We start from the raw sequence: 72,089 nt of genomic DNA, 5'->3' as shown, positions 1-72,089 counted from the left end.
GGGTGCACTTCTTGCAAGTGTACTCAGCAGGGACGCTAATGGCTTCCCTCACCTCATACATGTTGCAAGAGGAACATTGCCCTCTTTGCACTGCCATCCCTCTAAAAGTAAGCTTTCCTTAAAAAAAAACAACAAAACCAACTAAATCTAAAGAAACAAACAAGGAAAATGCAGCACTTACCCGCTAGTCACAATTGGTCTTATTATTAGGTTAGAGGAGGTGGAAGGGTGGGAGGCACTACTCGTGTAGTGCCTCGGGTGACTCGCCTGCGCGTTTAAATAAGGGGAGAAAAAAAAAAACCTTACCCAAGTAACCTAGCGTGCCTTCCGGGTCTGCTACCGCTTTTTTGAAAGAAAACTTTAAATTTTTAACTATTAAATAAATGACCAAACTTACCCACCAGCCGTCGCGAAGTCTTCCGAGAGACTGAGGCCTAAAACTCGGAGCCCGCGTTTAAATAAGGGGAGAAAAAAAAACCTTACCTTTTGAGGAGTCTATACCTGTAATCTCTGTGCTTAAGAATAACGAAAGGCAACCTCTTAGATACTTACAAAATTTGTCAAGAGATAAACAGAGTAGATACAGAACTGATGTTTCCCTGGCTGTGGGGTCTAGAACCAAGGAATACAGCCTTGAAGATTAAAAGGGAAGCCATTTAAGACTAAGATATGGAGGAATTTATTCAGACTGTAATGAATCTTTGGAATTCTGTATCCCAGAGAACTGTGTTCATTCAGGCATAAGTTCAAGACAGAGATTGATAGATCTCTAATCAGTTGTGACATCATGAGACATGAAAATTGCATGGACATATGGTATTTAGGTAGATAATGTAAAATACACAGTGGGTCAGAGGGGCTGAATTGTCTATTCCTGTTCCTAACATTAATGGGACAAAGACCAAGCTGAGACACTCATAGTGGCTTGCCCACATCTATCATGTGCTGAATTCAAAGTATTTAAATTTAAGCAGCAGGAAACAAATTGACCTGGAAGCAAACAACATTGAAGAATTGATCCACAATTTTTGCTTGAAGTTATTGGGGGCAGGGGAACCTTGTATTTATAAAAGCTCTTTTCAGAATCTTATAGATGTTCAAAATACCACACGTCTGACAAAGTCAGTGTAAGGTAGCTTGCTTAAAATTCTTGTTTCATCAGTGCTGTAATGCAAGATATGAATCTGTCTTTGGCTGGTAGGAATTAAATGGAAATCTGCCAACCTATTCTGAAAATGCTTAATAATTTTGCCTGAGCCTTTACAACTCCAAGGACAAATTGTATATTTACGCTCCCAAGATAAAATGAAAATCAATTGTGTCAAAATTATATGGGTATTTTCTCACTAGGATTTGGTAAAGCAGGAATTGTTTTGTTTCACATGCTTGCAATACTTGTACTTGGTATTGCAGAATTGTGCTTTCATTTGGAAGAATTTAAGCTCACCACTGTGTGATGATACAATGGCTTTAAAAGATGTATTTTGCCTTGGTTTCTTTTTGAAGAGAGGTTTAGTGCCACAGGTATAAAACTGTGTGTCCAAAGCCAATAAAGGAAACAACCTGTGAGGTCGACTGTTCCTTCTTAAAGTTAGAACAATAGAAGCAGCATGAATGGGTGGAGTCAGGCTCCCACAGAGCCAGGGTTTTAGTTTAGGCTTCAAAAATTATTGGGGTTTTGAAGTTTGGTGTGGAAGCTGTTACATCATTCTCTGTGTTACAGCTTGGGTACTCTTTCTGCTGTCAGAGTTGCATATGAGTAAACCTGTTTTACTGACTTTGCCTTTGCCAAAGATATGTTGATGGGATGGTATATATTGGAACACATACTGTTTAATAGTCAAATCATCGATTATTCTGTTCAGGTTTTAAATAAAGTTTAAGTTTTAACAATTTTTTTTTGTTTGTATTTGAACAGGGGGTAAGAAGAAAGTGTTTTGCTCAAAGCCAAGTCATGTGACCAATTGAATTACATCTGGAACACAGCATCTTACAATTGCCTTTAAATAAGATAAAAATTAGGATCTAGGCCATCTGTTTGGTATATTTGCGGGGGGTTTGGTCTGATCTATAACAAATTAGGATGTCTTGTTGGGATCAAAATCTCTAATTCCACGTTGGGCTTGGGATTATTGGACTGAAAGACATTGAGTGGTCAGTGTTTTTTTTTCAATTTCAGATGTAGCATTTGGTTGGTTCAAACAGGGTGTGCTTTATGTAATAATGCTTGTTTCAATCACTAAGAATTTCTTGGGAATGGAAGAAGTCACTTTGGTAGTTCACAGAAAGTAAGTAGGGCAAAACTTTTGGAGTTGGCAAAGAGTTTGTAGTTGTAGTTGTCTGCGTCTACAAGGGAAGGAGAGCTAGTTGTAGCAACAGTTCTGCATTTGCAATTGCCAGTAATGCGATTAGAATAACTGGAAATGACTAAAATTCAATTGCAGATGAGGCAGCTTGAATTAGAAGAGGCAATGGTGAGAGAAAAAGAGAAAGAAAGAACAACCCTGGCAGAACAGAAAAAAGAGAATGGCAAAAGCTAAAGAGAGAGCTAATTGCAGAGGGACAAGCAGCAAAATAAATAAAACAGTTTAAATGGGAAAAGGAAAGAAAACAGTTTGAGTTACAATGAAAAGCAGAAGAAAGGGAGAAAAAGAGAGCTTTTGAACTTCAGAGGATGGAATGTGAGAGGAATGTCAATTTTAAATAGCAACAGTAGAAGGTAGGAGTAGTGATGAGGGCAGTGATGAAGAGCAAACCCATGATAGCCAAAAGCTTGGTGGATCTATTTCGGGATGTCCAAGCATTACCAAAGTTTGCCGAGAAGGATGTAGCTTTTTTCATTCCATTTGAGAAAGTGGCTAAACAAATGAAATGGTCAATGATCATGTGGGTATTGTTGATTCAAACAATATTGGTAGGGAGAGTTAGTGAGATATTTGCATTTCTGTTAGTATCCAGGAAGTATGAGGGGGTGAATAAAGCCGTATTAAGTGCACATGAGCTAGTGCCAGAACTGACAGACAATGTTTTAGGAATATAAGGAGGGAACCTAGACATGTGTATATAGAATTTGAAAGGATCAAAGAAGGTAATTTTGGTAGATGGAAAACAGTTCAAACGTATGATGCTCTTAGAGAGACTATTATTTTGGAGAAGTTCAAAACTTCACTTCCTGAAGTAGTGAGAACTCATGTGCAAGAGCTGAGAGTTTAAACTGCAAAGTTAGTGGCAGAAATAGAAGATGATTAAGAGCTAGTTCACAAATCAAGGTTTGGTTTCCAACATCAATTTCAGTCTGTGAGGGATGGAAATTGCAGGAAAAAAAATCTTCAAGTTATAAAGGAAAAGGAGATCTCATTGATGTTAGTGAAGATAGTTTACCACAGGTTAAAAACAAGAAACCCAAGAGGGGGAAAGAGAAGTTGGAAAAAAAAGCTCCGCTGTGAGAAAACTAGATAAGCCAATGGGATTTCTTAAAGTGGTAAACGAGTTCCAAGTGGAAGCTAAAGAGCTGCAAAAGAGAGTCCAGCCTGGTCAGGGGTTGGTGAGTAAGAAATTACCAAATCTCTTTAAAGAATACTGTCTGCATAAGATTTGTTCATGTGTACCAAGAGGAAAATAAATTAAAATTTTAAGAGATACATCTTTGATGGCAAGAGATAAGGAGGTATGCAGTTTGGAATAGGTACTGCTGGAAATGGTGGTAACATGTGGAATTCATGGTGAGAAGTGCAGTTTTCCATTATATGGAGATTCTGGTGAGAAATGAAGTAGTGGTCGGAGTGATGGAGAAATTCTCTGTATTGGAGATGCAGTTTATCCTCAGATATGATATCGTTGTATCATAGGTGGTAGTGATGACTACCATTATTGAAAAGCCAACAGAAAATCCGGCAACTGAGATACCACAGAAAGTATATACTGGGATATTTTCTGACAGTGTGATATCAAGATCACAAAGCTACAGATTGAAACAGGAGGAGAAATCAAAGAATAAACATAAAGAAATTATAGTTCAATTTATCAGAAACCATTTTTGAGCAAATGGCTGAAATAAAAATAAACAGACGGAGGACAAAGTACATATTTTTAGTTCAGAAAGTCTAGTTGCATTACAAAAAGATGACAAAATAAAGCAGTTGTATTCAAAAGCATACACAGAAGAATCTGCGTATATTTCAGAATGTTACTATCTTAAAAAAAGGAAATCTTACTGAGGAAATGGAGACTACTACATATTCAGGTCAATGAAATATTGGCATAAGTCCATCGAATGGTATTTCCAGTGGGTTATAAAAAAGTTGTTGTAGGTAGCACTTGAATTACCAGTAGGAGGTAATTTGAGAGAAAGGAAAACTCAAGGCAAAATACAAAAAACATTTTTATTGGCCTGCACTGCATACAGAAGTAGTTTAACTTTGCTAGGCATGTCATATGTGCCAGGTAATTGGAAAATTGCAGGCAGAGATAAAACCAGCACCATTAATACCATTAATTGAGGAACCATTTATAAGAGTCTTCATTGTTTTTATATGACACCTCCATAAAATAAGTGGGAATCATAATGGATGTGTCTACTAGATTTCTATTACACAATATCATAATTGGAAAGATTGTAGAAGAGTTATTCAATTCTTTTACTAGAAATAGATTATCCACTGAAATACAATCAGATCAAGGGTCAAATTTTACATCAAAATTATTCAAGGAAGTTATGGATAGCTTAGGGATAAAACAACTCAAATGTACTGCATACTATTCAGAATTGCAGGGAGCATTACAACTGTGGCATCAAACTTTAGAAGACCAATGTTGAGGGCTTAGAGTCATGATTATCCAAAGGATTGATATAAAGGAATTCAATTTGTACTTTGTTTTGCAGTTAGAGATGCACAAAATGAATCAACTAAATTCAGTCCATTTGCATTACCTTTCAGATATGAGGTGAGAGGACCACTGAAATTAATTAAGGAAACATTGTTAAGTCAGAGTTCAGAGATCACATATTTGGATGATGTGTCAAATTTCAAAGAAATATTAAATAGAGTGGGTGAGTTGGCTAGAAAGTATTTGAAATTAGTGCAGCATGAGTTGAAACAGGAAACAGACAAGAAATCAAAAAGTCGTAGTTTTGCTAAAGGTGATGTTAATGCTAAAATTACTCTCAGTGGGAAATGAAACTTTAAAAACAAGGTTTTGTGGGCCTTATCAAACTAAAAGGAAATTGAGTGAGGTGAATTACTTGATAGAACACCAGATAGAAGGAAAACTCAGTGGTTAGCACTGCTGCCTCACAGCGCTAGAGACCTGGGTTCAATTCCCGCCTCAGACGACTGACTGTGTGGAGTTTGCACATTCTCCCGTGTTTTTCATGGGTTTCCTCCGGGTGCTCCTGTTTCCTCCCACAGTCCAAAGATGTGCAGGTCAGGTGAATTGGCCATACTAAATTGCCCGCAGTGTTAGGTGAAAGGGTAAATGTAGGGGTATGGGTGGGTTGCGCTTCGGCGGGTCGGTGTGGACTTGTTGGGCCGAAGGGCCTGTTTCCACACTAAGTAATCTAAATCTAATCTATATTATGTGAATATGCTCAAACATACTTTGAGATGGAAGGAAAGCAATAGCAGCATGTGATACAGCTTATGGTGAAGAACCAAATCCAGACAAATTTGAATTTGATATTCCTCAAAATAAATTAGATAATGAGAAAGTTCTCAAAAATGGATGAAATTATTGAGGTACCTTCCAGAGGTAAATCAAAATGACCTGAAAGAGTTATTACAATCACATGGAAAGATATGTGGGATTAATCTGGAAAGTACTAAAATGATTGTGCATGATGTAAAGGTTGGAAATGCTGTTCCAATTTGAGCAACATCGTAATTGACTTAACCTTCTAAAATTATCACAGGTTCAAAAAGAGATTTGAATATATGCTCAAACACAATATCATCAAAGTGAGTTGCAGCAAATGGAGTTCACCCATAGTGATAGTGCCAAAATCAGATGGTTCCCAATGCCTATGTATTGATTACCGAAATATCAGTGCAGTTACAAAACCTGATTCATATACTTTGCCAAGGCTAGAGAAGGTGGGACAAGCAGCTCATATTTTAATGATGGATTTACTCAAAAGATACAGCAGGTACCTTTATCCAAGAAAACAAAGAAATTTTGGCTTTTGTGACATGGAATGGACTTTACCATGGTTATGGTATGAAAAATACACCAGCCACATTTCAAAGACAAATAAATAAAGTCATTTTGGGAATAGCCAAATGTGTGATGGACAGAGGTGATCCTGTGATTTTTAGTCACACATGGAAGGAACATTTGGAGCATCTATCAGAATTGTTCAATCAACTTCAGAAGGCAGGATTGGTGATCAACCTGGCCAAGAGTGAGTTTGCAATAGCCCAAGTCATGTTCCTGGGTCATACCATTGGACATGGACAGCTGGCCCCATGAGATGTGAAAACAGAGGTTATTGGAATGTTTCCACACCATTGATCAAGAGGGAAGCATTACAATTCCTGGGATTGAGTGGTATCGAAAATTCATATTAACTTTTAGCAGCATGGTTGCTCCACTGACCTGTCTTGTTGAAGAAGTGCAAAACTTTTCAGTGGACACAGAAATGTTAGAAGGCATTTGACAGCTTGAAAATGTGTTAACTTCTGCCCCAGTGTTAGCCACACCTAATTACGTAAAACCATTCAAGGTGGCTATCAATGCAAGTGATGTGGGTGTTGGTGCTGCACTCTTGCAAGAAGGTGACAAGAAGATAGAAAGACCTACTGGATACTTTTCCAGAAAGCTGAATATTCATCAACAGAAATATTCCACAACTGAGAAGGAGACCTTGAGTTTGGTGTTGGCATTGTAACATTTCAATATGCATGTTGCCAGTAATGTTTCTGAGACTATTGTACATGGTAATCATAACCCTTTAACATTTTTAGAAAAAAAAGATAAAAATACCAGACTGTTTAGATAGAGTTTATTGCAACAGCCCTTTAAGTTGAAAATTATACAGATGACAGGACGAGAGAATACATTTGCTGGTGTGTTGTCATGACTTTGATGAAGGAAGATGAAGGTGCTTGGTGGCAGAAGGAATGAATTAAAATGGACTGTAGTATAGAATGTTTGCATGTTCTGTGTCAATGTAATGTATCTGTATTGTTGTCTATTAAGATGAAAAGGTTTTAAAAATGAAGTCATCTTTGTATATTGAAGATACATTTTTCTGAAGAGGGGAAGGTGTGATGATACTATGGCTTTAAGAGGTATATATTGTCCTTTATTTTTGAAGAGAGGTGTTGAGCCATTGGAGATGAGTTGTCTATTCAAAGTCAATAAAGAAACAGCTTGTGAGGTCTTGGGCATTTTAAAAAGTTTAAACAATAGAAGCAGATTTACATCTGGAATACAGTGCCTTACATTTGCCTTTAAATAAGACAAAAGTTAGGGTCTAGACTATCTCTATGATATATTTGCAGACATTTAGACCTGGTCCATAACGACTGACTTGCCCCAACAGCAGGAGTTGCAAATAAAACGTATGATCACCAGTCTGTTCTTGTCTGTTTCTGTTCAGATGTATTCAAGATGATTTGATGGCTAAAGACACTGGGTATTTTCAGAATATACAGTTGTGCTCACAAGTTGTGTTTTAAAAATTGTTAGCAGGAGTTACACAGGAAATAAAATGCTTGGAACATGCACGTTCCTTGTTACATGTGCATGCCAACGTTTATTACCAAATCCTCTGCAATTTACTATCAATAAATGCTGATGTCCAACATTTACTGTTAATATGAAGTGAACAGCTGGCTATCTTAGTGCCAAATGCAACAGTTTGGGCAGCTAAAAACTGCAATTTATTGCATATCAATTAAATGTTTGTGCTTTTTATTCTTTTAAGCAACATCTTTAACAGTGTATCAAAATTAATTTCTATACGTTTGGGATTTAATTCACAGTTCCTTCTCCTCTAAAGAATAAATACAATTTGTTTAGGTGCTCCATAAACCTATTGCACTTATACCTGACAGTCAGATTTGAGAAACAATTAACTCCAATTGATTGTCATGATCTCAGGACCAAATATTCAGTGCCAGCATATTTTACTTTATTGTGGTCTTGACTTACTTTATAGTCGTCATTTCATTTTTAGTAGATTTCTTTGTCATCGACCACTTCGTGACAAACAACAAATGATTCACTCTCTAATCTCAGCCAGATTCTCGGCTGACTGATTTACTTCATTTTTTTCCCCATTCTCTGAGGCCAATCATAGAATGGTGAGGCACAGTTTGTGGATAAGCTCATATACCCAAATGTGCTTATCCACTTTTAAATTCTGCTCTTACAAGAAATGTAATGTAAGTGTCACAGACTAATGTCACTCCTAATTCTGGCCAGTTGAGCCTCCAAGCTTTCCATTGCCTAGGTCCTAAGCTCCAGGATTCACTTGCTATAACCCCACACGATTTCTCTACACCATGATCCTGCTTTTGGACTCGTAATACATTTTTGGCAAAGCTTTTAATAATCTGACCTAATATCTCTTTAGATGGCTCAGGATCATAAATTTGCTTTATAAACATGCATGTGAATTATACTTTGACTTTATTTTTCTTTGTTTATATTTTGCTCTTAAAAAAGAGATGACAGTTTGGGTGGAAATGCAGATTTTCTATCAAATGACTTACCTTTTGAATTCACCAGATGTGACAGTGATGTTAGATGGATCCTCTTTCTTCTTTATCAAGCTCTCTGCCTGAAGGCAGGTCTGACCCCACAGCACCACAACCTCTGGCAAGGAGGCAGGTTCATGCACATCTGCAAAGAATGACCAAAACATACCATATCTTCAGTAGTGAGTGTCATTACAAGAAAACCCTGTCTAAATTTTCAGGATTTCTCGTAACAGCCTCCCTCTGTAGCTGAACAATAATTGACTACTTCACAGAATTCACACACTTAATTCACTTTAAATCTCTTGATTGCTGATCCATGATGAAACTAAGGAAATGTACTGAGTGTAATCATTTTGGATATATTTTAAGCAGCTCACTGCTGCACAGTGTGTACCTCCCCTCCAACCTCCCTCCCGCCCCCACCCCACCCCCCCAGCACCATTCAGCTCAAGAAGTCACTACAGCATTGGTCTAAATAAAGAATGAATTCCACAGTTGAGGCAATGGCCTCAACACCAGGGAAACAGTTAACCACTGCAACCCTAAGGAGCCAGTACAGTCAATGAAGTCAATGTTAATTGGCCAAGGGAGGATCTGCAAGCACAAGAGCATACTGATTTAGATGGTTATATGGAAGACTCACAGCCAGAAGAGTGTCTCTGGCCCAATGACTTTCAACTTATTCCTCAATAATGTTCTCTCTCTCTCTAAGGTCAGAAATGGGTCTGCTCACTAGCATTTACCCAGCATCCAGTGATGTTTGCATTTTCCTATTGAGTGAAACCAGTCTTGCTCTCATTTTTCAATACCTGTGTCAATCAGACTTGAGACAGTGAAGACAGCTTTCAAACCACATCTGTAACCTTCCAGAGAACGTGGGCAAAATGCACAAGAAATCAAATGAGGCCTTTCTTAACATCAGGAGCAACAAGTTGCATTTTCAAAATAAGTTCTGTGCATCAATATGAGATTTTCTAGTGAGCAGCATAAGACCTTTCAGCAGTGATTACTGATCATCATCATTTTACTCATTGCTACCTAATCTCATCTCAGTAATACATATGTTCACATTGAACACGAACAATTGGCATGGTGGCTCAATGGTTAGAACTATTGCCTCACACTGCCGGGGCCTGGATTCAATTCCAGCCTCAGGTGACTGTCTGTGTGGAGTTTACACATTCTCCCTGTGTATGCATGGGTGATCAGGCTTCCTCCCACAGTCTAAAGATGTGCAGGTTCGGTGGATTGGCCATGCTAAATTGCTCAGGGGTGTGCAGATTTGGTGCATTAGCCATGTGGCATATAGGGAAGGGGGGGTGGGTCTGGTTGGAATGCTCTTCGGAAGGTCCGTGTGGACCAGTTTGGCTGAACGGCCTGTTTCCACTGTTGGGATTCTATTATTATATGAACAAGCATGGATTGGACCATACTGCATCTCAAGGCTGTTCATTGGGTTTCTCAGTGCTCACTCACTTTGCAAGTAGCTGGATACTTCCAGCAGCCCTGCCTTCCTTTTCAGGGCATCATTGCCTCTGCTGCACTTTAAAGAGCACTCCCTCCCCCAACCCCCATCTGTCCTTCTGTCTTGTCTTGCTGTTTAGCACAGACGGAAAGCCAGGCAGCTTGTCTTGCCTGTCAACAATCATTAGACAAGTGGGTGAATATGTTGCTGCATGGCACCATGCTGTATTGATCTCAAATTTACAGTATATGCCAGCAACCGCACAGCAAACACTCTGTCTACATGAACAAAATGATCATGTCTTAAGGTTGAAGGGGAGTAGCCCTCAGGTGAGACAAGGGGAGGGGTTGCTGTTAGTCAATAGCAGTTTCTGTTCTCAGTCTTGAAGCTTAGACGTGGTCAGGCTCACTAGAGACCAGGGAGTGGGCCATGGTCAGTCCTGCAGGACCAGCGCAAAGAGTCAGTTGATTCACCAATCAGCAGGTTAGGCAGATTCATGGAGAACAGGGAGAATTCTGAACAGTCATTACTCACGGCTGATCATCTGTGTCAGTCATAAGGGGTTAGTGGAGCAGACGGTCAGTTCTGAGAGTTAGTACAGTGAATACTATGGATGGGTGTCAGAGGACACTGCAGCACTTGGGAAGGGGAATTCATTGCTGGGAATTAGAGGCAGCAGTGTGGGATATGGAGGATGTAAAGCTGGTGATGGGAGGAAATTTGATGCCTATGGCAAGGGGCCTAGAGGGAGAGCAGTAGTGCATCTGGGGAGGGGTGTGTGCATTTAGATGGTAAGTATACTGAGCTGTAGCGATGATGCTTAGGGCAAGGATAAGAGCTTGAGTCTCTATTCACAGTGTAGAGTAGGACAATGTGAGAGCACAGCAAGGTGGGCTGTTCAGAGAGTGATAGGTAAGAAGGGGATATGGAGGCTTGAGGTATGGTAGGGACCAGACAATGAGGCCAAGCCTGATATTTAAGGTGCCTGACATGATTAGCCAACTGTTAAATGCAACTTACAGTTGGGAAAGGAATGGAGGCTCACCCAGGATGGGTGCAGTCACCATCTGCTCATGGTCAAAAACTAGACACTTCACTTCTGTATAACCTCAAATAGCACTTGCATCAGTTTGTACCAGCAAAGTCCAGTTTGAAGTCATTTGCCATCATACCCTTTGCATGTTTTTCCACACACAGTGTCCTGAAATGTGTGGCATTCAAATGCTGTTATCACCTGTATGATCACATGACTGGTTCTTTCAAATTGGAGATGGACAATTTTGAATCAGAGGGAATCACAGGTGACTTTAAGGAGGAGATGCACACAATTAATGCAAGACCACCTGATCACCCAGGGACAAAGCTGATACTCTTGCCATGAACTGCTAGTGTAATGCAATACTCTCCTGTCTGCAATGGCATCTTCTGTAGGTGGGGCTCGGAAAAGGGTCAGTGCTTATGGAGGACTTGCAGTCTGCTACTACGTATTTGCCACATGACTGGACCTTATTTCAATGAAAACATCACCAGTTCTAAGTGCCAAGCAATACATGGAGCACCTTATTGGGAAACTCCATGTTCCAGCGCAGGGAGGAGTATGTTAAGCCTTCATTTCAAAGAGATACAAATGCTGATTCCTTCCATTGCCAAGCATTGGGTTCTCTTTCTATCTGCTTTCCACACAAGGCCATTGCAAATATGGTTGTTGGATCTGGACCCAGGAAAGGCTAGTGTCACAGTGGTGCAATGATGGTTCTGGGAAATAGAAGAGGAACTGATCCTCCAGCAGATGCTGAACAGCCTCTGCACGCAGAGGTCACAGATGAAGGGCCTCTCCAGATGCACAGCAGGTAGAACACAGCCACATGTCTTTGGTGCTCAATGCCATTTCCATTGCATGAACAAGGTAGTGTTGGCACAAGCCAATGATGGGCCAGAATAACATGCCAGCTTTTGGAGTGGAAGCTGCATCCTAAAGGAATTGGGTGACCATTCCACACAACGGCTGTTGAAGTGACAATGATGCTGAACCTGTGTGGGACTGGCTACTTCCAGGGAGGCACTGGGATCTCTCACTCAACCAGCCAGCCACAAAATGTGTCAAGGCTGCAACTAATGCCATTTGTGCCATGACATCTCCTTTCCCTGTGACTGAGTCAGTCCTGCAGCTTGGAGGGCAGTAGGATATGGAAAGAAAGCTGGATCCCCATGGGTGCAGGGTGCAATGGATTGCACATACCACACTGAGAAGACCAGTTCATAATGCAGCAGAGCTCAATAATCCAGTCAAAAATGAATTACAATTGCACCAATGTGCAAGTGATCCACGATCAGCAGTTCCACATCTTACAGATTTGTGCCTGGTACCCAGGCAACTGCCACAATGCCTGTATCTTTGAGAACCCTCCTGTTCCTGCTGCATTTGAGGCTCCAGATGTTTTACAAGGATGGTTACTGGAAGACCAGGGTGACCCACTGAAGGTTGATGACTTTATTGCGTGCCCCTTAACAGGGGCAGAGCACCAACATAATGGAGTCCATTTTGAGGGTAGGTGTTGAATACTGATGAATTGAGAGATTGGGTGCTGACTTCTAGTAGGATGGGACATTGAGCAGGAAGAACAGTACCTTGTGCATGATAGAGTGCCACTGAATCAAATATTGTAAGCCTCAGAGGACTGAATTGATATCCAGTTCCCGTAAATGGGAGCTGGATACAGTAATTGTTCACTGACTAGTAATTGTTGGTCATCAACATTCAAGCTGTTTGTGTTTTCCAAGAGGTAAGGGCAGATTCTGTTTATTTGATTGCTGTCCATTTTTGGTGATGGTAAATACAAGCTATGGTTTGAAGCATTTGAAAGCTTTTCTGTACGTGATAGCCACATGCATTACTGGTAAGACACTGGGTTACAGAGGGCATTCAGGAAAGCTTACCCAAGCTAGAACACTCACTATCCTTGTTTCATATGAAGTCCGCTCTAATTCCCTTCTTATGCAGATTGGGAGAACACTAGCTGCACAATGGTTCAAGTGCAGACTGTCCCAATGGTACAAAGCCCAATTTCCACAGTAGTGGTGCCAGGGGCACAAGAACCAGAATCTATTTATCCCACACCAATTTGGGCCACACCTTCACTTCTGTAATTATCTGCATCTTGTGCCAATTTACACATGGTTTTGGTATTAATCAAAAGAACCAAGAGGTTCTGCATTTTAATTTAGCATCTAACTTCTCATATTACCTCAGCATAACCACCAGCCTAGTTCCAACTATGTCATTAGTCAATTATATTGACATTCCATTAGAACTGCAGTAACTTGAAGCAAATATTAATCTTGTATGTATCAGCAGATAGTTAACAAAGAACGATAGGCTGTTAAATTTCTTGTTTTGAACACTGAAAGGATAACTCAAATTCTCTAGTACTTCTGATGGTAGCTAAAGGTACTAACAAAACTGTATCAAATTTTAGAAAAATCAATTTACAGTTATTTCAAGATTGGTTTGGAGTTAGTATTTTCTCTCCAGCAGGCAGATGAAACGTTTGACTAATTCATAATCTAGTTTCAAAGTAAAGGGATGGAAGGTGATTTCACTGGAGCTTATTTAACTGAAAAGATTGTTAAACTGGTCATTACATCCACACCCACCAAATCTTCCTGAAAAGGTTCTTTTGGATAAACCCAATAAAATCAGCGCACCACTAGAAAGTCAACCCAAGTTTAAAGTAATTGTACCAGGCCCAGGAGCACCTGCAAATCCTGGCCTCTGGACAAAGTATTGCAGTTTTCAATAAAGGTACAGTAGAACATCAAAATTTTGCATAAGATGTAACTTATTTGAAACACAAATAACATGTCTAGCATTCTATGCCAATATGCAAGCTATCTTCCACAAGAAGGCATTGCGCCCATCTTTGATCAGAGTTCAATTGCCCAGAGAAATACATCATGCAAGAGGTCAATTTGATATACAACATAGATGCAGTAAAATAAAGCCTTTACCTCCATCCAAGTGGTACATGCCAAAAGAAAGGATAATGCATGCTCTATGCCAAGATGAGCACTGGCACAGCATAAACATTTTATGCTTTATACATTTTACATGAAATGTACTCATGAAATTGACAGGATGGTGCAGTCAACATAAGATTAGTTAGCTGTTTACAGTGAGGTTAATATCCTATTCATTGGCAAGATTCATCTGGTCTTAAATGTCAAGTCAATGCCTCAGGTGGATATCTGAAGTCCTCTACATGATCGGAACAAGACAACTTCTATCATCTAACTACCAGGATGCACAGATTGACATATAATAACATAGCTAAGTTGCAACAACAATTCTTCCAAGTCATGATATCAAAATTATCGATCACATGACTACTGAGACCCATTTAATGTGCTCAACAGTTTTAAGCTGATGCAATGCTACATTGAAAAGATACAATCCAATCCAGCACTGACCCTTCTCATTAGTGCAGTGTTCACATGGAAGAAAAACTCAAGCTTGTACAGGGTTCCCTATTACAGAAGAGCATCATTCAAAAAGTTGATCATCAGCTGATTGGTACAGTACCATTGCTTGCATATTGTCATTTTTCTTCAAAACATATCAATATACATGAACATTTGGAACCAGATAACGGAACATTTCATTTAAAAAAGTACTTAAATGAGATTCCTGCCCTGCAAGAACTAAATTGAAAGTTCTGAGTCATTAAACAATTTTCCAAGCATAAAATGGATGAATAAAGCATGAGCATGGCGTAAAGTTCCATCAGCTTATGACAACAGCAAGAAAACAACTGTTTTTTTTTCACTATCGAAAATAAAACCAACATAAACCAAAGCAATCTTTCAGTTCAATCCACTCAACTGGCATTAGACATGATCCTATTAAATTAGAAGGCATCTATACTGCAGGACAAATGTGCCTTGATTTCCTTAAATTATCATCACCTTGTGTTCTCAGTCTTGCGACAAAGTATTTCCTCTTTGAGATCTTCCACGTAAAAATAGATTACATTTGCAAGAAGATCACCAGCATATTTGCCCAATCGCTCAAAAATAATCCACCCACTAGTTTAGTGCATACTTTAATATTTTGACCCTTCCAAACTTTTAGGCATGGGTTTCATGAGATGTGATCTACCAAATCCCTCTCACCAATGTTTCTGTAACTTCAATGCATGAAGACCTGTGAGTACAACATAGAGGTAAAATGCAAGGCAGGCTTCCAAATGATCATCTGGATGCTCCAAACTGATTTTCAAACCACACTAAGAACAAAGATATTTGTTTAGATTAATAAACATATTATTGAATCTGAGCTGGAAAACAGTGTTATTAACATTCTCTTATGTTTTGGTCACTGCTAAGCAGTGCATATTCAGCAAGCTATGTCAGATGGTTACTGCTACAAAAGCTCAAGATGATCATTATCACTGAGTAGCTTGAATGCATCCAAGAGGTCCCTGAACAACAGCATTCATTCCACATCATTTGGAGACAATCTAGGACTCGTAAAGAACATTGTCTTCAAAAGGCAAACAGTTTATTATTCTGCAAGAATGACAATAGTGACAGACTTTCAACAATTTCCCATTTCTGTGGCAAATCATTACCATCATGTTGAGTTTGTTTGGGGTACCTCAATAAATTTATATCCAACTTTGGCACACAGCATGCTATTGCACTCTTCCAGGTCTTAAGGGAAATGAGGTGCATGCCATGTTATGTCTTCTCTCTACTAACCTCAGTCAAATGATCTTGGGGAATGCAGTGTTCATTCAGTCAAGTTCATGAACAGTAAATAAAAAGCAACTTGCCAAGATGTTAGATAGCCATGTTAACTCTACATGCTACTCTTCCGTGCAACGTTTAGCAGTCACTGGCAGATTACATTTAGGTGACAGACCCACAGAGTTGTTTCCTCCACTCACCAACCAACCATGCATGCATGACACTTGGTTACTATGGAGGTAGAAAATGTTACATAGAAAAATCAATAAGCATGAAGACCGATATCCTAACTTCAACCAGGAAAAAGTACACAAAGTCAGATTTTCATACATGTGGGTTTATGGAAATGGTACCACATTGCTGTGTCTAGCCTAGATCATATTCTGTTGTGACGAACAATGGTCAAATCCTGTGAAGAAATACATGACATATCCAAACTGCATGTTGTTGATCACCTGTCACACACGAAGATGTCTTGGATCCTTCAGACATCTTGCCAGATAGCCACACATCTCCAACAAATGATATGTATTCTCAATTAGCACTATAGGGTAAAGCTACACTAGCAAGTCATGATAATTGTATAAGGAACACATCTCATACAAACCTCATATTCTAGGCCTTACCTGAATGTATAGAGACAATGTATGCATGTGCATTCTTGTACAGGTTCATCAGAAAATGGAATTCCATATTTTAAAAAAGGAAAGGCAGGGTGTGCAGGATGGATGCCATAGGATCGCATAAATTCCAGATGAGCCTGCACCTTTGGGAACACTTACAGAACATTGCAACATGTGACCTTTCATTATAAAAGGCATGCAATTTACCTTCAATCACATTTTACTATGGAGTCAATATAGAGTGCATAATGTACAGCAATATCAACTGTCACACAATACAGAATGTATGCAAGTATTGACTTTACATTACATGGACTAACATATATTAAACCATAAATGGTGCCCCAGCGCACAGAAGTCTCTGTACTTCTGAATCAGGCAGCATATGTCGATTCTATTCTGGTTTTAAACTAGTGGCTAAGGTCGCCTTATTTTGAAAAGGAAAGACACTTGGCAAATCAAATCATTTTAACCTGGTACATATGTATCTACCTGTCAGCAGTTTGGAGCTTAGATGAAGTGTAAACATCTTTTCTGCGGTGTTGGGCCTGCATTGGAATGGCGACCCTGGTTATTCGGGTGAGTGTGGAACTAAGTACATCTTCTATCCGAGACTTTGGGCCATCCAGGTCGTAGTGTTCCAAACCTAGCTATGTCCCTGGCCAGGTTGTTTAGGTAAAGCCACACAGGAGCACCAGATTTATTCAGGGTCTAATTTATGTTTTAGATTAGATTAGATTCCTTACAGAGTGGAAACAAGCCCTTCATCCCAACCAGCCCACACCAACCCTTCGAAGAGTAACCCACCCAGACCCATTTTCTGCTCTGTCTAATGCACCTAACACTATGGGCAATTTAGCATGGTCAATTCACCTGGCCTGCACATCTTTGGACTGTGGGAGGAAACCGGAGTACCCAGAGGAAACCCACGCAGACACGGGGAGAATGTTCAAATTCCACACAGGTAGTCACCCGAGGTTGGAATCGAACCTGGGACCCTGGTGCTGTGAGGCAACAGTGCTAACCACTGAGCCACCGTGCTGCCCCACACTGAGCACGAGTTGCCTCCGGTAACGGTGTACACCTGGAAGGAGCTCTATTCTCTATCTCACCCACTGAGAATATCTGAAGTAGTATAAAAGATATATCTTGTGTATCAAATTTCTTCCAAACTGTACCAAAGTTCTCTCAGTGCCAGGCCCAAACTAAGAATGGGCAATTCCAGATATGGAAGATTGCAGAGCTAGAAAACCATTGCTTGGACCACTGAGGATGCATATATCACTGCCACCCAACTTTGTCAAAGCAGCAGGTAGCAGACTGAGTTGATGAGGGTGGTATAAGATTTCAGGTAATGAAAGGGAAGCATATAAATGCCAATTATTGTAAACCAATAAGTGAAAGTATCACACATCGCAACAATCTCTGATTCCAATTTATTTAGACTCATGGAATCCCTACTGTGTGGAAGCAGGCCATTCAGCTCATCAAGTCCACACGGACCCTCCAATGAGCATTCCACCAGAAGGCCCCCTTTCCTCCATCCCTGTTGCCCTGCTTTTATCATGGCGCATTCACCTAGCCTGCACATCCCTGGATGCTATGGGCAATTTAAACATTCAGCAATCCAATTAACCAGCACATCTTTGGGCTGTCCCCTATGCTATGCATTTCCAGACAGGCTGTTCACTCTCAGTCCAGATCATCAATATCGACAGGGGTATCACTGAAGGGATGTTTATGAAACCCCTGGATTTTTGCAGGTTCTCCCCTGATAAAAATTGGCAAAGTTCATGGAGAACACCTTTCCCACAGAAAGCCACCTCAGCCCTGATTCCTCATCCAGCTATAAACCGTCCACTAACTATCCTGTCTCACATTTTACTGTAAAATTCTCCATAGCCTTATTTTACTTTTAATAGTATGTTTGGTTTGGAAATTATCTGTTAATAAGTTATTACTGCATGTTGTGTGAGGGACTTGGAACATGCTAAATACGTTGCAGTTGCTAACTATGTCACCACAGCAAAATAACAAACAGCATGTCATTTAGAATTTCTCCTCTTAAGGTATCACTGACAATAGGTACAATCTTTAACATAAACAGGAGATTAAAATATGTGACAAGCTTTGCAGGCGAGATGGCAAATATTCATTTGACATCAGTGTCAGAAACCTTTATTTAAAATATATGCAACCAAAATGCAAAAAAAAAAGGCGAATTCCCTTTCAAATGAAAAATTCCAGAGACATGAAAAGCTACTAGTGGATCAGTTTACAATCATCACCTTAGATAGAGGACATTAAAAGTGCTATTTGTAGGAAACACTATATATAGACAGGTTTGTTAACGTTCAACAATTTAACTTCACCATCAGAGTCTCTTTTCCACCTGACAGACTTTTTTTTTAATACTGTGCTAAGTTCTGTGCATTTCCACTTCAGATAAAAATTCTTGTGGAAAGAGTAAGTCATGATCCCATTTCACCAGTGGGTTTTAAACCTGGACAGAGTGAACAAATCAAGCTTTACTTCATGCATAAAATGGAGAGAAAGAGAAATTTTACAGAATACTATTTTTCGTGTAAAAGTTGTAAGTCAAATACAGATATTTCCATCTTCAAACAAGCATTTCCACAAGTGGAATAAATCATTCTTTAACTCTGCCAGACCACCTACAATTTAGAAGCTCATCGTTTCTCAGGCTAAAGGTAATGTTAAAGGAACCAAACAACACAGAATTGTAGTAATTTGGTTTTGCATAACCAAAATCAAAATAAAACTCACACGTAATGAAAACTTCCCAGTTGTTCACAAGAAGTTATATTTGTTTTCCTGTTAACATTCCAACACAGCTGTAATTTCAAGATGCTCCTCCCCTTTAAGGAACAGGGGAATCCAAATAAAACTTCTTAAGTCCTCAAGTCACAAATCTTCAGAATAATGGGGTGATGACCACCTATTAACCTCATTAATACTGAACCGCATGAAAATCAAGAGCTCTTGGAATAGCAGGCAGACAATCATGCTGTGCCAACATTAGGACTTGGGGTTCAAAATGACAACACCAACCTAGTAACTGTTCAGTAAATTAGAAAGAAGACTGAAGGAGAGTGGAGCAACTGGGTGCTGTCCGTGGTCCTGAAAGATTGTTGTGAATGCGTGCTCAGCCTCTCAAATCAGTGAGAAAGTGACACAGTTCCACTGAACCTGATTAATTGTATTTGTCAAAATATCCTTTGAGACTATAAATATTGAGAAAATAGCCGTTGAGAACATGAAGATACCCTAGCGAGTTATGGCTCACCTCAGTCATTTATTTGCAGGAAACTGTTTAGTCATTCTGTGTATACACTTATGTGTGTTAACCAACTGAAAGAAATTGCCCAAAAAGGCATATTGACTTTATGTGGAAAAATAGAATAATTCAACATTCCCATTTCTTTCCATATTTAACTTAATGTGTTGCATAGAGAGGATTAGCTCAGAGGCAACAGCCAAATGATTTCCTAAAATAGTAAATCATAGAATCTCTACAGTCATTCAGCCCATCGAGTCCACACTAACCCTCCAAAGAAAATTCCACCCAGACCCAAGACCCACCTTATCCCTGTAACCCTGCATTTCCCCTGGTTGATTCACCCAACCTACATATCCCTGGACACTGAGCAATGGCCAATTCATCTAACACGCACATCTTTGGACTGTGGGAGGAAATTGGAGCAGCTGGAGGAAATGCACGCAGAAACAGGGAGAATGTACAAATTCCACACAGACAGCTGCCCTAGGCTGGAATCAAACTTGGGTTCCTGGTGCTGTGAGGCAACAGTACTAACCACTGAGCCACTGTGCTGCCCTCTATGGCTACATTCTCCAAATAATTCTACAAACTTTATTTGGTAGTCTTGAACACTGAAAATATATAGTTTTATTATAGTAAGATTAAACAACAGATCATGCAGATGGAGATTGCTGCATATAAATTTAATCGGCTTATATTTTATCCAATTTGGACCAGAGTTGATGCATTTGGAACTAACTGCAGCTAGAAATCCTGATGTAGCCCAAAATAATTGCTGCAGAAAAACAAGGTACAGAATAGGAGTTGTAGCATTTTGTGAACACAAGGATTAATTCTCAACCACTGACAAAAACATTTAATGAGTTGGACAAAAAAATCTGAAAGCCTATTGAGTTCAAACAGGGGTCTTGGGTCTTCCTGCAAGATGATAGCTTGAAACATCAAAACCAAGTGCATTCAATGTTAGAAGATTACTTAACCTTCAGTTCCTACTCTTATGAAAAACATGCTTCATCAACACAGTGGAACCAGCCCACTCCACAATACTTTTGTTTTATCCAGAATGATCCATTAAAGCTGTTTGGTGAATGTTTTATTGTCAGTGATGAGGTTCAATTTTTCTTGAATCAAGAAAGAAATAATGGTCAACCAGCTCAATTTGTCAAATGTCAAAACTTAGATGTAAGAAATCTACAGTGATAATAGGCATAGTTTTTAAAAGAAAGACACTTTAAATCAGAGACAAAACTCTGAAAAATATCAAGCTCAAAACTAATTTATTATAGTTTTGTTCTCATTTTACACTATACGTTTCACAATAAAATTCATCATTTAAACCATTGATACTAAATGCAATTAGAGAGACATTCAGAAAAAACCTGGCAGCTAAAGTCCCTCAATAAATCACCAAAAGTATTTTTTTTTGTTTTAAAATGTTGCAGTTTTTAAAAGCACGTTACATCATTATTGTTTTTAAACATTAACCACACATCTGTCTAAGGTAAATTGTAAAACTAATTCAAGCAAAGAAGGCAAATTAAATTTACAAGTGTCTGGGCTTTCAAGTTCCAAAGAGAGCAAATTATAGTTGATACAACAATACAGTTTAGTTGGCTAACAGCATTCAATAGAAGAATGAATGGGTTCTAATTCCATATGTCAGCTTCAATATTCTAAAAAAAACTATAACATGGGAAGTGGATCAGTGCCCAACAGTTAAGGTTAACAGCTTCTACTAAAATGAGCATACCTCAGAAGGCTCATCACTTCTTTAAAAACATGGGATGACTTGCATTGTCACCAATTATTGAGAGTTCTGTAGTAGAGACAGAAATAAGTAGTCAAGCACAGCAACTGAGACATTTTGCAAGATAACTGGAGCTGCCCTTTTATTTTTGTTTTAAATGTTGAACAAAAGGCGATACGCTATACTAATAGGTCTTTGAAATATCCACCTGTCCTCACAGCTCTGCCAGAGGTTAGCAAAGTCAAAATACAAAAAGTTCAGAACTTTCATTTTTGCAGAAAAAAGCAAAATAAGTATCTGTGCTCCCTTTAACTAGAAGCAAATTTCCTCCAGAGTTACCACACATAGTAGCTTCTTGATGTGTCAACGGGCGTGGGTTTCACATCAGAAGAGCCATCTTTTTCCTTCTCACTATCCCCCTCCCATAGATTTATAAGTGGTGGATAAAGCTCATTCAAGGGAATGGAAGAGGTCTTCTGCATATACTTCTTCAGTGAATGGTGGTAGTTTTTCCGCTTGAGGCGCTTGGCAGTGTAAACAGCTATTGAGGCAATGCTAATGATGGCGAACATTGAACCCATTACAGCTGCTAAAGCTGTGCTCGTTCCCTGGTCAGAAATGTCCAGTGAGAATGCCACTCCCTTTGTCGTAACATTGACACATGATTTCTGAGTCTGCTGGTGGATATTAGAGACAGTAAGACAGACTTCATATTCTGTTGAAGGTTGAAGATGAGTCAGGTTATATTCATGAACATCTACAGGAACCCTTGCAGTGTATGTAATGTGAGGGTTATCAATCTTCATAGTAGCTGAAGACCACTTCAAATTGGAAGTCATGACATTTGAGTTCACTCTCCATGAAACTAAGATAGAGTGGGACTCAGCTTGCTTCACATATATTTTCAGAACCTGAGTTCCATCTAGTAGGGTTCCATTAACTCGAATGGTTGCAACTCTTGTATCAGCTCCCTCAGAGTTCTGAGCAACACAAGTGTAACGGCCAGAGTCCTCAATGCGAATGTGAGAAACTTCAAGAGTTCCCTCACTACTCAATTTATATTTATCTGACAGGATGTCAACTGTGATTTTACTTCCAAGTGGTGTCACCCAATAGATTTCAGGTTCAGGCTCTGCCATGGCACGACAATCTAAGGAAATGGTCATATCAACATCTACGTTCAGGTGATTTGGAAAGGTTTCATGTGCAATCATTGGGAGACACTGTTCGGCTGTCTCCTGCATGAGAACTTCTTTCACTTGTTGCCCTCTGTATTCAGGTGGCAAAGCACAAAACATGGACTGGGGCTCCATGAATCGAATGGTTGTTTTGTTTGAATTCATCCATTGAATAACACAGTCACATCTGATTGGGTTGCTGTGAATACTTACTTCACGTAGATTGGGAAGGTTATCAACAGTCTTCTGATACAGAGCATTTAATGCATTATTATTAAGCATCAAACTTTCAAGGGATGGAACTTCCCGAAATGCATAGCGATGAATATACGAGAGTTTAGGGTTATTTGTAGCTTCTAACTTTGTAAGTTCAGGCAGGTTATCCAGTGCATATCTGTCAATTGAAACAAGTTCAACCATATTGTTAATACCGAGTTCTTTCAAACGAAGCATGTTTTTGAAGTCACCTTCTTGAATTTTGTGTACAGGGTTCTTGTTTAAATCCAGGAATTTCAAGGCTGGGACCTTCTGAAGGGCAAGTTGGGGCACTCTTACCAGTTTATTGTCGTAGAATGAGAGACTTTCCAAACTATCCAATCCTACCAGAGCATTCCCAGGAACTTCTGTGAGTTCCATTCCAGCTAAAACCAGACTTCGCAAATTGCTGAGAGGTTTGAAGTTCATATCTAGGATGCCAATTACTGGGTTTTCTCCAATCATGAGAATCTCCAAATTTGGTGTAGACACAAACCAACGGCTGTCAATCACTCTTAGCTTGTTGGAATTTAGGTGAAGCCTCAGCAAATTCTTTAAGCCAGAAAAGGCATTTGCAGATATGCTATTAATCTGGTTGTGATTGATATACAGCTCCTGGAGATTGGCAAGATCCTGCAAGCAGTAATCAGGCATTTCTGCTATCTGGTTCTCCTCTAGATGCAGAGTGGTCAGATGTGTCAGGTTGGTTAGACCTACATCTTGAATATTAGTAAAATTGTTTTGAGAGAGGTCCAACTCTGTGAGGTTAAACATTTGCTCAAATTCATCAGTTGTCTTGGCAATATTGTTGCTCTGAAGCAAAAGCACCTGGGTGTCAGCAGAAAGGTTGCTAGGAATTCTGGTCAACCGAAGATCATTGCAGTCCACTGTAGCTGCTTCTCTGTATGTTGACTGTGGCGTGAACCATGGCCGGATTTCACAAACGCATAGCTGAGGGCATTCATTAGGCTGCGGAGATGCTTCAATTAGAAAAAGAGTCAGAAAACCCATCATTACATGACAAGTGGTAGAAAGATTCTTTCTACACATTTTTAAAAACTTTTCCTGAAACCAATGACAAATTATTGAGAGACTTGATGCTCGCAGCAAATTAATGCTTGGATGCAGAAGACAATTCAGCAGAAAACACAGCCCTGGGGAGAGACGAATATCTGGTGCTTTTATAATGTGCTGGGGATAATCCCTATCCTCAGCTGCTCTTTTGTTAACCGTGCATGGTGAAAGCTTTTATTTTCTCAGCTATGTCTTGACTCCACCAGCATCTGCAAAGAGACAAAGAAAAATATCAGTTTGATGCTTGAAAAGACATGCAGAATGTAGATTCTACAACTTAATGCTAACACTCAACTGTAATTAATAAATTAGAAGTAAAAGCAAAATATTGTGGATGCCAACTGGAAGTTCAGGAAAAAAGAACAACATTTGCCCCAGTTTAGAAATATGCCATAACATATTCCTTTTAGTTTGTTTGTACCGTACTTAAATGCTACAAATTTTTAAAAAATCAATTGTTATTCTAGATTATGATAGTCAAGGAAACATGTGAAACCCCATATCTATATTTTAATATTACCTTAAAACATATACAGGATATAAAAGTGTGCTAAAATATTTGGCTCGAGATCGCAGATGCTTTTTTTTTCACCAACACTCAGCTATTTCCATTTTTCTTTTCAGAACCCTCCCTCATCTGTGGGATTCTCCACCAAGGCAGCAAATATTCTGACTGTTTTGATAATTAGCAAGTTTTGAGAAGATTTATAGCTCAGGTTGAGGTTCTGGTATAACTTTGCTCGCTGAGCTGGAAGGTTCCTTTTCTGACATTTTGTCACCATACTAGGTAACATCATCAGTGAGCTGGCATTATGCCCTGCTTTCTATTTATGTGTTTAAGTTTCCTGGAGTTGGTGATGGCATTTCCTGTGTTGATGTCATTTTCTGTGTCGGTGATGTCATTTCCTGTTATTTTTCTCAGAGGATGGTAGACGGGATGCAAATCGATGTGTTTGTTGATGGAGTGTTGGAATGCCATGCTTCTAGGAATTCTCATGCATGTGTCTGTTGGCTTGACCTAGGATGGGTGTGTTGTCCCAGTTGAAGTGGTGTCCTTTCTCATCTGTATGTGAGGATAGTAGTGAGAGTGGGTCATGTTGTTTTGTGGCTAATTGATGTTCACATATCCTGGTGGCGAGTTTTCTGCCTGTTTTTCTAATGTAGTATTTGTTAGAGTTCTTGCAAGGTATTTTGTAAATGACGTTCATTTTGCTTGTTGTCTGTATAGGATCTTTGAACTTCATTAGCTGCGTGGTTAGCTGCTGTGGTTAGAAACAGTGGTTAGCGATGCTGCCTCAGAGACCTGGGTTCAATTCCTGCCTCAGGCGACTGACTGTGTGGAGTTTGCACATTTTCCCAGTGTCTGCATGGATTTCCTCCAGTTTCCTCCCACAGTCCAAAGGTGTGCAGGTTAGGTGAATTGGCCATGCTAAATTGCCTGTAGTGTTAGGTGAAGGGGTAAATGTAAGGGTATGGTTGGGTTGCGCTTCAGCGGGTCGGTGTGGACTTGTTGGGCCGAAGAGCCTGTTTCCACACTGTAAGTAATCTCTAATTGTGCAGTTGTTTGGCAGCACGCAAGAGTAGCCCAAGGTGGATTAATCTCAATTTCAACAGCTTCCTTTATTGATGGAAGCCAAGCCAGTGGTAGCATTCTTGCTGAGTCAGCACTCTCACTCCAAGAAATAAAGCTCACTCTTCTACAGTCAGAAGCTCAAATGTTCCAGTCCTACTTCAAAGGATTGAACACAATCTCTAGTGACCGTTCAGTGCATTGCCGAGAGAGTGCTGCACTATGCAAAGTGACACGCTTTGGAGAACACAAGCTCTGAACAACCCTCTTCATCTGCATCTCACAAAGATCCTGATGAAGGGCTCTGGCCCGAAACGTCAAATTTCCTGTTCCTTGGATGCTGCCTGACCTGCTGTGCTTTAACCAGCAACACATTTTCAGCTTTAGGGAGTTCTGCCAATGTTTAGGACTCTATCAATGCCCAAAACCAGAAATCCACTTGTTTTATTGGCACATGTAAATTTTTACAAAGTAACCAGTTACACAATTAGTGGAATTAAATGGCTCGGATCTTCCGATAGGAAAATAATAGCTGTAGTGTAGACTTAAGTTGCTCATCAGGACTGTGTGAAATTTCCAATGCAGCAGATTCTGCAGTGATTACCCAGCAAGTTTGCATTTTTGAGGGACAGTCACTCTGCATTTGAAATCCTGAAAAAGGTCCTTGATTCTGAGCTAGCAATGGAGATATGGAAGTCTCAACTCATTTATCTCAACAGTTAGCCAGGTATGGTTAGATGAATTAAAACCTGCTCTAACTCCTAGCTAATAACGAACCTGATCTCCCAAATCACTGTTGACCACCACCTGGATTAGAATTCTGAACCAGATCAGAAGATTTGGGCCAATATTTAAGTTACTCACCAGCCATTTCAAGGTGAAGACGATATATCCTTTCTATATTTCACCACAAAATAGATTTAAACCACAATTATAATCAAAAGTATTTTCAAATTATTGAGCTGGACTGCTGAAGGCAACCTTAATGACTTTTAATGTGATTGCTCAACTGACAACTTTAAAAAGGAACAGATTACACTTAATAGATTTTGAGCAGGCTGGAAACTCAAAATGCACAGACAGCATCCCTACAAGTAGAGACAAAAGATATATTCATATATATTCCCATAGCAATATACCAAATTGTGTGATTAATGGCAAATAACTTTCTCTATCTCCATTAGTTCCGAGAAGCAAGGTTGTTAGGTACTGTGTGCACAGGGCAAGCAATGGGTGGTATCCTACGAGGAGAAAGTTCTTCAACCAGAGAGTGAGGACCTATTGAATTCTCTGCCACAGAAAGCAGTTGGGGCCAAAACGTGGATGTTTTTAAGAAGGGGTCAGCTAGTGCTCTTTGGGCTGATGGAATCAAAGGACATGAGGGAAAGAGAGAATAGGGTACTGAGTCAGACGATTAACCATGATCATATTGAGCAGTGGAATTGGCTTGAAGGGCAAAATGGCCAACACCTGCTATTTTCTGATTATTTTGTTGTTTCCCTAACCACTCAGATTGAAGTAATATTGATGAGCACAGCATTAAAAAAAATAAAATGCGTGATATCAGATCACATATACAGAAATAGAGAGATGGGATTAACTATAAGGAGCTAAAAAATTGAAAAGATTGAAATCATCTCCAATCACAAATTGGAATCTGCAGGAATGAGATTCCACATTTGTTAGCGTTAAAGTTCATCCAATACCAATGTTTCTTTCCAAATTTCTCAACTGTCAAGATTACTTGTCTTGGCCACACCACAAACTTCATTCTGTCGCTACAAAGTCCATCCCTTTCCTTGAGGATTGTTTGAGGCCAAATCAGATTGTTGGCAAAGTTAGTATTAAAAATTAACATCAAACCACATATCACAATGACTGCCTTTACCTGCCTGTTTATGTTTATTATTACCTCAAACTTCTTGTTGTTGAAGCCTCATCTAAACCTTTACAAACCTAAGGGTCTGATTATTCTGCTGCTCTCTCACTTTACATTCTCCCGAAACACTACATCACCCAAATCCATCTGCTGGTGTCTTTATTTATTACCAAGTCCCAATTATCCTCCATTCCTGCACTCGCTTACCTTCACCTGTTCTTAAATATATTTTAAAGGTGCTACATAATGACATGTTGTTGTACCACAGCAATAATGTCATAACTGATAATGGCTATAAAAACTCAGTTAAACAAATGTTAAGTTAAATGTACCAGAGAAAAGTTATGTCCATGAGAGAAAGACAAGACCATCTCACCAGGCAATGTATTTAAGATGGTGAGTCAGTTGACAAAATACTGCTACTTCTAAAGAAACAAACAGAGTAGCTCTGATAGTAACCTTCTTAAAAATATAGAAAGTAGGAGCAGGAATTCGATAATTCAACTCTGCCCCAGCATTCAGTATGATTAGAATCCTGACGGTATAGAAACAGGCTCTTCGGCCCAATAAGTCAACACTGACCTCCAAATAGTATCCCACCCAAACTCATTCCCCTACATTTACCCCTAACCTACACATCCCTGAACATTTTGGGGAATTTAAGCATGGCCAATTCACCTAACCAACACATCTTTGGACTATAAGAGGAAACCAGAGCACCCAGAGGAAACCCATGCAGACATGGGGAGAACGTGCAAAGTTCACACAGACAGTCGCCCGAGGCTGGAATCAAACTCGGGTTCCTGGCACTGTGAGGCAGCAGTGCTAACCACTGACTCACCAATTTCTCCCATGCCCTTCGATCCATTAGCCCTAAGAACTACGTCTAACTCCTTAGAAATATTCAATGTTTTGGCAACAACCACGTTCCATGGCAGAGAATTCCACAGGCTCACTTCTTTGGGTTAAAAAAAATTCTCCTCATCTCAATCTTAAATAGCATACCTCTGTATCTTTAACCGGTCACCCCTGGTTCTGGACTTTCCAGTCTTTGTGAATATTCTTCCTGCATTCACTTGATTTAGGTACCCAACAGGGCATTCAATTTCTGTGGAAGTTGACGTATGATTTTCAAACAGCGAGGGACTTGCCTCAGCCTTATTAATATTACAAAATTCAGACCAAACTTTGGTTTCTTGAGACATCAAAAGAAACTAATTCCAATTGGTATGAACTACAATGGCCCTGCAGACTAGTGCTTCCAACATTTATTTGTTTTTTTCCTTTAGGGACTAAAACAAAATAGAATTGGAGGTGGAAAAATCCACTCCACTCCCTGCGGTACCCACCTGTCCCTGAACAGCTCAAGGGTGTTGGTGGACACCGCGTGCTCCTTCTCCAAGGACACCCGGGCTTTAACATAACCACGGAGGAGGGGCAGGCAGTCAGCCCTAATGACCCCCTCTACAGCCCGCTGCCTGGACCTATTTATGGCCAGGCCCAGGAGCAGACTCATGAAGAGGTCCTTCCAACATTTATACTGTGTGAGAAGAACTTACTGACTGGTTGACTCTAATAGGGATATTGCCATGGAGCATGCAGTTAGGTAACAACTGACAGTTAACTGCCGAGCTTTGTTTCAACTTAAGCCAAGCAGGTCCCTTTCGTATCAGTTAAGGTAAAGCTGTGATACGTGATCGAGCGAATGACCATCTTTTTGGTTTTACAGCAGTATTCTGTTGGTATTAAATGCACTCTTATTACTACTGCAAAACATCAGTATGAGATACGAGCTTTTTTTTATTACTTAAGCATTTGAGATCCCTTGCCATAACTGGAAGAATCTCAGGCACTTTTCAGCACTAAACATGACAGCCTTAGTCCCTGCCACGATGTTGTGTGATATCATCAAGAAAATGATCAAAATCAGGCGGGCCATTATCCCACGGGATGGCTCTGATTCACCCTTTCCAGGCAGAAAGAACATATCTACACACTGTAGCCTAATTCTACTCAATTTTTCATGACAATGCCTTAACTAGAGTCAAACGGTTTCATTTAAAATTGATAGAAAGCTTGGCAGTTAACTGTAAGTCAATCAGACTGATAGTGATTTTGCTGAAGAATATGCAAAATTCCAAAACTGTCAATAAATCAGCACTCTTCTCTCAGCATAACAGGGTGAAAGTGAGGACTTCAGAAGCTGGAGATCAGAGTACAGATTAGAGTGGTGCTGGAAAAGCACAGCAGGTCAGGCAGCATCTGAGGAACAGGGTGAAGGGCTGATGAAGGGCTTTTGCCTGAAACGTCGATTTTCCTGCTCCTCAGATGCTGCCTAACCTGCTGTGCTTTTCCAGCACCACTCTAATCTGGAGTCTCAGCATAATAGTCATTTCTCCTTTTACTTATTTTTTACAAATTGTCCTGATGAGTGTAAAATTAAATAAATCAGCAAGTGTGTTTTTTTTTGACTTAAAAAAAAATGCAGTATTCAAAGCAATCTTTCTGGTCTTCAATTGCCTGGGCATTTGGTAGTCAGCATTCTTCTGGGATAAATGCCATTCCACCTCCTTCGAGATATTTTCCCAAGCCCAGGTAGAGCTCATTCTCCTTAGAATCAGATATTCATCTTTTATAGATGGCTCTGCATTATTATAGTTCTTTTACTGCAGCTTTGAGGCTTCGGAAATCAAATTGACTGTATAACCAATGCAGCCCTAATTCACACTTTGGAAACTATTATTATAATGATGCTACTTACATTTGATTTACAAACAGCAGATTGCACTTCACAACAGAAACTCTAATTGGCAATCTTGGAATTAGGTTGAGCCTGCTGCCCATTAATTATTGGGCCAATTATTCTCAAAATGTGATGGTTTTAATACAAAATGTACATAAATAAACTAAGCTCATTTCACAAGGATAGTGCTTAATCAACATGGAGCAATGGTAAAACCAATGAGTCAATACATTGATTTAGTTTTAGAGATTTTGTTTCAAAGTTATACATCTGGTGAAGAATCATTCACAGTGTTCTGACCGATACTTCTGATTTATATCACAAAAACAGATTGTTTGGTCATTATCACAGCACAGTTTGAGATTTTAAATTAGATTAGATTCCCCAAAAATGTGGAAACAGCCCAAGAGGTCCACACCAACCCTCGGGAGTGTAACCCATCCAGACCCATTTCCCTCTGACTAATGCAGCTAACACTACGGGCAACGTAGCATTGCCAATTCACCTGGGCTGCACGTCTTTGGGCTGGGAGGAAACCCATGCAGACACAGGGAGAAAGTGCAAACTCCACACAGACAGTCACCTGAGGCTGGAATCAAATCTGAGTCCTTGGTGCTGTGAGACAGAAGTGCTAACCACTGAGCCACCGTGCCACTCCATTTGATATGCTTCTTGCATTACAGCAGAGACCAAACTTCAGAAGTACTTAATTGACTGTAAAGTATTTTAGGATGCTTGTTCATAGACACACTGTACATATGCAAACTTTTCTGTTACTTTATCTGTGGGGTATTTATATATTGGAGACAACTGACAAAAGAAAAGGACAGACTTTCATTTTTATAACAGAACATGAGGATTGCCGATGCAGGAAATCAGAGTCGAGAGTGGGCTACTGGAAAAGCACAGCAGGTCAGGCAGCATCCGAGGAGCAGGTGAATCAACATTTCAGGCAACAGCCCTTCATCAGGAATGAGTCTTGTGAGCCGAGAGGGTGGAGAGATAAAAGTGCGGGGTGGGGCTGGGAAGAAGGTAGCTGAGACTGCAAAAGGTAGACGGAGGTGGGGGTAATGGTGATAGGTTGGAGAGGAGGGTGGAGTGGATAGGTGGAAAGGAACTTGGACAGGTGGGACAGGTCATGAGGGCGGTGCCGAGTTGGAAAGTTAGAACTGGGGTAAGGTGAGGGGAGGGGAAATGAGGAAACTAATGAAATCCACTGATGCCATGTGGCAGCCACACGGCCGCTCCAGCCACCACCACCATGGCCGATGATGACATCACTTCTGTCCCCGCTACGAATGACCATGCCGCCTCCACGATTGCTGGCTGGCCAACCACCGCTGCAACTGCTACAAGTTCTACCGTTGCCATGACCATTGTAAGATCCACCATGAGGCCTAACCAGAACATCACTGTTGTTGCCTCTGCCACAGCCAGTTCTGCCCTGACATCACCTACGCCACATGTTCTGCCACTTCTGCCCCCACCGTTATCCCTAGGCCCTTGATCCCTATTTCCAACTGCTGCTGGGACATTGAAAGGGTGGGAGGTTGGAGTGAGGAAAGGGGTGGACAGGTTCAGGCAGTCAATGCGCTGCCCTCCACTCAACTCCAACCTCACTATCAAACCAGCGGACAAGGGGGTTGCAATGGTAATTTGGCTCACTACACCGTTGAAGCCAGGCACCAACTTGAAGACACCTCCTCCTACTGTCCCCTCGACCATGACCTCAACCCCCATCACCAAACCATCATCTCCCAGACCATCCACAACCTCATCACCTCAGGGGATCTCCTATCCACAGCTTCCAACTTCATAGTTTGGAAACCCCGCACCGCCCTGTTCTACCTCCTACCCAAGATTCACAAGCCTGACTGCCCCGGCTGACCTATCATCTCAGCCTGCTCCTGCCCCACCAAATTCATCTCCATCTACCTCAATAATGTCCTATTCCCCGATCCAGGAACTCCCCACATACCATCAGGACACCACCCATGCCTCTACTTCCTCCAAGACGTCCGTTTCCCTGGCCCCCAATCTTCACCATGGATATCAAATCCCTCTACACTTCTATCTGTCATGATGAGGGCCTCCTAAGCCCTCCATTTCTTCCTCTCCCAACGTCTCCAACAGTACCCTTCCAACGACACTCATTCGTTTGGTGAACTGGTCCTCACCCTCAATAATTTCTCCTTTCGATCCTCCCACTTCCTTCAGACCAAAGGGGTAGCCATGGGCATCTGTATGGGCCCCAGCTATGCCTGTCTCTTTGTTGGCTCTGTAGAAAAGTCTATCTTCCGCAGTTACACTGGCACCACTCCCCACCTCTTCCTCCGCTACATTGATGACTGTATCAGTGCCATATCGTGCTCCCATGAGGAGGTTGAACAGTTCATCAACTTCACCAACACATTCCACCCCGATCTTAAATTCACCTGGACCATCTCTGACAACTCTCTCCCACTCCACCAAGGACATACAGGTCCTGGGCCTCCTCCAACATCACACCCTTACACCTAACACCTGGTGGAAGAATGCTTCATCTTCTACCTTGGGTCCCTCCAATCACATGGCATCAATGTGGATTTCACCAGTTTCCTTATTTTCCCTCCCTCCACCTTACCCCAGTTCCAACCCTCCAACGCGGCACTGCTTTCATGACCTGTCCATCTTCCTTCCCATCTATCGGCTCTACCCATCTCTCCAACCGATCACCATCACCCCCCACCCCTCCACCTACCTATCGCACTCTCAGCTACTTCTGCCCCCCCCCAACCTTAATTCCTCCTCCCATCTATCTCTCCACCCTCTCAGCTCACAGCCTCATTCCTGATGAAGGGCTCTTGCCCAAAACGTCAATTCTCCTGCTCTGCGGATGCTGCCTGACCTGTTGTGCTTTTCCAGCATCCCACTCTCGACTTTCATTTTTATAGTGCCTTTGATAACATTAAAACATCCCAAGATCATGTGAGTGGCTCAGTAGTTAGTACTGCTGCCTCACAGCGCTAGGGACATTGATTCAATTCCACATTTGGGTTAGTGTCCATGTGGAGTTTGCACATTCTCCTGTGTCTTTATGGGTTTTCTCCGGGTGCTCCAGTTTCCTCCCACTGTCCAATGGATGTGCAGATTACATGGATTGATCATGCTAAATTGCCCATGGTGTCCAGGATGTGCTTGCTGGGTGGATTAGCCACGGGAAATGCAGGGTTACAGAGATGGGGTAGGGGTGTGAGTGTGATGGTCTTCAGAGGGTTGGTGTGGACTCATTGGGCTGAATGGTCCACTTCCACACTGTAGGGATTCTATGACATTTACAGCTAAGTAAACATTTTTGGAATGGGAAAATGTGACAGCCAATTTGTCCATAACAAGTTTCCAAAATAGTAATGTGACAGTGAGAGCTTGTTTGGTAGTTCAGAGTTTGATGATTGCTAAAAACAAATTGCCCCAATGAGTGCGAGACAGAAAGAAAGATAACAAAAAAGACACAGCCAACTTATCTGATTAAATTATCTGTTTTAGTGACGTTGGTTGAGGGACAAAAATCTTCCCAGTCGTCAGTAAATATTCCACTCTTAGACTTCAAATAACATGTTCAGATTTTTTTTCTACTCATTTGAGGGGGCAGACAAAGCCTCAGTTTAATTCCTGAAGGCCTCCTGAAAGAGGAGGCCTTTGACAAAGCAATATTCCCCCCAATAATGTACATGTCAACCTGCCTTTTGTATTCAGGTCTTCAAAATGAGGTTTAATCTACAACCTCCTAACTCAGGCAAACGCGATACCAACTGAGCCACAGATGATAATAAAACCTTAAAATGAATTCCACAGTCACTTAGCCACTCCAGGAAGCTCTCCTTATTTCCATTGAAAGTCAGACAGCAAATGACCTGAACACTTCCCAAAGGAAAGCCTGAAAGCCCCCTTGGGTGAAACAACACTGGAATATGAGCTTCATTGGTTGGACCAACTGATAGTATTTATTACTGTAAACAGCGACCTTTTGATTAACTAATTGTCGTTCTCATTACCATTGTGTTTCTCAATCACAGGACCACAGTGAATACAATGGACCATTTTATTTCTTTCTCTAACAAACATGTAACAGGAACAATACACATGTCTCAACATCCACATCAATGTGTCAACCTTTGTTAAAGTAAATCATTGCTTGTGCAGCTGTGACTGCAATGATTTGTTTGTGTTGAAGGAACAAGATAAATAGAAAGAGGCTTCTCTATTTTAAAGCAAAGATTAGTGATACTGTATATTTATACCTGGCATATATTTACACTGGGAAAAAAAATTATGCATTCAAAATGATTCTAAATTAATAATCAACATTAAAACTACTTGAAAAATATAACAGTCAGAAGCTTTTAAACCGCAACTTAAATCCAAGAATGTTCCTTCTTTCTTGTCATCCAGAGCTTCAAATGAATTTTGTTCCTTTTTCGACGCATAGTCAAGAAGTGATATCCAATTAAGTTTTACAGAGTTACAAAAAGATTATCATGAAATGGATTTTTTGCCTTGAATTAAACCAGTCGTGATTTCATATGCAGATGCCTGAAGTTTTTCAAACATGGGCTCGCTTTTCCTGTCAGGTTTTGAAATAGGCTCAGAAGGTGGAAAAAAAAAGCTGTCATGATTTTCTGACAATTTGTAACTGTCAAAGGAAATATTCACAAGAGTGTTCCAACATCACACAGCTCAGCCTATAGCTGGTGTCTCAGCTGGTTCACTAAAGTAATTAAAAAGGTGTTTATTTGGATTGATTGCATATTCCTGAGGGGGTGCACTTTAAGCAAGCATCCTGTGAAATTATGCATGACATCACATCAGTTCAATTGTAATTAAAAGGTATTTTAGAACAAAACATGCAGGAGAATTGTAGCATACACCTTTGTGCTGAAATGTACTGCCATATCCACCTTGTGCATCTCGATGTTAGAATTAACTATCTGCACAGCCCTGTTTTCCGTCACCTCACCAGAAATGTCTCAGCCCAAAGCTCTAGATTTTCCTCCATCCTTCTGTTATACTGAACCTAAGATGTTCCTTAAAGCCTCTTTTTTGATTAAGATGTAATCATCTAATGGCACCTTCTGTATTCAGTCGTAAACTTCTTCTGGTAAAATTCTTGATAAAGAAATGTCCTAAAGTGTTTCACAAGTTAAAAGAGGTTATATAAATGCAAGGTTTTGTTGAGCAATGCTTCTGAAATAACTCCACAGAGGCCATCACCAAGTCACTCATTATTCACACAAAGTTAAAAATCACACAACACCAGGTTATAGTCCAACAGGTTTAATTGGAAACACTAACTTTCAGAGTGTCACTCCTTTATCAGATGGCCAGAAGGAGCAGCGTTCCGAAAACTAGTGCTTCCAATTAAACGTGTTGGACTATAATCTGGTGTTGTGTGATTTTTAACTTTGTAAACCCCAATCCAACACCAGCATTTCCAAATCATTTTTTCACACATGGAGAGTCTTTGACACTGATGAAGCACCCTCAGTAGGGAAACAGAGGGCTTGATGATGTGGTGCAATTTGAACAACTTCTCTCTCAAAATCAGCAGAACTAAAGAAAGAAAGGAGTAAAACCCATTCGCATCTACATCAATGGAGCTAAGGTTGAGAGGGTGGAGAATGTCAAGTTCCTTGGAGTGACAATAACCAACAACTTGTCCTTGACTTTCCATGTAGATATGATGGAGAAGAAGTCACAACAACACCGCTTCTTCCTCAGACAGCTCAGGAAATTTGACATGTCCATAAAGACCTTCACCAACTTCTACAGATGCACCACTGAAAGCATATTGTCAGAGTCCGTAATGGTCTTGTATGGCATCTGCTTTTCCCAGAACCGTAACAAACTACAGAATGCTGTATGCACAGCCCAGCCTATCGCAGAAGCCAACCTTCTATCAATGGACTCCATTTACATGGCCCGTTGCCGCAGAAAAGCTGCCAACATCAAAGACCCATCGCACCCCGGTAATGATCTCCTACAAGCTCTTCTGTCAGGCAGAAGACACAGAAGCTTGAACACAGACACACACACCAACGAGCTCAAGAAAAGCTTCTTCCCAGCCATTATTAGACGGATGGGCTCTCCAGCCTCAAATAATTCTGACCTTGTTAATGTCGCTTTCGCCTAATGTAAGCCCTGTGCAGTGTCACCTGTATGCCTCCGTCCCAGCCTTTGTGATCTGCAAATCTATGCTTACTGTGATCTGCCTGGACTGTCCAAAACAGGGCTTTTCGCTGTACTTCGATACACGTGACAATAAATAAACCAACCAACAAACCAGAGCCAGCTCACAGAATGAACAGGAGCCTGACAGTCCTGTTTTTTTTCACTTTTAGAACTTTATTTTAGCAGCACAAACATATCTGAGATGGCACATCATTTGCACAAAATATTATGCAATGATGAATAAGAATTCCTCACAAGATAGACATCTGTTCGGATGGTCTTCATGGCAAGTGCAAAAACTTCCAGGTCCTATTATCTGTGGCACTATGTTATATTCACCCATTCAATTTTAAATACATTTTCTTGAGCATTTCACATGATTCAATGACAATTTCTATCAAACCTAATCATTAGAATTAGGCAGAATCCTGGGCCCTGGAATTCCCACCAAATCACAGAACAGTCCTGTTTTTTTAATTAAGTCACTCTTTATTTACATGTATATAGTACATGACACTGACCCAGCCAGCTCAGTCCTGGCTCTTAGAGTGAACAGAACCCTTGCCACTTCTGTTTATTTTTTTTTTCCTTTTCAGTGAGAGACACAAGGTGTATGAATCTTTATTCAATTTCCACCATCAGGAAGAAAGGAAAACACCCGAGTGGCCAGTGACAAGCAGTGCCCTTCACAAAAGGCAATGCTGTGTGATTAAACAGTGAAGGGGAGGGCAGGGCAGGGATTAAATCAAAATAGAGTTGGATGGGGAAATAATTCACTCCACTCCCTGTGGTGCCCACTACAGTCCTGTTTTTTTTCTTTTTCTTTTGGCCAATATCCCATCACCAAGTCACCCTTTATATACAGATGGAAAGTCCTTGACACTGGTTCAACTCCCTCAGAGCCAGCTCTCAGAATGACAGAATTTTTGACACCCTGCTGTATTTTTTAAACAAGGCACACCCCCCTTTTTTTTTACTGCTAACCCCCACACTACCACCTAACTGCAGTAGTGCTTATTTTTTCCCTAGCAGCCATGTTGTGTGTTGCAGATGTGAGACAGTGAGAGACACAAGGTGTACGAATCTTTATTCAATTTCCACCACCAGGAAGAAAGGAAACACCCGAGTGGCCAGTGACAAGCAGTGTCCTTCACAAAAGGAAATGCTGTGTGATCAAACAGTGAAGGGGAGGGCAGGGATTAAATCAAAATAGAGTTGGAGGGGGAAATAATGCACTCCACTCCCTGTGGAACCCACAACAGTCCTGTTTTTATTTGTCAGCCAAAGCTCCTCGATTGGACCAGATTAACAGCCCCAACAAGGGAACTCATCATTCCACAAGGCCCACCTGGCTGACCTTGTTACAATTGCCCTGTTACAGTTACCTGCCCTCAAAGAAGGTATATATAAAAAGAAAACCATAAGGCAGCTCGTGTACCAATGGTCAGAAATAGGGCCAACTTTCCAGAAGCCTGGGATTTCTTTTCTGCATGGTGAAAATGTGTATCTCAGGGAGACAATGGGAAGCGAGTCTCAAATAATATGGTGCTGTTTATTTATGATAGAAAGGCATGTTCCAATGAATTTGAATAAATGAAGGTGAGATTTCACAAGTTCATGAATGATGTGCTAAGTCATATGTAAGTACTGAAAGGGCTAATGAGATATTAAAAAAATCCAAGTTACAAAAATAATTTTAGCAACACAGTTAATGCTTGGTAGTTTTACACAGAAATCAAAACAGGGCATTCAGCCCAAATCATTTATGCCAATGATCATACATCACAAGTCTATTCCCAGCTCCCACAACCATCAATCTTACTGGGATAACCTTCCATTCCATTCACTGAAAGCGGTGACTTTTGATACGTTTGCATTTATTGGTCAGTGCATTGAGTATAGGGGTTGGGAGGTCATGTTGTGGCTAAACAGGACATTGGTTAGGCCGCTTTTGGAATACTGCATTCAATTCTGGTCTTCCTACTATTGGAAGGTTGTCATTAGGACTTGAAAGTGTTCAGAAAAGATTTACAAGGATGTTGCCAGAGTTGGAGGGCTTGAGCTATAGGGAGAGGCTGTATAGGCTGAGGCTATTTTTCCTGGAGCATTAGAGGCAGAGGGGTGACTTTACAGAGGTTTATAAAACCATGAGGGGCATGGATAGGATAAATAGACAAGGGTTTTTCCTTGAGGTGGGAGAATCCAAAACTAGAGGACAAAGGTTTAAAAAGGTGAGAGGGGCAAGATTAAAAAGGGAACAAAGGGTCAACTTTTCATGTTGAGGGTGGTGCGTGTATGAATGAGCTGCCAGAGGAAGAAGTGGATGCTGATATACTCATCCAGATGCCTTTTATTGTATGAATAAGAAGGGTTCAGAAGGATATAGGCCAAATGTTGGCAAATGGGATTAGATTTATTTAGGATATTTAGTCAGCATGGACAAGTTGATCTGAGGGGTCTTTTTCTGTTCTGTAAATCTCGATAACTTTGATTTTCTTTTTAAAGGTAAAATGAACTAATGCCGTTTATAATCTTAATTTTGTCACAGTCAAGTTGGGAAATGTACAAAAGGTTGCTGTCCCAATTGAAAATGTGCTGCTTTAAATTCTTTCCCAAATGAATGGAAGGGCTAAATTACAGCAACTGTGCACCATTTAACAACACAGTTTGTGCTGAAGACCAAAAAAAAAATCAAATTATCTAATTGTTGGCAACCACGCCAAAATTAATGACTTTTAAAGATTTATTTTTGTTATGAGAAGTGAAAACGTGTGGTACAGAGGAACCTCAATTATCCAAACGACACGGGTGGAGAGTATTTTATTCGGATAATTGAATGTTGGATGTTGGATAACAGTTTAGCCAAGCATTGGACCTTGCGATCTTGTTTGGATAATCCAAAATTTGGATAATCGAATGCCAGATAATCAAAGTTTCTCTGTATTAAGTACTGAAGTATCACGGGGTGATGTTTAATTTTCATTCGTGCAGATGAAATCCGAGGGCAGTTGAACTGCCAGTTTCTGTCATCCAGGACAGGAGCATTTCTATAAGCACACTCTTATAGAAGAAGCTTGGTTCCAATGGAGTCCAGAAACATGCCTTTGCTACTGGTTAGGAGCCTTCCCAAGACACAGAGTGTGTATCTGTAATATTCCTGATGAAGGGCTTTGGCCCAAAACATCGATAATCCTGCTCCTTAGATGTTGCCTCACCTGCTGTGCTTTTCCAGCACTACTCTAATCTTGACTCTAATCTCTAGCATCTGCAGTACTTACTTTCACCGTGTGTTTCGGTAATCTCTACTCAGTTCCTTAGCTGCATGAACACATAGCTTTATACTGGTACTGATGTAGCAATCTCATTCAGAAGGTCATGACATTATAGGGACCAGACTGCCCTCAGTCTTAAATCAGGTACTTTTCTCATGCTTAGGACTAGAACCTATATGTTTAATAAGTTTTTGTTTCAGGGAAGTGGGCTTCACTGACTGGGCCAGCATTTATTACCCATCCCTTATTGCACAAGGCGGAGGCAGTAAGCTGTCTTCTTGAACTGCTACAGTCCTGGGGAGTACTGTTTTTAAGAAGGAAGGAAGTTCAAAGATTTTGACCCAACGACAGCGAAGGGAAGGCAACATAATCTCAAATCAGGATGTTGCATGGTTTAGACGGGAATGTGTAAATGATGGGAGTTTCCATGTTATCCTGACATCAGGTCTGGTTGCCAAAAGTAGTAAAGAACATACCTTGATAAGCAATAAAATACCAAGATTTTACCTTGGAATAAAATAAACAAAAATCTACTTATCAAAAAGGTGGAAATGCAAAAGGCAATCACTCCCCATCTCAAAAATACAGGCTCCATTCTCAAAGGTGAAATGTTTTTGCATTAAGTTGCAGCTGGTCTATTGAAATGACTGGCAGAACACAAAGCCCTCTCTGCTTTTATTCAGGTGCACCAGCAGCACTGAAGATGACCCATCATTAACACTGCTACGTCAATGGCCTAACTATACTTAGCAACAATTTGTGACGTTTATGCTCTTTTATACTATCAGGGCGGTTCTTTCTCCCACGGTGATAACAATTCCGAGGTTATATTTAAACGATAAATAAGTCTGTGGTCTTTGAAGATGCTGTGAAGGGGAATGCTTTACTTTACTTCAGTCAGCCATCCCCATTTGAAACATTTAAATATTATGATTCTGGTATAAACCAAAGTGCTCAGTGGTGTTTTTGATGTCCCAGTGATATACAGAGGTAGCACATTTGTTTCTCTGCCAAACAGGAGCTTTATTTAATTTTTTAAAAAATTGTTTGTATGCTAACAACTTAATTTCTGTTCCTCCACGTCCACATCCTGCCTCAATTAACATCACAGAGAACAGAGAAGAGGCAACAGACACAAAGGTTGAACAAAGGAAGAACAATTGCATACTACACTCAGGCAAAAAGATTTCATAATTGACTTGTTTTTTTTCCTCACTGTATGTCAAAAAAGTTAATTAATTAGCTTGAAGGATACTTCTTTCAAAGAAATATTATTCAAATTAATCAGACACTTAACAAGAGACTGCTTGAAAACAGGAGCATAAATCATGGAGATGTAAATTGAGAGAACTACATATTCTTAGAAACCGATGGATCACTTCTTTGGTGATAAGTAAGGTGATACCTGGATCTCTTAAGGAGGTCGTGTAAAAATCTGTGGACTTATTTGCTGAAGCTTGCATAGCCTTTTAGTGCTACTCATTACCCCAATGTTGCAAAGCATTGAGATAGATGTTTGATGTGGTAAGAAGGTAGCCATTTCACAGGATCCCTCTTCATCATTCGTCACAAGGTCATCCATCTGTCCGCCAGCTCAGAACATCCGGATTTAGATTTATTTTCCTGCCAAGTGTACCAGATCGCACTTCAGGTGGACAAATATCCTTGGACCATCTGCTGTGTACAATTGGCACAGTAAAAAGCAACCCCACTGTCCATCGTAATAATTTGAGTGTGTCAATTCTTTCCAGATAATGAAGAATGTAAAATTATGTCTGATCACTTTTTACATGTAAATCAAAAATAAATGTTCAACTTAGACATTTCTAGGACATTAACTTACCTTCAGACATTATCATTTCAACCAGGATTTAATTTGATTTAGAAATATTATTGCATTTTAATTAAACAAAGACAACCAAGGAAGTGGTGAGCAGTCAGTTTGAATCACTGCAGTCCTTGAGACCATAGGTATTTAAAGTCTGGTTGAAGATTTGTAGCTCGGGTGTCCGTTGTTGTGGTTCTGTTCGCCGAGCTGGAAGTTTTTGCTGCAAACGTTTTGTTCCCTGGCTAGGGAACATCATCAGTGCTATTGGAGCCTTCTGTGAGCCAACTTTAATCACCAGATGCCTAAGAGATAGACCACGGAACGAGGACATGCCACAACCAAAAGGACTAGCCACACTACCATACGTCAGGAGCGTCTCAGAACTGACAGCCAGACTACTGCGACCCTTAGGACTCATAACAGCACACAAGCCAACTTCCACACTCAGACAACAACTCACTAGAACAAAGGACCCAATAGCCAGCACGAGCCAAACTAACGTAGTTTACAAAATACCATGCAAGGACTGCACAAAACATTATATAGGACAAACAGGAAGACAGCTAACAATCCGCATCCATGAACATCAGCTAGCCACAAAACGACACGACCAGCTATCCCTAGTAGCCATACACTCAGACAACCAGGAACATGAATTTGACTGGGAAAACACTACCATCATAGGACAAGCCAGACAGAGAACAGCCAGGGAATTCCTAGAGGCATGGCATTCATCCACAAACTCCATTAACAGACACATGGACCTGGACCCATATACAAACCACTACAGCTGAAACTGACACCCGGAAGCGGCAAGAACAAACCACTATAAATGCCGGAAGAAACATCAAAGCAGCACTTCACAGAAGGCTCCAATAGCACTGATGATGTTCCCTAGCCAGGGAACGAAACGTTTGCAGCAAAAACTTCCAGCTCAGCGAACAGAACCACAACCATAGGTATACCCACTGTGCTGATAGCAATGGAGTTCCAGGACTTTGAGTCAGTAACAGGGATGGAACAGCAATATATTACTATATCAGGATAGTCAGTGGCTTGGAGAGGAACTTGCAGATGATGGTATTCCCAAGTATCTGCTGCCACTGCCCTTCCAGATGGTAAAGGTCACAGGTTTTAGAAGGTGCTTTTAATGAAGTTTGGTTGAGATGCTGCAGTGTCTCTCACATCAGCCACAACTGTGCATGCATTGGACTGAATTTCAAAGTTGTTGGATGGTCAAAACCCAGATGGTGTCAAACGTGGAGTGGTATTGGAGTTGCTTCCTTCATGAAAAGTAGAATATTTCATTTCACTTCTGGCTTGTAAGGACAATAGAAATGGATTAAAGAGAAAGGAGGCCAAGTTACTCACCACATAATTTATAGCCTTTGGCCAGTTCTTTTGGCCACTATTTGTATGGCTAGTCCAATTCAGTTTTTGGTCAGACCCGAGATTGTTGACAGTAGGAGTCTCGCCAATTAGAAAGCCACTAAATCTTTTCCTAGATTAATGCAGTTTATCAAATACATTCTAATGTTTTGATCAACTTTGGTCATGGATTGCATTCTCATTTTCAAGTCCAAAGTGAAACGCTACTTTGGCAGTGACAGTTCAGCATAACACTGAGGGAGTGCAGTACTCAGAAATTCTGTACTTCAGATGAGGAGCCAAGTTCTATCTGGTTTCTCATGTGGATATATGAGATTTCAAGGCATTGTTTCAATCAGTTATATAAACTTAGGAAATAAGGGCAGGATAATACTGCTATACAATTCAGGAAGTTTCTGACTATTCTTTTACCTCAGCTCCACCTTCCCTCACTATCCCTTCCCCACTTAATATCTAAACAGCTATCAATCTGCAAGTAAGCATCTATGGCCCTCATGAATAGAGAATCCCAAATATTCATAACTCCTTGGGGATGAAGAGATTTCTCCTCATCTCACTCTTGAATAGTCAGTCAGTCTCACATTTGAAAACAAACACATTGATCAAAACAACCCACCAATGTTTCCTTCCAGCATCTACTCCTCATTTCCTTTAAGAATTGTATATGTTTTAATGAGGTCTGCCCAGCTTCTTCAAAACATTAGGGAACACATGGCTGATCTTTTTGACCTCATCTCATAGGACAATTCCTCCCATTTAGAAATTAGTATTTTAAGGAGTTGAAAATGTTCACTAGAGCCAAGTACATCCATCCTTAGTTGAGGAGATCAAAACTGAACACAATACTCCAGGTGTGGGCTCCTCAAGGCCTTATGTACAATTGTAATTAGACCTCTTCACCCTATACTCCAATCATTTTGTAATAAAGGCGAACAACACTTCCTTTCCTAATTGCTTCCAACATTCGGATGTTAACGTCAAGATTCATGAAGAAGGGCACTTCAGTCTCTGAGTCATGAACATTTCCTAGTCTCTCACCAATAAAAAGATTGCGATTTTTAAAAAAAAAACTTTTCTTTCTAATCTGGACAGCTCTTCATTATATTCCATGCCCTTAGCCATACAGTTGGCCCATCACCACTCCTTCACACCCTCTTTCAATTCTCCTTCCAAAAGCTTATCTTTTGTAGGTCAACAAATAGTGACATCCAGATAAATTGATATAAATTGTAAATAACAAGGTCCAAGCACTGCTGTTTGGATATCTCTCAGTAGTTACAGTTTGCTGATCTAAAATTATGACCTATTTATTCCTATTCAGTCTATTAATCCATGCAAATAACATCAACTGAGCCAAATCCAAGTAGCTATATCCACTGGCATTCCCATTATTAATTGCTATAACTCCAACGTTTAAACAGTAATACAAAGGGGTCCCTGATTTATGAATGTCTGATGTCAAAACACAATCCCAAACAGGGGTATAATTTTAAATATCCATGATTCAAACACCTCCTGTACTCACAAGCTGCCTTACATTGTCCTGCATCGCGTTCCAACTTGTGTACACATCAAGCAGGTTCAGGTACAAAGTTTATTCAAAACTCAGGGACTGCCTGTAGATTTGTCAAACACCATTTCTCCCTTTTAAAATCTTGTTAATTCTATCTAATCATATGGACTGTTTCCCTTCTAACTGTCCTAAAACAATTACTAAATGCGCCCACCGACCCACTTCCTCAAATAGCAGGAAGGTCCATTCCTTACTGAAGTCCAGGTCTGAGATGTACACCTCAGACAACCCTGGTCTCTACAGGAAATCCAGGTACAACCTTCATAAGACCATAGCCTCAAGATGTAAAGAGGTGATACCAAACTAAGCTTGACACCCAGACTAAACACACACATACCCCTCATATGCGACAATGCTTACAACATAATGGGCTACAGAGTCATGAATAGGAAAGATTTATATGGATATGGGCCAGGAGCAGGCAGGTGGGACTAGTTTGATTTGGGATTATGTTCAGCATGGACTGTTTGCACCAAAGGGCCTGTTTCTGTGCTGTATGACTCTACCAGAGCCAAGTCAAACAGAATCGCCGGCCCCACCCAATGAGCTCAGTGCATTCTACGCTCGCTTTGAGCAGAAAGTCAGTGAAACTATGTCACCTATCCCAACAGCCTTGGATGCACCTGTCCCCATGGTCACAGCCACAGATGTTAGATCAGCCTTCTTGAGAATGAACCCACGGAAAGCGACCGGCCGAAATCGAGTTTGTGGTTGTGTTCTCAAATTCTGTGCAGACCAGCTGGTGGAAGTATTTGCTGACATCTTTAACCTCTCCTTTTCCAATTTGAAGTCCCCACCTGCTTTGAGATGACCACCGTCATGCCTCAATTGGGGAGATGGGGAGGTGGGGAGAAAGAGAGAGAGAAAGAAAGAGAGAGAGAAAGAGAGAGAGAGAAAAAGAGAGAGAAAGAAAAAGAGAGAGAAAGAAAGAGAGAGAGAGAGAGAGAGAGAGAGAGAGAGAGAGAGAGAGAGAGAGAGAGAGAGAGAGAAAGAAAGAAAGAAAGAAAGAGAGAGAGAGAGAAGACAGAAAAAAGGGGAGAAAGACAGAGAGAGACAGGGTAGAGGGAAAGGAGAGCTAGAGAGGGAAGAGAGAAAGCAAGGTGGGACAGGAAGGGGTGGAGTGAGAGGAGGGAGAGAGGAGAGTGAGAGAGGGAAGGAGGGGGGGGCAGAGAAAGAGAAGGAGGAGGGAGAGAGGGGGAGTGGGAGAGGAGGAAGTATGAGAGATGAATCACAAAAAGTGGATCACGAGAGAGACAGCGCAAGAGCAAGTCAGAAAGAGAGAGGGAGAGGCAGACAGACAGACGAGGAGAGGGAGAATGATGAGACAAATCAGACTTCTTCAGAAACCTCAATTTATTTTAAATTCCACTGTTCTCACTGGAATCTTTGTTCCCATTGTCTCCAAAATGTTTCCGCATAAAAACGGAAATACATTATATGACACTTTCCATGTCTTTTGCTGACAGATGCCCATATTTACAGCCTGTAGTTTTGAAGAAGCAAACATATCGGACTTGAAACATTAACCTGTTTTTCTCTCACAACAAATGATACTAGAACCTGCTGAGTTTTTCCACATTTTCTATGTTTGTCTCAGATTTCCAGCAATCACAGTAGTTTGCCTCTAATCTGTTTCTTTTTATGTAACTACAAAACCTTTACAAACCGTCTTTGTGCTCTTGTAAGTTTTCTCTCATATTTCCAATTTTTCCTCTGTCAATTCCATTGTTATCCTTTGCTGAATACTAAATTTTTCCCAATCCTCAGGCTTGCTGTGCTTTCTGGCAGTCGTAACCTGCTCCTTCCAACTAATATCTCCAACTGGTTAAGCAATTTTCTTGTTGGCTTTCATTCCTCATGATAATATAGTTATCGTGAACTATCAATTTCTAAAATACCTTATGATACATCATTTCTTAAACGACTGTTTCCAAATCTACCTGAACCAATTAACCCCCCCCCACACCAAGATAAATGGTTTGCGTTTTAGATTCCAATTTAACCATATCTCACTCTAACTCTATGTAAAATTTGATTAAGATCACTTTCCTCACATTTTTAATGCAAGTCTTGAGCTAAGCATCAGGAAGACAAGATGGTTCTTAAGCAGCCAGTTCCAGGATTTATAGATCTTCTATTGGGTGATTTAGTCACCACAGAACCCACAATACAGAGGTTAAAGAAGGTCATCATCAATCCAGAAGGACTGGACAAGAAAGGTTCTCCAACTATCTCAGCAAGACCACATTCCAGATCACGGATCAAAACAGGATTCATTTAAGACTGGGTGTAACTCACTACTCCCATGCTAACTCCAATTCCACGTACAAATGACTACTTGTGAATGCTGTGACTGACACTTATTCTTCTAAATGTCACTGCAACAGGTTTTCAAAATCACTATCACCTCACTGTCATGGGAGCTAACTGCAAATTGGCTTAAACACTCAAACCACACTTTATGAGGCCCCCCTCATCATGGATACCGGACTTCAGCCAATTTGATTCACCTCATGTGATATCAGAAAATTGCTGACTGTCCTGGACATGCAAAGGCTATGGGCCCTGACAACATTCCAGCAAATATTAAAGCCTTGTGCTTCAGAACCAGCTGTGTCCCTAGCCAAGCACTGGGCAATGGGTCACGGGTCACTGGATCTGAAACATTAACTCTGGTTTTCTTTCTCTTCACAGATACTGCCAGACCTGCTGACGTTTTTCAGCGACTTCTGCTTTTATCTTGGTCAAAATGTGGTGGCCCTGATACAAAGGCAACATTTTGACAAGTCCATCATGAAAGAGTCCTGGCAAAACTGGAGTCAACAGAAATTGGGAAGAGAAAAGCCTCTTCACTGGTTAGAGTTATGCCAAGTAGAAAAGAACATGGTTTTGGTGGATGGAGATCAATCATCTTGGTCCTAAGCTACCTCTGCAGGAGTTCTTCAGGTTAGTGCCCTAGGTTCAACCATCTTCACGAAAGGTCAGATGTGTGGAAATTCACAATGATTAATACTATTTGTGACTCTTCAGATACTGAAGCAGTCTACCCTCATGTATGACAAGAGCTGGCCTACATTCAGCCACACCAAATGCCAGTCAATGACCATCGCCGACAAGAAAGAATCCAACCATCTCCCTGATTGCTGAGTTCATCTCTCAAAGTCCTGGCACAAATACTGAATTCCAAGCTCTAGCTTTATTTGTATCAAAACAAAACAAACTTGCATCGATATAGCACTTTTGACTCCGCATGCCAAAACATTTCATATCCAACTTCTGAAGTGTAGAAAGTAGTGGAGGCGAATGTGGCAGCCAACATTAACACACTAAGTTCCCATGTGCCAAACATGCTCTGTGTTGTAAATGTGGCATTAAATGCCTGCCAATAGAGCAGGGAAGCTCCATCCTCCTCTTCTGATAGAGTCATGAAATCTGTTATATTAAAGAGTGCAGATTTTTCTTTTTGTTTTGGGTGGGACGTGGAGGTAGGGGAAGAGGAGAAAGGTGGGATTTTCACCCGCTTTACATTGGTAGAAAGGGGCAAATAATCAGACAAGTTGGCCCCAGGGAGATTCTACCCCTTTCCCTCTCCCTCACCAAATACACTTTTGGAAGGAAAGATCAGTCTTCTTGACCTGTTATCAATTAAAAAAGGACCTGAAGCAGTCAACAGCCCACTCGACCAGCCACTGGCCTGATCAACAGCCTTGCCAGCACTTGGCAGAAGTGGCTGCATTCCTGACTGGGAACGCCCAGCATTGTGCCTGCTCACTGGGGCAAAGAGTCTCTATTTGCCCCTTATCTAAGGTGGAGGATTGAGACTGCTGAAATTCAGCTGCCCCCATCTCTTGTATCCAAATATCCCTGAGCCCTCATACCTACAAAACATCTCTTTAATCTACAAGACTCAAACAGCAAACAGACAAGCATCACTTTGCTGATCTTTGTCTTCAGAACTGTAGTGTAACCAGCAGCCAGGACCTAAAATGGGGTGGGATGTGGAACATTTAGGGCATGGGATCTGACTAGTCAAGAAGCCCATCAGTAACCACAGAGTCAGAGATGTACAGCACAGAAACAGACCCTTCGATCCAACTTGTCCAAGCCAACCAGATATCCCAACCCAATCTAGTCCCACCTGCCAGCACCTGGCCCACATCCCTCCAAACCCTTCCTCTTCATATACCCATCCAAATGCCTTTTAAATATTGCAATTGTACCAGCCTCCACCACATCCTCTGGCAGCTCATTCCATATCTCCCATTGCATGAAAAAGTTGCCCCTTAGGTCTCTTTTATATCTTTCCCCTCTCACCATAAACCTATGCCCTTTAATTCTGGACCACCACACTAGAGACTTTGGAAGACTCTTAGGGAAGAGACGTTGTCTATTTATCCTATCCTTGCCCTTCATAATTTTGTAAACTTCCATAAGGTCACCCTTAAGTCTCCGACACTCCAGGGAAAACAGCCCCAGCCTGTTCAGCCTCTCCCTATAGCACAAATCCTCCAACCCTGGCAACATCCTTGTAAATCTTTTCTGAACCCTTTCAAGTTTCATAATATCTTTTTGATAAGAAGGAGACCAGAATTGCACGCAATATTCCAACAGTGGCCTGACCAATGTCCTATACAGCTGCAATATGACCTCTCAACTCATGTATTCAACACTCTGACCAATAAAGGAAAGCATACCAAACGTCTTCTTCACCATCCTACCTACCTGAGACTCCACTTTAAAGTAGCAATGAACCTGCTCTCCAAGGTCTCTTTGTTCAGCAACACTCCCTAGGACCTTACCATTACGTGCATAAGTCCTGCTAAGATTTGCTTTCCAAAAATGCAGCACCTCGCTTACCACTTAAGGAAATGACTGGCTCACTTGCCCCACATTTTACCCGAAGGAGGTAATATCTCAGTCATTCTCAGGCCTTTGAGATTGGACCATCTATCTTTTGGAGGTGGCCTCCACTGACAAAACAGGTGCGATTGCTCAAGAGGGAGCACAAGGCAGAGATGCAAATGAAAAACATGAACAATTATGATGTGTTCATTGTTCAATCTGAGCCTTTTCCTTGATTTTAATTTTAAAGTAAAGCTCTTGTCGTAATCTTCCTACCTCTGAGCCAGAGACCTGGGTTCAAATCCCATCTTATCCAGAGGTGTGCAATAACAGGGGTGTAACCAGATTGACTTGAAAACATCTTTTGAAAACCAACCAACAAGATAATTTTTTAATGTCAAGTGTTGGCTAATCGAGTACTACTGAGAGTTTGATGAAATGGATTGAGTTTATATCTAATTCATAGTTCACTATCAGCTCAGCTTCAAATAGTTGCATTTCTTTACACCAGTTCACATGCTCGCTAATACAGAGGGAAGGCTGCATCCTGTAATTTTTCAGCTTAACAGTTTCAAACAGATGGCATAGTTAAGAGCAGATCCAAGAGACAGTTCCAAAAGCTGAACCACAACAAATAAAAACAAAGTCCAATTAAGCAAATCAATATGCCAATATGTACCTAGTGATTAACTAGCAATATAGATGAGGTCTGTATTGTTATAGGTACTGTTTTATATTCATTTGTAGACTTCACAGGTGATGTATAGACTGACAGTGAAGGAGCTATTGTATATTTATTCATGACCATTCAAGACAGGTTCCCCAGCTTTTCCTGGTGTTTCCATTTTTATTTTGTCTCCCTTGTCCCCTGACTCCCTGATCCAGGCCATTTTATCACATCCCCTTCCTTACTAATTATCTCAATTATGTGTCGATATTTAAGGTTACTCATTACTTAAATTACATGAAAATCCATGGTGAAAATCTGGCTTTTTTTTCAACTCAACTAGGGGAACTGATGGCCTATGTTATTGTTGCTTGAGTAGTACTCTAGAGGGCCAGGTAATGTTTTGGAAACCAAGTTTGAATCTCACCATGACAAATGGTCAAATATAAATTCAATAAGAATTGGGAATTGAAGTTGAATGATGTCAACCTTGCCTGGTCTGACCTAGATGATCCCAGATCTGCAGCAATGTCATTAATTGCCCTCTGAAACGGCCTAACAAGCCACTCTATTGTGTCAACCATGGGAAATGTAAAAAGGAACAAAACCAGTCACACTACCTAGCATCAATCCAAGCACTGCCAATAGCAAGTGACAATGTCAACTCTACAAAGTCCTCACTACTAATGTCTGGGGCTAGTGCAATTGTGTGAGAACTGTCTCACAGACTATTCAAGCAACAGTCTAACATAATCATACTCTCAAAATCATACCTTACACCAGACTTACTACCTCCCTCTAAGTAGCCAATTGATTGATATCCAAGAAACTAGACTGATAGTGGAAGATGCCAGACTCCACTGAACTAAGGAATACTCCCCAAATACTTTGAGGCATGGCTGTTTGATTGAAGCACAGGATTGTGTTCGCCATGTAAGCTGTTGGCACACAGCACAGGTTTCAGACTGATAAAGCATGGTGCCAGACAGCCCCTTGACTAATCCCTACTGACAACCATGACAGGCTGCCTGCCTTTGTTGCTGCACTAAACCGCAAAGGTAAAACAGAAGTACTGTGAGACCTGAGAAGCTGCAGCTCCAGCCCACGAGATAACGCAAAGTGTCCTGGCAGCAGCATCACAATGATCGGTGCCAGGGCACTAAATGTGCAAAACTGAAGTGCAGAACTAGATTGTCAGCTGGTCAGAGATGAGCCAGAATTTTGTGGGAAGGGTGTCACTTGTCCGATGCCAAGCTCAATGGATGGGGATGCAAACAGTCAATGCCCATGGAACACACCATGAGATGTTGGTGACTGCTGTCCAAGATGGAGGCCCAGTGGAACACGTGATGAGATTGAATCACCAACTCATCACTCTGACCCATCAGGAATTGACGCTATTTCATTTCAATCTGGCAGGTGGGAGAATGGGAAACTGCATATCAATACGACGAGATCAGATAATAATTACATGCTGCTCATCTTGCCATTCAAACCTTAGTTCAAGTTTTGGGCTCTCTCTTCTTGGTGTCAAGAATTTTGTTTTCCCAACTGACTGATAATGCTGACACAAGGCTTTGGACTAAGAAGCTCTATGCTAACCTGTTGTAGGGAGCAGGTATATCCTGTGGAGCTCCCAACAGTCCTCGGTAATGATGCCGAACTGGTAATGCATGTTGCATTTCCTGCTAGCATGCAATGATCCAGACTTTAAGCAGAAGATGCACTTAGCATCGTTAACATTCACCAGCAAGCTATCCACTGCGATTGAAATGGTATAGATGAAAGAAGGATTGGTTGCAGCAAACTCGGTTAAACAGCGCACCCTGTGCTGCATAGTGGCAATGGTGGCATATATCACAAAGGTGCCACCAGTAGCATTAAGGGCATGGGTGCATAATTTCGGTCAACACATCACTAGCAAGGAATTTTACACATCAGCAATTATAGCTTACAGTGGCCAAGATTGCAATTATGAATTTCGATCCAATCTAATAATAACACAAGCAATAATCAATTAATATTGTTTTATGCAACCACTGCTGGTTAGGAAGGTTTGCCAAGCCATGAATAGCATGATAATGATGCAATTAATAAGATCCTGAAAAAGTGGATAAGAAGTCACGAACCTAGGTGTGCTTAATGCTGCAACACTCATGGACATTGCACAAGTTACAGCAGTAGACGCAACAAGACTAAGATTTTCAACACTATGTACCGGAAACTTTGTGACAAGCTGAAGAACAGTTTAGTCAGATAGATCTGTCATGGTATCTTTGTACATTGGTCCATGGCACTTTATCAAATAAGGATGGTATATTGTACGTTTGCTTTGATTCGGAGTGCTTCAACCATTCTGTCTAGTGACAGCAATATAGGCCAGCAACAACTGAAGGTGTGGCTGCTTAGCGACCTGGTGCTAAGTCTTCAGCAATCTTGGGGTTTTGATAAGTGGTTCTCACCAAAATAATTGCCCCTTTTTAAGAGTATTCCATAAATCCTGTTGGGGAATACTCTAGATCTTTGGGGATTATTTCAAAGCCTCATGTTTTTCAACTAGAAATACATGACCTGGTGGAAAGACCGCAAGGGATAGAAATAGTGGCAGTAGGTTTTGGAAAAATGCATTAAGTTGTGTGCACAGTAAGTGTTAAAAATCTCAAAGCTTCCCTACAGTGATGCAATTATGGCATTGCATTATTGCAGAGATTCCAGATCAGACAGGCCTGTGCCTTTAAGACAGGACCATGACATAATGACATCTAAATCTACCCACGTACCTTCAGTCAAACACTCATTGAAATAAGGTCAGTGCAGTGCTGTCTGTCAGTTACATGTCTGTAGTGCATAATAACATCAGTAAGCACAGAACCAAGGCTCTGCAAGTCTGTGGTATTCCAGCAATAGAAATAAAGTGGCTTTCATAGCTGTTCAAGACATTCTTCTCAACAAGAATACATTGTGGCATACATTATGCGAGTTAACATACATTCTGACTATAATCACTCTGGTAGTGAATGGTGTTTGATCCCAGAAATCACATCAGTACAAAATATTATAAAAGCTCAAAAATAAACTGTTTTTGGGGATTTGCCCTCAGACTGACATTAGGTGAAAATACATATCCTCTGATTAATCATCACAGGATCGGTCATGTGACTACGCCGGATTCCTGTCTTGGTTTGCTAAGTCGTGGATCCTGCAAGTTAAATTGTTACTTCACATAAGGCAGAATATTTAAAATGACAATATACTTGTTTCTTTAGTTGGGACAATTTATCTACCGTCTACTGAGTAATCTGAAAAAGACTGAATAGGCCAACCCAGGTGACATGACGAGTAGCGTATGCCCACTTTATTGTTCTGCTCGGTAATATTTTAAAGAGCCAACAAAAAAATTATTCACTGCTCTTGGCACCAGTGCCAAATTGACTGGCTGGACATTTGTGTTGCCAGGTTGTGAGTCACAGCAAACAGGTAAAGGATGTCAATATTTGATGTATCCATGACCATTATGGACAAATGCATTTTCTTCCACCACAGAAACACAGAGACACCGACTTGTCCAGACAGACTCCTTCTGAAACCATCCAGCAGGAGAATGTGGCGGCCCCTCCTTTCAGTGGGGGTTTTGTCTGACATTTGGTTTCAATGACTGTACTAAGATCAGTCAAGTGAACAGTGACAAACTTTGTTAAATCCAACTGTGTGTACAAGACAGGGGAGAGGGTAACTTCTAGAGCATCAGTTCCATGTGCTCCTACTCACATGCTCAGTTGCTATTCTTAGAGAGAGGTACAACTAACCCTTTATAGTACAATGACAGGCATTGTGACATGTGGCGAAAACCAGATATTTTTATCTTGAGGGCAACACAGTGATTCAGTGGTTAGCACTGCTGCCTCACAGTGCCCGGGACTTGGGTTTGATCCCACCCTCAAACAACTGCCTGTATGGAGTTTGCACATTCCCCCAGTGTCTATGTGGGTTTCCTCCATGTGCTCCAGTTTCCTCCCACAGTCCAATGATGTGCAGATTAGGTGGATTGCCAATGGGATATGCAGAGTTATAGAGTAGGGGATAGGTCTGGGTGAGATGCTCATCGATGGGCTGAATGACCTGGTTTCATGCTGTAGAGATTCAAAGTTTGGGAGAAGATTTGTAGCTCGGGTGCTCGTTGTTGTGGTTCTGTTCGCCGAGCTAGATGTAGGGATTCTAGATGTTTGTTTGTCAGCCTGAATTTTCTCTCTTCTGCATCTCTTCCTCTCTAGTTATTTCACTACATTTGTGATTATGGTTGCATTGCTGGAATTTCGGAACTCCATTCGTCAAAAGGCCCTGGATGCAGAATCTTTGAATATTTTTAAGACAGGCATGGATTTCTGATTACAAATGGGATTAAGGACTTTTGGGAACATGCAGGAAAGCAGAGTTAAAGGTCAAAATCAGATCAACTATGATCTTATTGAATGGCACAGCAGGCTTGATGGGCCAAACAGCCTAGTCTTGTTATTCCTTCGCACTTACATTAACCATAATCATGTGAAATCAGTTCTGCTGGTCTACACCAATTTCACATCCCAAGCAAGCCGGTTTCTGAAGCATTCTCTCTTTTCAGAACTCAAGGTGGGCAGAGAAAATGTTCTAAAACCTACTCTGATGAGGCCATTGAAACACAAGGGGGACAAACTGAAGCCTGTACATGGAAAGAAATTGCCATAATCCATGCCATGGGCAGCACCTTATCCAATAAGTCACCGCACAGTTAGAAACTGAGCATGTAAACTCTGCTGAAGCAGTACTGGTAAAGAAACAAGAGAGAGCACAGACTTATAGTTTGAAAAGATCTCTTCCTCTCAACCAAAAATCCCTGGCTCCGCACTCACTTCCTACTTCCAAACGAGCCAGACTTGAAACACTAACTCAATTTCTCTCTCCAAAGATGTGGCCAAACTTGCTGACTTTCTCCAGCACTTTTTGTTTTGATTTCAGTCCTCCTTTATTCACAGTACTTCACTTTTACTTTATGCTTCATTTTAACATGCTCCATCTCTACATTGCACTACTTTGGAATAGTTCAAGGGTTGGAAGTGAAAACAATTCTGCAGCTATTTCTCAACAAATAGCCACCAAAATTCATCCATTTTGTGAATCCAAGGAAAGAAAACTCACACAATGAATTTGCAATGATATTCAGTGAGTATTGTCCAAGTTACTTGTCCTTTAAGAAAAGAAAGTTGCAGTGCAAACATGCTCACTCAATTAAATGGAGCTTCAAGTCCTTATCCCACATCAATCCAAATAAAGTTGATTACACAAAGTTAGAATACAGAGTAGCCCAGATAAGAACAAAACCTGGAACTTGTTTGAGGGGCTAAGTGAGTGGCGACTGTGTCATTTTCTTTTCTAATTTACACAAATTATGCACACAAAGGGGGCAAGGAATGGTAAATTGGTAACTGTAATATTAAATGAAGTCCGAAAGTCTAAAACATTAAACTGTCTCTAACTGAGACCACAGGTCTTTGCCCGAATGTTCTGCGGTAGACTACTGGCAAAGCAGCAGAAACGTTTACACTCAACACTTGTTCAGGAGCTTGGCTTCCATCACAACCAACAATGAGAAGAACTCCCAAGCAAATTCAGAACTTACCTCTGCCAGCTCTGTTGTTTATATCAAATTTCCAGAATTTGCAGTTACTTTGTGACCTTGACTTCTGAATGTTTAGAATCTAAGATATTAGTAAGTTTTATCTTCACCTTTCCTTTGTTAATAAATGGCAACAGTTTTAGGCAGAAACAAAAAAAAACTGAATCTCAGGAACATTTATTTTCAAAGCTGGAGTTAACTTCTATTCAGTACTAATTCATTATTTCAAATGATTTTCTCCCCATCCACAGAAACATTTTAGCCCTTTGTTTTTATATTAGATTAGATTCCCCACAGTGTGGAAACAAGCCATTTGGCCCAACAAGTTCACACTGACCCACTGGAGAGTCACCCACCCAGACCCATTTCCCTCTGACTAATGCACCTAACACTATGGGCAATGGAGCATGGTCAATTCACCCAACCTGCACATCTTTGGATTGTGGGGGAAAACCGGAGTAAACCGGAGCAAACCCACGCAACCACAGGGAGAATGTGCAAACTCCACACAGTCAGTTGCCTAAAGCAGGAATCAAACTCAGGCCCCTGGTTCTATGAGGCAGCAGTGTAACCACTGAGCCACCGCGCCACCCCTATAGCGTCAAAAAGCCTGAAGGTTTCTTCTAAGTCATTCTTTGTCTCATTTTCAGGAAATGAAATAGAATAATGACTTGAACGTAGAGGTAGAAATGGAAGATAAAAATGCTGAATGCAACCTCTCAACAGGGAAGAGAACGAATGGCTTGCTGTTGTGGGGACAGATTACAGGGACTTGAATACGTCAAGCTTAGCATGATGTAATAAAATTTGGGAACTGCTCAATGAAAAGACAAAGGCTCATTGTTTGACAGTAAAAATCAAACCCACTGTTTCCTTGCGATTGCTATCCTAGAATCCCTATCTACATCCTGGGAGATCATTACTATCAACCAGAAATTGAACCTGCATTCAAATAATGAGGCAACAAGAACAGAGAGGCTAACAATTAATCAGTGAACAACCCAACCTTTGACTTCTCAAAGCCTCAGCAATATCTACAAGGCATAAGACCATAAGACAGTCAAGCATTGTTGCAAGGCCCATGTCTTTGGGAGCTGTGGACTGCAATGAGAAAAAAAAACTGCTTTGAAAGAAAGGGATTTACTTGGATGGTCGCATAATTTCACAGCAATGAATTTGATAACCAATGTGAACTTAGTTTTGTTGCTGTGGGTGTTTGCAATGCATGGACAATCAGGAGCCAAGGAGTGAACTGGTTCTCTGCTAACTGAACAGGAAAGATGTTGCAAAAACACAGGCACCCAGAAAGAGGATACAGAAGCATGTTCTGTTGTTCTCCCTCAGCAGAAGCTGTCTATTCTCTGGAGTAAAAGTTTAAACTTGATGGAAACCAGTTACCTTTCCACTGACATTTCAGAGCTATGTTCCAAGTAAATCAGCAACTCTATACTTCTTACAAACCAGTGGAAACTTCCAGAAAAAGGTAACTGGGCTCCAAGGGCCTGGTTTAATGAAGACAGATCCTCCCCAACATCAGAATCGGTAAGCAAAGACTACCAAATTGACTTTCCAGATTTTCTGCATCTACCAACAATATATTTTCCTGATGTGTGTGCACGCATAAGGGGACTATTGTTTTAGTAGGTAGTGTGAGATGTCAATGGTTTACATCTGCTGATATAGACCTATGGTCGAGTTACTTACAGTAAATAATTCTTTTACAGTACAGAAAGCTGGTCCACAATTTCTAACAAATTTAGATTGAAAGTCAGGTAAATTGGGGTTCTGTGCTGTCCTTAAGAAAAATTAAGATTGTATATTACTCCATGAATAGCAGGGCTTGATTTACAGTGCACTATCCCAGTGAGTCTTAAGAATAAGGGGAAATACTCTTCAGTTGCCTAAAGAGTATGACTGCAGCTCCAACAACTTTCAACAAACTTGGCACCATACTGGACAAAGCAATCCACAAGTTTGGCACCCCTTTCACTACCTTCAATGTTCACTGCCTCCAGCACCAGTGGGGGGCATCTCCAACATGCACTGTAGCAGTTTACTGAGGGACCTTCACCCTCACCTTCCTAACTATACTACTTAGAAGGACAATGGCAGCTGATGCACTTGATGATGTTCCCACTGAAGATTCGCACCAAGCCACACACCATTCCAACTTTGGCACTGTATCAAAATTAGATTACTTAGTGTGGAAACAGGCCCTTCGGCCCAACAAGTCCACACCGACCCGCCGAAGCGCAATCCACCCATACCCCTACATTTACCCCTTACCTAACACTATGGGCAATTTAGCATGGCCAATACACCTGACCCGCACATCTTTGGACTGTGGGAGGAAACCGGAGCACCCGGAGGAAACCCACGCAGACACGGGGAGAACGTGCAAACTCCACACAGTCAGTCGCCTGAGTCGGGAATTGAACCCAGGTCCCTGGCGCTGTGAGGCAGCAGTGCTAACCACTGTGCCACCGTGCCGCCCACCACTGTGCCACCGTGCCGCCCACCACTGTGCCACCGTGCCGCCCACCACTGTGCCACCGTGCCGCCCAACCACTGTGCCACCGTGCCGCCCTGGAACAATGAATAAATGACAACACTCTTCCAAACAGCAGTACGGCTCCTCCTCAGGCGGCGTGATTGGCACTGTTACCTCACACTACCAGGAATCTGGGTTCGATTGCCACCTCGGGCGACTGTCTTTGTGGAGTTTGCACATTCTCCCCGTATCTGTGTGGGTTTCCTCCGGTTTCTTCCCACAGCCCAAAGATGTGCAGGTCAGGTGAATTGGCCATGCTAAATTGCCCATAGTGTTAGGTGCATTAGTCAGAGGGAAATGGGTCTGGGTGGGTCGTTCTTCTGAGGATCATTGCGGACTTGTTGGGCTGAAGGGCCTGTTTTCACACTGTAGGGAATCTAATCGACACAACGTGGACTATACGGTACAAGTAAAGAAAGGCAGCTGATCACTACCTCAAAAATCAATTAGAAATAAATAATTAGCAGCATAGCCTCAAAAATGCCAACATCCTGTGAAATTTTAGAACAGAAAACTTGAAGATATTTTTCAGTGGGAGTATTTGGGATCTACAAATGCAAATTTACCTTTCCATCTAATTATAAACATGCATATGATCTGAAACCTTGTTTAATGTCAGTGGCGTTTGCTGTCTCTATGGGCTGCACTTTCAGATAGATCTGCTCACACCTAAAGTTGCCACATGCCTGAACAGGCACCTCTTTTCAAACCAACAATGTTAAAATGCACCTACTCTCTGGATGCTCCCTTCCTCTAGCCCAGGATTCATTCTAATTTGGTCTTGGAAGTCCCCACCAAATGGTGACGACAGAATCATCCAATTGACACCATAAAACCTCTCTAGTTTTACTCAGGTTTAGCAAACAAATTTCACAATTGTGTAACAACAAATCAGACAATGGATCACTTTGACAAAATCTTCTGGAGATGGTGGCATAGTGATAATGTCATTGGGATTGTAATGCAGAACCCTGAGCTAATGTTCTGGAAACATGGGTTTGAATTCTACCAAGGTAGATAGTGAAATTTGAAATGAATTAAAAAGAGACTGGAAGTTAAAATTAGTCCATGTAACCACTGTTGAATGTCATAAAATTCCATCTTTACCTGAGCTGACCTACGTGACTCCAGACTCCCACCAACTACCCTCTGGGCAAAGAAGGATGCATTAGAAAACAAAATTTGATATTTGCCTCATAATGAGATCAGGTCAAGTGATCAAATTTGTGTTCAAAAGACATAAAAAACCAATCATCAGTTGCATGCAAGAGATTATCAAAAGGAAAAACAAAAGAGGTGGGGATGTGAAGGGAAGATGTTCCAAAGTTTTAGGCCCAGGCAACTGAAGGGGAACCATTAATGTTGCAGTGATAAAAATCTCCCTCTCTCCTTGTAATGTCCTCATTACCCAAGGGTTTTTAATCATGGTTCGTACCATGATGTCACTCTCCAGTAAGGTGACAAGGTAGACTTCAAGAACTACCTTCATTGGTACAGAGGTTGAACCCATGTTGCTGCCATTATTTAAGCTGCACTCAGGAAACCTGGCCAAATGAGTTAGTTGACATCCATGAAGCATCATCAAATAAATCACAGAAATAAAGGGAGCAAGTTTGGGTAATTCTCTGTTTCCAGCAGGTTGTCAAATATATTAAATCCTTAGCCACAGGGAGCTGTCACTGCAACATAAATCATTGTATCTTTTAAAAGGCAAACTGGATACATATCTGAAAGAGCAAGATGCATTAATACTGAGAGACACCAGGACAATGGTATTCATTTCAGATTGTCTCGTACAACCATCAAATGGAATCAGAACAGAAGATTTAGGATACCAATGGACCAAATGGCCTATTTCTGCATTAGAAATTTCTAATCACAGAATGTAATGAATTTCGAGATGACAGGTAGAAAACTCTTTACCACCAGCATAAGGAAACAAAACTCAAAGAAAGGTGTCTGCTCCAGACTACTCCCCAGTGATAAAATGAAAGCACTGTTGGAAAAAAAGCATTATTGCTCATGCATTACCCACAGACTGAAGCACTTCGAAAGTAAGGACACTGAAAGTAAATTAGCTGTGCACCATTACTCTTTGGGGACATAATTTCAGCTATCCCGAAAAGTTAGAGTTAGTTCCAATTCCAATGGAATAAACCGAATGCTGTCCAAAACTCCACAAGAGGATAATCCAATCCTGACGCATATTCCTAACTCTCTACTTGTTCCTGCCAAAATTTTCAGCAGGTCTGCAGAGATATCAGCTTTTAATTTTGATCCACTGATAATCTATAATGGCTCCAGAGCAGAATGAATAGTGGCAGTGAATGGCATTACAAGATTAAGTGGAGCAGATGCAAAAGAATGAGAGAACAGAAGGGTTGGTCATTGATTGGGACACAAAAGGGTGAAAAGGTTAACTCAAGCAGAGAATAGGATAACTGCAACATCCACTGGGCTACCGTCTATACAAAAAGTATAAGCATGTTTTAGAAATTTCTAGGCCCCTGCTACAGGGGACATTACAATTTCATTGAAAGAGACTTAGTTGATCAACACAAAACTACAGAAAATCCTGTTTTGTTTTTGGTTTGGAGTAAAATATAGCAGAGTCACCACTGTAATTTTTATATGTGCCCGGATTATTAAAGTGTACAGTTTCCGGCATCTCAAAACACTTTAAAATATGCAAAGTGTACTGGATGATGGATGTGATGGCTGTGTATGTGAGGAGGAAGCAAGCAAAAGCAGGTGCTCAAACTAAGCACAAAACAAATACAAACAAAAGAATCCACAACTAGCCCCACAGATGGAGAAGGTTGTGGGGTAAGGAAACAGAGTACATTACAATTTAAGACAATCTAATGTTGTATCATTAAGGAACAGGTTACCTTAAGGACAAAATGTCTTCAGGTTTAACCCCTGCCAAAGTATCTGCAGTTCATTGTTAAACAACAGTTGGATTCTGACAGATGAGGTTTGTACCTGTTTACGTGCTGCCCAGGTACCTATGAACATTGTCAGCATGATTCTGGTGTAATGCAAACTCTGGGGAATGCCTGGTAATCAGCAGGGGATACCAGAATAGATCCTCTAGTTTCTGCTTACGTAGAATTTATTGCTAAAAAACAGCTGAGCTTAGCTTGGCTTCAGTTTGTAATGCAGTCACATCAAGACTGGGTTCATATACCACTCCAGATTATTCAGCCTAACATTCCATTTTGGCTATGGAGGAATGTTACATTGGTGATAGGGCCTCTTTTTGCTTTGATGGGGTTGTGGGGGTGGGGGTGGGGGTGGGGTGGGGGGGGAATGGTGGGTATGGCTTGAGCAGTGACTGATTATTGCACACAGCTGTTCAGAACAAATATGTTAAACATTGCATAGCATGACTTAAAAGTAAGACAGAAAGTTGTTTTATTATAGTAGCTAATACCATCAGAATCAGATCCACTGGTAGTTCCACTCAGAGATTACTGATAGAATCTTCTGTGAAATTGAGCTGCCCATCTGCCACATTCACCTGTAACAATAGCTAATTCCACTCAGTAATTCATTGTACCGGTAAGCCTTTGCATCATGCTTAAGGGATGAAAATAAAACAACATAAGTTGTGGATTTTCACTTCAAGATGAAGCAGCAGTGATCCTGCATGCACTAGTTTCACCTGAGAAGGGATGGGAATTGGCACTGCGACTTTGACAGGGTAAAACAAAAAGAGTTGGATTCTCTAGCCATTATACATCACTTCCATGACCCTTCATCCATGTTCTACGGTGGGCAGACTTGAGGAGCCACGTGAAGATCAAAAAGACAAGCAAGCTAAAACTGTTCTCCTTCATATACCCTAGTATTGACAAATAAACCTTTCACAAAACTCAATCAAAATTTGTAAATGTCTTCAAGTTGTCAATCAGTTGTTAAAAAACCAACCATAAAAGTAGCTAATCCTTTGATAGCCACTTAAAATTGTCAGCCAAAATTGCAAAGAGAAATGGTTTGGGAGCATTTGAAGCTTAGCTAAGTATTCATCATCAGATCAGCTTCAACAGCAGCACTTGCAAAATATCAGTAATGAAGTCTATTAAAACGCAGAAACAGATTTTTGTTTTCTAAACTATAATCAGATGGCCTGAATGATTCGCACCCCATCAGCAAAATCAGGGCCTGCTGGAAACTGGGGCGAGACATCACACCCAAGGCTGACCTATGATCTTTAAAAACCTCCAGAGTAATTCTAGCTCTGCAAGCATCTAACCCAAAGTCTTTCTTTGTTCCAACCAATTGCATTACCCTCATCGAAAAAAAACGTTGTATCTTTTGTAAGACTACCACAGTCCAATTGTTTCATTTATATTCACAGTGAAGCCCACATTTGATTTTCTCCTAACGTTCAATGCAGTGATAGCCATCCTGAAAGTTGAGAATCAATTGTGACATTGTACCTCTGATACTTGGAGGTCAGATCCTCGAAGTGAGGACATAAGAAAATTGGAACACAAAAAAGCAACGTATGTTAAAAAAAAGAGTTCCCGCGAACTCCTGCCAAAGTTATCACCCGTCTTATTGGACTGCATCTCCCTCGTTGGCTAATTGTGTCCACGTGATTTTCCTGTGCCTCATTAAAAAAAAGTAACAGTATCCTGTCTTGTGATTTAAAATATATTTTTTATTTTACTTTGCTAAACAGAAATTAAATGGTCCAAGAATCGTTTGTGTATTCCTGAATTGACAGATAGATTATTCGAACAGAGATTACTAAAATGAGAGACGGAGAGAGTGTGTACCAGTAAGGACTAGTAGGAAAGCAAATGAATCTTCTTAATCTGCTTCTGATACAACAGATGTTGGAACTGCCTTTCAGTCATTTAGAAGATAAATCACTAAAAGATACGGAAGCCTAGTTTTCACTCGGGCATTTGTATACCCCGGCGTCAAATTCTGATTAATGCAGTGAAAATTTGAAACGGGATCAGGCATCGTGAGTGTATTTCCCTCCATCACCATGGAGCCCTATAAATACCACCACTGTCCAGCTTGGGAACAAATGAGACGACATCTGCACAGTTCACATGTCTGCCAGGACAGCCAGACACACGAATTGCGAGGCCTTTGTTCACTGTTGCATTCAATGCCGACACAGAAACAGCTTCTCTTCGGCTAATTAAAGCAGTCAATTAATGAAATGAACTCAACAGCATTTCAGATTAAAAGAAATCAGTTGCAAAACAAGTACTGGATGAGAATCGAGACTTTTCAAACCTAGTGAAAAAATGTTGAGGGGGTGCAGTAGTAAAGTGAATTATAACCATTGAATGTTGTTGATACTGCAAACACCTCTATTATTCTACGCAAGATTTTCAAATTTTTAATTAAAAAAGCCTTAAATCACAGTACAGTATTGAAACGAACAGTTGATAGTTAGCACAGTTTGTTTAGACTGTGCATTTCCCAGACTGTTGATAGAATGTCTAAACCTTTCATTTGTAGTGGATTTTGCTTTGTAGCACCAATAATAAAACTATTTTTTTAATGGCAAAAAGAGAAAATGTTATTTTCCATTCAAGTCTTCCCTGCCTCCTCTAAATCATAGATAATGAAAACTGGATAATGCAATTGGTTTCCTTGTTTGTTCTAGACTTGCTAGTATCCATAGCTATAGCTTTTTGTCCCATTATATGAGCTAACTAATGAACCACTTTGGTTAACTAGATCATAGGTCACCCTGATGCTCGACTGGAATTGTTGAAACACAAGGATTTCTACGAACATTGCTTTCAAACGATGTGGGGAATGTAACAAAAAAAACTTTTCCATTTTCCTTCCCCCAAGGAGAAAGTACCCTGTGCTTCCTTAGTACTTTCATACTAATTAGAATTCAGTGGATTTGGAGGGGAGTAGGGGGGGGAAAGGGGGGGGGGGGGGTGGGGGGTGGTGTTTGAAAGTGATATCGCCCATTGGCAGTTCAGTTCAATCTACCTTCTTCACTGTGCCACGTAGCATGAATCTTAAAAATGCAAACATATAAAATCTCTTGTTCCCATTACTGTAATAGTGTAACTAGAATTTGGGTTGTACAATAGAATGCCAAAGAGTACAAAGGTAAGATTTTAATTCCTTCAAAATACATCCAGGATCAAAATCAGGCCTTGCATAAGGGCGCTTCCAACATCTCCAAGTTAGACAATAGGGTCACTGTTTAAAATTAGAAAGTAAAATGTAGTACAAATGAAGTCCTTTTGACCAAGAACAGACTCCTAAACAGGGCAGTGGAGCCTAAATCTGAGCACTATGTTGGATCATACATTAATATTGTTTCCACTTTGGAAGGCTACATTGGGTCTAAAGGCCCCTCTCCCATCTGTCCTGTGATTATATAATCCACTCAAGCTTTGTGTTCATAGCTTAGCACGTGACCTCTGGATGAAGTTAAATTCTAATGAATACACACAGTGGGAAAACGAGCTTACTCTGCAACTTGCCAAAGCTAATACTTCATGCAACGTTGCTAACTTCTGCTCAGTTGGGATGAATTGTTTAAGATGCAAAATTAATTTGGTGCTGTAGTTACTGCTGCATTGCCAAGCAGAGATAACATTACAAACTACTTCACAAAGAGGAGTCAATGGCCTTGGAAAACCTGATAATACTATTAACACGATAATCAAGGCCTCCATCCTTCATACGAATGACTATGCATGCCTTGTTCAAGTAATGGAGACTACTTCCACTCCATACCCCCTACCGAAACTTCACTGCTAATGCAGAAAACCAGCCAGAAGCAATTCAAATTGCCTCATTAATATTTATTAAGCACCATGAAACAACGTTACAGAAAAGCAAGTCAAGATGAACGAATTAGAGTTCCGTACCCAAATAGTGCAATGCCTCAACATGGCATCATTCTGCTGACAAACCTGGGCATTGCAGCCGAGTAATACACAAGCTCTAAAACAAGAACTTTAATCTCGTCGAGTTTTTGCAGACCACTGGAATGGGGCAAATGAGTTTTGCATGACAATCACACCTCAGAACCCAATGCACAGATCATGTCCCTTACCAAACATCAACTGTATTTTTTTTTATTTCTGTGCAGGATGGAAGAATTGTTGATAAAAGGTTTTGAGCAGTGTATGCTGCAGTGGATCAAATATACTCAGCAAGCTGGCACAATGTCACCAATTACATCAATGTGATGGAGCTGCATTCAGGTTTGTATACAATATGTCTTAGCACCTTTATCAGATAACAACAGATAAAGTCTAGTCCCAAATATTTTCATGCTTCCTTTATTTTGCAGGTGAATCATGATTTGCAATTGTCTAATGATCTGAATCCTCTGTCCCATGAACAGCAAATAGGTTAGTGCTACCACACACTAAAGTTATTCATGAGAGCACTGAAAGAAATTTGAAATGCAAGTTCTTAAAGCCCTTGGTATTAATACTCAAAGTGCCAAGATACACAGGGGATATATATGGGATTCATTGTCTGGAAGTGGATTATGTTTAAAATCAAGCAAGCTTGCATCAATTAACCGTTTATGTTGCTCAGCTATTGATGAAATGGCAAAGCACCAAAGTAAGTGCTTTGTCAGTAGGGGACAATTTGATAAGAGATTAATCTGCATAATTTATCAACATTAACTAACAGTTAGATGTATGTCTTCAAAGTCACCATCTACAGTGCTATAGGACTTGAAAATCTTCACAAAAAGGTATGACGAAATGAAAAATAAAAATCAGCCCTATTACTTTAATGAAGATTTGGAGAATTATAAATCATCATGCAGTACCTGCTTCTAATATAAAATTGCATCTAGAGAGCAGTATTCAGCATAATCTTTCATAAATTTACATATTCACGAATGCTACTGTAAGCAATACATAAATATCATGACCACAGATATCATATTCATACAAACAAACAACAGAAGAGTTCCTCTGCTGCCGAACGTTTTAGTTGGCTCATCCTTTCACAGCTACTGCGATATACTTTTGCCAAATGCTTTTAAATAATCTAATCTGAACGATTAATGGCATTTCCGTTAAAGTGCCCCATGCCAATCTTTGCCTGTCTCTTAAGTTATTCCAAAAGAAAAAAAGGAGGGTGGGAGGATTTGTGAAGTTAAACTGACAAGGAATACCTACAAAAAATATTTTTTTCCATCAACATTTTACATTAAAACTGAAGTCACAACAATATGTAACCCGAAAGAAAATGAACTGGACAGAGGCGTACTTCATTCGGAAAAAGCTATTAAAAACTCCGATGCGCATTTCACCAGAACCTCAGAAGTTCCAAATTGACATTTTTTTCCTAAAAAAAATCTTGACATTATCACCTGCAAAAAAAAACTTCTAGAAATCTAATCACAAAGCGCAGCAATTGAAGACCCATCTCACATATAACCCCTCACCTTCATATTCAAGGTCGGAACAGAATCCAAACTGACACTAAACTTTGGGGGTGGGGGAAAAAGAAGAGAAAGGAAAGGGGGCATATTCAAAGAATGTCATTTTTTTCTCTCTCTCTGGAGAAGCAGCGACTTCTCCCCCCCTCTTCTCCGGGTTTTACTTTCCCGCAAAGGAACAGCTGCCAAGGGGGGCGTGAGAGGCAGAAAGTGAAGCACAGGGACATTTGTGTACTCCAGTAACAGAGCACGGCAGCAGCTGCCCGACCTTGTTTGCATACCTATGGTCAATCTCAATTGACAGTTTAGACTCCTTCAGAACGGTCCACTGCCTTCCCTGGAATAATACCTTCCTGGGAAAGGGGGCTAGGGCAATTTAATGCCCTCCGTGCGAATAGTTCATTCGTTGGCTTTATCCCCCAGGTCTGGGACCCCGTCACACAGCCCGAAGCGAACACCGGGCAGATACAGTCCAGAGCCAGATTCACACACACACTCTCTCACACAGACACTCAACTTGCTCGCCAGTCTTTTGTCTGGGAAAACCCTTCTCGTCATGATGCTGGAAGAAGGTGCTGTCTTTCAAACAAAAAAAGTGCGACAGGCTGCGTGAAGGTGAAGGGCTCTTTCCATCCTTGAAAGAAGGTGACAGAGGACTCTGTGATCCTTGAAACATAGGGCCCACGCTGAGCTTTTCACTGTGCTGTTCGGGGCCTATTGTCTCTGTTAGATTCCTGAGTGTGAATACAGGAAGGGACGCTCTGTCCAGAATGCAGTCGCATTTAAATGCAAATCAGAGATTAAGGGGGACACACACATGCCTCTGCTTTAGCGAACAATCATTTCAGTTTAATTTCAGAGAAAAAATAGAACCGTGGTCAGATTAATAATTGCTCAATGAATTGCACAAGGGGAAGAAACAGAATAAAGACAGCAGCGCCTTACCCAAGTACGCTTGAAGTGTTGTAACCAGCTGCAGGTTAGATTGAGTGGAAACTGCTTGCACGGTGATTCCGGAGCACTCAGCAATGTTGTGTGCAGTCACTGTGAAGGACTCATTCAGTTCAACGCGAACACTGAAAAGCTTCCCTATTTCTTTCCCTCCCTCTCCCTTCAGGCTTTCAGCAGCATTTCTTCCAACCGCTTCTGCGCAAAAAGGAAATAAAAATAACTAAACATTCACATTCTCAGATGACATTTCTTGTTACTTGGATGGGCTGCAACAGCACACGAGGTTTCCACCAGCACACAGGATTCTCTGTCGCCAGTATTAGGCTTCTTCCACTGCTTTGTGTGTAGTATTAGCACCTGGTACTATAACACAGCACAGAGCCGACTCCGAGCACCGGATTGGTGGATGCCTGCTGTCCATCAAGGGACATTCGGATAACCAGAAGCCCATTTGCAAAGCTTGATGTCGGTACAATAACAGAGAGGTCTGACTGGGGAGGAGTTGGCGTGAGAACACAGGGACAGGAGGATGGAGTTCAGGAGATGTGGGGGGAGGATGGCTGCATTCCTTTACCTTTATTTTCACTGTCAATAATCCACCGGCGAGTTCCGGGGGGTGGGGGAATAAACGGAACGTGATTGCAGAATCGAATGATGAAGCTACTCAATAGTAAAGGAGTTCTTTCTGAAGTCTACCTTTCTTACCTTTAAACTCCGACAGTGGCTCCTATTCAGAAGTCATGGAGAGATGAATAGTTTGAAAGACTGTTCCAGTTTATTTTGGATTATTCGGGGGATGGGGGTGGGGGTTTGGTGGAGTGGTCTCCCCACATTTTCATACTGCAGTGCAGAAATTCCTCTAGTTTTTTTTCCCTTGCCCAAATTTGTTTCACAGCCTGAAATGAGATATGAGAGTCAGAATTCATGTTTTAATGATGCTAGATTTAATTAATAAAATGACTTTCAAGTGACCACGTACGCAGTGAGTTAACACTGATATTAACACGTTGCAAAAAAAGTATATTTTTTAACATCCTTGACATGCTCGTGTGAGTGAAACTCTTATCTCAGTAAACCTGTTTTGCAGAATCGGAAATAACTAAAAAGCAATCTAATTCTGACCAGTATGGTGAGATTACCTTTCTTTGAGTTTAAGATTTGTGCCAGTTTTCATGGTCTTTTTTTTATAGATAGCAACAGTGTGGCAGGAATCATCGGCCACAATTGGATTTATTGCTTTGCATGTGGAAGCTATCTAGACTGTCTCATTCCTTCTATTTTCTTTACATTTCCACATACACTACCAAGAGTATTATATGACTGGTGACACATGATAATTATTCAGCATCCTGTTGCTATGAATATTACCAAGGTCAAGGAGAACGTGATTGATGGAACAAAATGTGTATTTGCATCTTCTCAGTTTTATGGTTAGGAGTTTTTAGAAATACTTTCTCTTTATTTGCCTCACACTAGTTCTTGCAAAGCCCTTCTGCACTCTCTCCAATGCATTCACATCTTGGCACCTTGAACTGAACACAGCACTCCAGCTGAGATCCTATTAATGTGTTCTACAGGTTCAGCATAACCTTCCTGCTCCTTTACTCCAAGCCCCTATTAATAAAGCCTTGGATACTGTATGCTTTATTAACCGCTCTCCACCTGTCCTTTCACCTTGAATGACTTATGCACATATGCACAGAGTTGCTTGCTCCTGTTCATTCTTTATACTGTTTTTCTATGTTCGTTCAACCATAATATACAGTGATGTCAACTTCTCTGCACTGAACGTCATCTTGCCATCTATCTGCTCATGCTACCAACTTGTCAATGCCCTTTTGTAGTTTGGCACTGTCTTTACAATTTATATTTGGAAACTCTGTTTTCCCTAAAATAGCCATTTACTACTGTGGCTTACCTCATCTTTCGGCAGCCCCAGAGTCCCCAGCTTCCCCATCCCACCATCCACATGCAAAAAGGTTGGACAAGCCCGTTCTCCTCACAGTATATACTATTTCCATATTTTATATCTGGTCATCCTCCTACAAGAAGTATGTTGTGAAACTTGAAAGGGGTCAGAAAAGATTTACAAGGATGTTGCCAGGTTTGGAAGGTTTGAGCAATAGGGAGAGGCTGAATAGGCTGGGGCAGTTTTCCCTGGAATGTCGGAGGCTGAGGGGTGATCTTATAGAGGTTTACAAAATCATGAGGGGCATGGATAGGGTAAATAAACAAGGTCTTTTCCTTGGGGTGGGGGAGTCCAGAACTAGAGGAGATAGGTTTAGGGTGAGTGGAGAAGGATTTAAAAGGGACCTAAGGGGCAATTTTTTCACACAGAGGGTGGTGTGTGTATGGAATGAGCTACCAGAGAAAGTGGTGGAGGCTGGTACAATTACAGCATTTAAAAGGCACCTGGATGGTTATATGAATAGGAAGGGTTTAGAGGGTTATGGATCAAGGGCTGGCAAATGGGACTAGACTAATTTAGGATATCTGGTCAGCATGAACGAGTTGGACTGAAAGGCCTATTTCCGTGCTGTACCTGTCTATGAATTTTTGTGCCAGCTTTGAAACTATAAACTCAGGTTTACATTATTAGTATATTTCAGGAAAAGCAAGGGTAACTCCCCTTCAAACCTTGCTGCATTTTGAAAAATGTCCAATTGATCCATGGAGTGACTGGTAGCATTTTGTGGTGAATGTTGATTGGCAGACTTTTCTTCTTTCCTAGTTTGTGCATCTATTTTGATTGACAAACAGTCAGTTTGATATTTGAACTAAAACTATAAAGGGTCTAATAAATACTACTTGGTAAAATTAGAAGATAAATGTTCGATTCATGGATGCTCAATGGGTCTGAAAGTTTCATGCTGCAGAATCATATCATTAGTTACATTCTCCTGATAGGTTATAGCATTGTTCACAACAAGAAGTTGAATATTTTATTGGAACTGGGAAATCTCGCTGCATAACATTGGCATGGATAAGGATTTTTGGTCACATCACTTGAAAGAGAGCCTGGAATCTGTAATCTTGAAGAAAATTGGAGGTCATCCAAGGGTTAGGGATTATTGTGTTGGGGAAAGAGTAGTGAAAAGTCTCCTAGGCTCCAGGAGACTTTGACTTTGTGAGCTTTGTAATGGAAGTGCAAGGATCTTATAATTGTGGAAGAAGTCATGAAAAGGAGATACAAGAAGCCTAGAGAGAGAGGTGTGTAGGAGAATTTGACTGAAGCTAACTTGTTTTGGAGCTTTGGGATTGGGGACATTCTCAGAAGATAATCAGTCAACTGTCTTTAGGTCATTTGGTACAATCAGTTGCCCCAACTTCCATTTGTCCCTTCTCCACCTAACAATTATCTCTTTCTTATAGTAGTAAAAAAGCTCTTCACTTTGTAAATTGTGGTCATACAGTGATCTTAAGCGCCCAGTTACAGCATTAGATAAATGCGGGTCTACCTGGAGATACCCAAATCACATGAACAACCAAAGACAAAATTAGGTACAAATTTGTGCAGCTAATGGCATACATATTCCAAATAAACAAATCAGTATGAAACAGTTTAATCAGAGTTCCTAAAAGGGAAAAATAAATTTTAAATTTTTATTTTTGTACTTCCACGATAACTGCCAGGGATGGCAAGGTGGCTCAATGGTTAGCACTGCTGCCTCACAGCACCAGGAACCCAGGTTCGATTCCAGCCTCGTTTGACTGTCTAGGTGGAGTTTACGTGTCTGTGTGGGTTTCGTCCGAGTGCTCCAGTTTCCTCCCACAATCCAAAGACGTGCAGGTTAGTTGAATTGGCAGTGCTAAATTGCCGATAGTGTACAGGGATGTATAGGTTAGGTGTATGAGTCAGGGGAAAATGTAGGGGAACGGGGACCATACTCAGAAGATAATCAGTCAACTGGCTTTAGGTCATTTGGTACAATAAGTTGCCCCAACTTCCAGTTGTCCCTTCTCCATCTAGTCAGCATGGACAGGTTGGACTGAAAGGTCTATTTCTGTGTTGTTAACTTCAGTCAAATTCTCCCACAAACTTCTCTCTCTAGTCCTCTTGTATATCCTTGCACCTCCATTATGATGCTCACAAAGATAAAGTCCAGTTTTCCAATGTCCCTGGACCTTTTGGAGGGTGGTGTGGACTTGTTGAGCTGAAGGGCCTGTTTTCACAGAGTAGTGATTCTAATTCTGATCATAATAAGTGCCTTGGACAATATTTGAAAAAGGGGTGGCAGGGTGGCTCAGTGATTTGCACTGCTGCCTCAGAGCAACAGGGACATGAGTTTGATTCCAGCCTCAGGTGACTGTCTGTGTGGAGTTTGCACATTCTCCCCGTGTCTGCATGGGTTTCCTCTGGGTGCTCCAGCTTCCTCCCACAGCCCAAAGATGGGCAGGTTAGGTGAATTGGCCATGCTAAATTGCCCACAGTGTTTAGGGATGTGTAGATTAGGTGCATTAATC

At 40.9% G+C, this 72,089-nt stretch overlaps 1 protein-coding gene across 1 annotated transcript; it reads right to left on the bottom strand.

Moving 5' to 3' along the window:
- Positions 1–21,096: 21,096 nt before the first annotated feature.
- lrrn1 (leucine rich repeat neuronal 1) lies at positions 21,097–68,016 on the bottom strand. Its single transcript, XM_060835223.1, has 2 exons — positions 67,620–68,016; positions 21,097–24,299 (listed from the first exon to the last, which is right to left on the bottom strand). The coding sequence occupies exon 2, from the start codon at positions 24,064–24,066 to the stop codon at positions 21,919–21,921; it is 2,148 nt and encodes a 715-aa protein (XP_060691206.1). The 5' UTR covers positions 24,067–24,299; positions 67,620–68,016; the 3' UTR covers positions 21,097–21,918.
- Between the last annotated feature and the right edge of the window lie 4,073 nt (positions 68,017–72,089).

This window comes from Hemiscyllium ocellatum, chromosome 14, assembly GCF_020745735.1.
Source record: "Hemiscyllium ocellatum isolate sHemOce1 chromosome 14, sHemOce1.pat.X.cur, whole genome shotgun sequence".
Lineage (NCBI taxonomy): Eukaryota > Metazoa > Chordata > Chondrichthyes > Orectolobiformes > Hemiscylliidae > Hemiscyllium > Hemiscyllium ocellatum.
Note: the sequence above shows the minus strand (reverse complement) of the source record. Positions and strands in the feature narration are given on the sequence as shown.

Excerpts from the sequence above, each read along its gene's own strand:
- lrrn1 (XM_060835223.1), bottom strand. The coding sequence starts at position 24,066 with ATGTGTAGAAAGAATCTTTCTACCACTTGTCATGTAATGATGGGTTTT.